Source organism: Prenolepis imparis, unplaced genomic scaffold, assembly GCF_030444845.1.
Source record: "Prenolepis imparis isolate NDT839.2.m4 unplaced genomic scaffold, iyPreImpa1.0 SCAF_8, whole genome shotgun sequence".
In the NCBI taxonomy this organism is placed as follows: Eukaryota; Metazoa; Arthropoda; class Insecta; order Hymenoptera; family Formicidae; genus Prenolepis; species Prenolepis imparis.
The window spans coordinates 7040170-7096733 of record NW_028141166.1 but is presented as its reverse complement, the minus strand read 5'-3'; the positions used below and the strand labels follow the sequence as shown (position 1 = coordinate 7096733).

Here is a 56564-nt window from a genome sequence, read left to right as displayed (position 1 = left end):
TGTGACAAATTTGTGCGAAACTTAGATGGATTTGGATATTGTGCATTGACAAAATGTATGAAAAATATGCCAATGCTTTATATTTTTCTTATTCATAAAAAGTTACACATTGTGTGCAGGCGGACTCTGTTTCATTCGTACTCGATAACCTTCGGTGGCATTTTCGATAATAATGAATTGTCTTTATTGTCTCGACATGATAGATCTTATGCGATATCTTATGAGAATTTTGTTATCAATTTTTTTTTTCAATATTATAACAAACTTATAAGCTCATTTCAGCAAAAGTTTGTTTATTCATATAATGTCATACATATATTATATCGTATAACATAATGTATAAATAGTGATAGCAAAAGTAAAAATGTTTTAGAAAAAAGTAAAAATTCAGAATATATTATATCTCAATATTATGCAAAATATTTATCGGAAAATATTATTTTTCCAATGGAAAAAGCTATTGATAACCTCTGATGTCATCATCGACGAGGCATTATAAATGTAGGTATATTATTGTAATGCAAAAAAAATATTCATTAGAGTTGCCCTTTAATAAAAATTATGCGTAAAATATAAATCGATTGACCGTTTAAGAATAAGAACACATATATTAATATGTTAATGTGTAGTGGTTTGCAATATTGATATGATTCTCATTTATTCGGAATTATATTTTTCATATAATTCTCGTGGTGCATAAATCTTTTACTTCTTTTTTTAAGTTAATCATATAATTGTTACAGTAACAAGTTATATTTCAGTGTTTTTTATAAAATTATTTATACCTATATTAATACAATACATAATATAATATATTGTTTATAAATATATATAAATTATTCTATTTTTTTTTCTCGTACAAATATTTAAAATAAATTAAAATAATTAAAATAAAAATATTTTATTTTTTTGAATTTTTATTCCACAACTAAAAATTATAAATCTTAAACTTCTCGCGGAAAATCTTAAATTGTGCCAATATTTGTTTAATAAAATAGATATCATGACATTATTATGCTAATCTAGAAGATAAATGCTTAGATTTCATTTCTATCAATTTTATATATATTAAAATATATACTTATATATATCTATATATATATATAAGTTTTATTATATATATATATATATATATATATATATATATATATATACATACATATATAAAACTTTAATAAAGTTGGTGGCGCCATCCATTGCTACAGACCGAAAGAGCAAAATGGAAGCAGCTCAATGTTGCGTGATAACTCTCTCATTAAAACTGCAATTTACAGGTTTCTCTCTTTCTTTGTCTTCTTTCGATATTTTTATATAAAATTTATTGCTTTTTGAGAAAAAAATTATTATATATATATATAAAAACTATACTCGAGCATAGTTCTTATTAAAGTTTAAAAAAAAACTTTAGGCAATTATCTTTTCAACTGTTAAAAAAGGACTGTCAAATTAACATTTAATAATTAAGTACGCGAATTGATAGTCTCGAATCAAAATTGTTCTTTTATTTTTGATCTCTATGTTTAATCTAGTATTTACTTTGACATTTTAAACAGTCCAATTATCTTATTTCAATTGAAACTATATTTAATTTATAGTTTTTCCGAAAGCTCTCTTCTTTTAAATCTATAAGAAATTGTTTGTTTATTGCCTTTTTGAACTACGAAGTAGAAACTCAATATACTATGCATAATTTTTATATAAATGAAACCTATCAAAATCTTCCAGCATCTCCATAAATGTGAAAAAATAGAGGTTGAAAATAGGAACAAAATTTCGATTCGGGCTCAACTTATCGTTGACACGCATCTCTGAACATCTTTTAACATTGATCTCCGTACTTAATCAATGACAGTTTCTCCCTGCGGGTACAGGAAACGTCGATATGCTTTACGTGCGGATCATGTAGATTTTTCACACGTATGCATCAGTTTTCGACATGGTTTGGTCCCCTAATGTCTCGCGCATGAAATTTAACATGTTCATGTTTTTCGCATAATTTTCTCATATCTCTGTCGCGCGTACGTGATTAAAGGCGCACATGTCAAATTTTTAAAAAGTTCTTGAGTCGCAGAATGAAAGAACATAAATATTACTCACTATCATTGTTATAGGGCCTGTAAATTATATATTTTTTTTTATATTTTGAAATCAAAGGAAAGAAAGGAAGAGAGACATCTTATATTTTAATTATCAAACGATAAGCGCGTATGCGTGTCGCGAGTGTATTCTGTGAAGAGAGAGGATTCATCGTTTTCCTTTCCACATTCGCGAGATAGGTTCCCACGAGCGAAGTCGAACACACGGTCCAGAAAGGCAATAACCAAAGATGATTAAGATATAGTCATTTTGTTCTTCGCTTCTCTGTTCTTTCCGGCGGTCCGGCTTGTTGTTCTCGCACGAATGCAAACGCACGGCGCAGTCGCTAAACGTACAATTTAACATGTTCATGTTTTTCATATAATTTTCTCATATCATAGTCGCGCGCACGCGATTAACGGCATACATGTTGAAATTTCTTTAAACAGCCACTAGAAACTTTTTGAGAAGAACCGCAGAATCGAAGAGCATAAATATTAAATATTACCAGTTATAGGACTTGTAAATTATATTTTTGAAATCGGAGGGAAGAAAGAAAGAGAGAGATGTCTCTTTTAGACATTGATTATCGGATAATAAGCGTGTATGTGTAAAGAGGAGTTCATCTTTTCCACTATTTTCTCTATTACTTATTGTTAGCCTTGATTCGGAGAGGATAATTTTTTTCTCTTTTTTACATTAAAGTCACGAGCTGACCCAGCTGCCCCGAAATCACATCGGTGAAAGGATTACACTGTATCTTTATACGCAACTATTTTTCTCGCGGAAGAAATGTTGGGAAATAACTACCAAACATTTTATAAAGTATATTTCTATGAAACTCAAATTAATAAACGATATCCGATATTTTTTCTTTATTCTATTTTTTTTCTCTTTATTCTATCCGCGTAAAATTATATTGTGCAATCATCAGCGTTTACAGAAATTTCACAAAAAATAATAATGTCACATCTTCTCATATAGGTATTTTAAAACTAGCTTTCCTTCTAAATTATAAATATTGCGGAAAATATCACGGAAAATCTAGTTAGAGTTTAAAACCTTCGCGCATAGTACGTAAAATAACGGCGTGTTTATCGATCCATTTCATTCTAAGTTTGCCTTTAAGCCACGTGATGCTTCGAGTATAGAAGCTATTCTGATCGTAAACTCGGTTAATATCAGACCTGGCTATTATCGCGAGTTTAAAGGGTTGAAAAACGGTGCTCAGCGATACTCGATAATCCTTCACGCGGATCGTATTTCGACGAGCAATTTATTTGCGACTTTAATGATATAGGAAGCAACATTTCAGAACATCCTGATATGCTCGGCTGAGACTCGACAAGAAAATTAATCCAGCTATATAACACCGCAGTGTGAAATGATGTGTCTAAACCATTTTCGCGTTATTCAAGATTTTTTTAAATAGTTTTATAGCAGCATGATGATTGTCAGCAACAATATTAGCATCTTTCTTATCTTATATATATATATCTTCAAGCATAATTAAAGACACCATATAATTAATTAATATGTTTATTATTTTTCAACATCTTATCATTAGATTTATAGACAGCAGACACAAGAAGATAATAAAATATACATCGTATTGATATCGAGACTCAGAAAGACGTTGAATAAAAATTGCCAGTTAATAAGCAGCTTATCACGCGCGCGTCTGATATATCGCGTATCTAATCAATTTTTTAACACAAAATAAAAATTTGCAAAGTTCTCGTCTGCCAGCGTAAATTATATGGAAATGTTAAGAGAGAAACAACGTTCTAAAAAGGAGATCGCGAGTCGTGAATCGAACTTTAGCATTGGGAAATTCCGCGTGCCGCGGAGTCGCGTGTGCTCGCACACGCGTGCACACACGAGGGTCGGTCGTACGAAGTTACGGACGGACGGGCAGGCGAGGCAGGCGGGCACAGGTAGGATCGATTTAAAAAGTAAATGACTGACGGACTGAGGTCGCCTACCAGGCAATTCCAGTAGCGCGGGCAATTGCGTGCAAGAAATTACTTGCCAATGTTGAGTGGCACGCAAAGCTCGGAGCGAACGCTAAACGCTGAAGGATGGCATGGTGGAGGCAACGTCGGCCCTCTCCATCGCCTTCTCTTCTCTTCTTCTTCGTCTTCGTCTTCCCTCGAACCTTTTCCGACGATCTCGTCACCGTGCATGCGAACCTGTCGACCACGAACGAGCCAATGCGACTCTTCTCAAATTCGTGCTCGCCTCCTATGTTAGACACCGGTCGAATCTTCCAAAGATCGACGTCTAGCTTTCTACGCTCCTTTCAGGATTTTTTTCGAAGCTCGTTGATATAACCATCTAGTCGCACGGTGCGATGATGCTTAAAGGAAGACTTTGCGAAATGCTTTTAATCGCTACAGTTAATCAAATAAGAAAAATATTATTATTAATTACTCGACGATTCGTATTAATATATAATAATACATTGTTCTTTTGTACGCTCCGCATGACAATATATTTCCTTTTCTTCTTTTATTTTTAGCGTTTGAATGAGATATGAGAAAATTTTGCGAAATATTTTCTTTGCTAATCAATTTACAGGAAACAAATCAAATTAAAAAAAAAAGTTTAATTAGTATCGCATATACATATACAATTATATCTAATTATGTATTTTAATTTTTGTTGACAGGTGCCGAACAAAGTACTGCGGACGATTACCACCGGAAGTACCCTACAAAGGATGAACAAGAGAGGAAGAGGAGGCTCTCGGGAAAATATCAGGCAACAATGGAGGCAGCGTACGGTAAGCAACTTATATAAATCTATTTATCTGTTATTTAGATTATTTATATAAAAAAAATTAGACTCTTATTTATCAAACTTTATAAAACCTTATATCTTAAAAGAAGAATAAATATGTTTCGAAAATTATATAATTTTTTAATTAAATATCTATTAAAAAAATTAACGAAAGAAATTGATATATTTTACATATATACGTAAAAAAAATTTAATTATATTGAGTTTATATATAATTGAAATATATTTCTATTTTTTACAGATGTCACAATGCTAGCTGTACTCCACTGCTGCGCATCGTGTGCCGGTGAGTCTCAACTTTTTTTTTATAATCTCGAATTTGTACGAAATGAAAAAAGACAAAAATATAGGTAACTCTATTAATTAAATTTTTATGTCTTTTTAATAAATGCAAAATTTTTTAATAAATATTTTTGCCTAAAACGCAAGGAGGACAAATTTATAAGGACACATTTAAATGAAACGTAAATATTTCGGAGTTTAAACGGAGCTTCTGAATTTAACTTACGTTTGTTTTTTATCATAATTTTATTGTTTTACACATAGCAGTTTTATAATCCTTTCTAAAGTCCTGATTAGGTACCAGCAAGTTTTAAATTTTCATTCCAAAAATGCTTCTCGACATATTTCGATGAGGTGATGAGTCTAACACCTTTCTCGCTACCGTTTCACAAGACTTGCCTCCGCGTACGTTCCTTTACGCTTCGATGAATCTCTTCATTCTTCTCGGAACTTTAAAGTATCAGTTGCCGTCCTTCATATTATAATATTAGAAATTTCTCGGTGATGGATTTTCGTGCTAGAAATAAAAAAGACACGTGCAATGAAAATAATAAAAGTCGCAAATAATAAAAGAATCGTATTTTGCATTTTCATGATTTGCATATTCATTATGTCGTACAATGAATAATTATAATATAAGTTTAGATTTTACTTTTTAACACTTTCGTACAAATTCGAGATTAAATTAATATATTGCAATGCATGATCTTGCTGGACGAGATGATCTAATCTCGCACGACGAAGAAAGAGGAGCAGCATCGTAAAATTAGGCGACAGACGTGCGAGGCGCAACATTATACGCAGCCTCATAAAATTAATTCAGTATCGGTCGAAAGATAATTTCTCGGTTACGACAAATTTTATGCCAGGCAATAAGCAACCGCGAGCAGTTTCGCGTTGTAAGACCGCGCCTTGGGAAACAAGGTGCTCGAAGGCAGCGAGGTTTAAATCGAAAAGAAAAGTTTATAACAGTTCTTATCACAGGCTTCGGGCTCGGTCTTCTCGGGCATGATTTCGCACGCGAAGATATAACGATGATTTAGGGGATTTACAGTAGGTGAAAAGGAAAGTGAAAAAATATATTCGGAAACGGAATATCTTTCGTTTTCTTCAAACGGGTCATTATATTTGATCTCAGTCATTCGAAGGAAAAGAAATTTCGAGGAAAAGCAAGTTTATAGATATGCGCATTAATAATAATAAAGGGCTAGATATTTTTTTCGAACTTTATCCGAGTGTTAAAATCAACTCCGCGTGATTGATTACGTCGCGATATTCAAGGGAACCGGTCGATTATTAATGAAGCAAGAACGGATCATTCCGATTTGTCTCGGATTCCGATGGGCCGTAAATGAGCGAACCGTTCGTCGTATACAATGTAAAACGTGAGCGCCTCCGAACGATCTTGAGAATTGATCCACGGCGAGGAGAAACAGCGGGAAAGAGAAAAGATATGGAGAGAGAGAAAGATGAACCAGCTGCTGCTCGTAACAATTACATTCACATAACACACGGCCGGTTATACACCTATCCGCGCTTAAAACCAGTCGCGAAGTTCACAGCCCCGAAGAGTATCCCCGAAGAATTATGCCGTTGCACCGACTGATTTTACGATCCGCCGTTGTGCTCGCTATCTAACACGTCACCGTCTTATTTTACGATGCTGCCGCTCTTTTAACGCCTCCTTAACTCCAAACATCGCCAGCGCACGGCCCCGTCGTTTTACATACGTTTTGCACACGGGTGAGATATTCTATTCGTATGCGTGTGCTATCCTCAAAGACACGCATGTGTCTCTCGACAAAGTCGCTATTACCGTGAACAAGCGAAGGACACAGTAAAAAAAAGCTGTACCACGATAATAAGAATGATATTAGATTGCACACAGTTTTTGCGTGCAACAAAAAAATCGCAGGTGATAAAAACTTGATTGATAAACGCGGCAGATTAGCGTAATAATAGATTACTTTTGAATTTATCGCGATAGTTAATTCGTTCGCGATTGATGTTTGAATACATTAGAATATAAGTAGTTGTTATAAAGATAAAGTATATACAACTTTTTCCTCGGGTTACTTAAGAGTCCCCCCTAGTTAGAAATGGATATATCGATTAATCGAAACGTCGTTGCAACTGCGCGTTGCTTCCGCGTTATAAAGCGAGTTAAATTTTTAGTTTCTGGTCAACAATTTAAGGGCAAAATCTGTTATCGCAAAATACGCTTTTAAATCATAATTCTGTGCATAAATTGTTCCTATTTGATATAAAAAATATGTAATAGAGATAATTAGAGTAAAAAATCTGAGGTGAGAATAGCAATAAAGTTGTGTTATCCTATTAATACGGTTAACTCAAATGAGATGATTTTTTAACGATTCTTTAACGAATAATATTACCGTAATCTTTGATAAATAATACATGGTTTGTTTTTATTTCAAAAGTATACTTTTTATTTTTTTTATAATATAAAATACAGATAGATCTAACAAAAATATAATTATTAAATAATCTTTATCTTATCTGTGTGTGTGAGGTTGTCAAATATGCACAGAGAGAATTTTCTCTTAGAATTTACCCTGAAAATTATGGTAATCGTGGGAGAGAAAAGAATTTTATGAGAATTTCTCTGATTAATATTTATCACAATAAAAATAATAATATCTATCACAATAAAATATGTTTGATTAATTTTACTATGCAGTTTAGTAAAATTAAACATATTTTATATTTTATTGTGATAGATATTATTTTTATTGTGATTAATATTAATCAGAGAAATTCTCATAAAATTCTTCCCATACCATATTGTCCCACAATTACCATGATTTTCAGGGTAAATTTTAAGAGCAAATTCTCTCAGTGTGTAAATCATACTTTGAGATATTCTTACTTGTTGATCTTAATTAAACTCTATACTATTTCTCGCGAATTAACCAAGTAGGTAAATAAACGACGCAATTTTATCAATAAATGTCGAAAAAAATGAATTCGTAAGAATCTATTATCGAATAATTTGAAAAATCTATATTCAACACACAATAGTATCGCCGTCTCGTAAACGCTCGCTACCGTACGGCGGTATATCCCGTATCCGTATCAGAAAGATCTAGAATCGAAAGAGAAAGAAAGAGAGAGAGAGTTCGGAATAGAATCAAAAGGGAGTCTTATCCCGAGACCTCAGGAGGGGGAAGTAATTAAAGAATTAATTAAATGGAGGCTTACTCAGCTAAGTTCAGCCATCGATCAAGGCTAACCACGGCGGGCTCTTGTTTGACGCTGACAAAAAACACCGCTACCGAAATCATAGGGAGCCCCCATTGTGGCCAAGCTCCCGGAGAGGGTCCGGCTCTCGGAACGATGACGATGGGCACCGCGATCGGGCATCGGGAGAGACGAGATCGCGACGCGACGGCGATCAGTGGTGGACCTGAAGACGGTAGGAATGCAGCTCGCGTGCTCCATCCCTGTCGGTACAAATTAGAGTAAAAATCATGAAGCAGGATCGTGGCAAATAACTTGCGCAGCGGGATATCTCCCCAGAGTGCGGACCAAAGGAGCGAACAATGCCTTCGACTCTCGTCTTCCTCGCTTTGCTCTTCTCGTCTGGCTTTCTCTCTTTCTTTCTCTGCGCTTCGTTCTCGAAGCCAAGTTAGATGCCGTGAAGAGGTAGATATTCATATTGAAGAAATAAAAGAAAAAATATTTGTAAGTCTTATATCCTCCGAGAGGATGCCCCGTACGCAGAGGCGACGTTTCGTCTCCCGTACATATGTAAACCGACTCTCTACATCGTCGTCTTTCTTCTTTTCTCGTCATCGTTCTTGCTACCGTTTTCGTTTTTTTAGCTCGAATCCCTCGTGTCAGGAAGAATTTAATCATATTATTGACTTAATAGAAAATTGAATTAATCTAGAGAAAAAGAATATATATAGAAATATATGAAAAGCTATTACTATATCTTAAAAGCGCCGGATAGTAGAGGGAGAAGAAAAAGAATTAAATAAAGAAAAATATCATATTGATAGATTTTGCGACGCGATGATGAATTTATTCCACATAATCGACCGCAAAATTTAAAGAGGATCACGCAGGTCATACGAGATATATGTTATAATAATTAATTTATAAAGCTTACAATATTGTTCTCACAAAGGAGATTGCAATTTGAAAGGATTGACTTCTAAAGAAGATATTTTATAATAAGCGAAATATATATCTATATTAATATAAGATTACTTAAGATGCAGGTATATATTTCGCTTATTATAATTTTGCCAAATATTTTAACATCATAAGATATTAATAAATCATCGTGATTTTGCATCTTATATAGAGAGCTCGTTTAGTATACATATTTGAAGGAATTAATAATAACAGATGATATTATCACCATTTTTTACATCTTGTATTTTTAATTTTTCAAGAATGTAATTGTACCACAACTTTTTATTAACAATAAGTCATGTTAATATTTGCTATTTTTGTTTCGTCAATGACATAAATATGTAAAATCTGCCGGGTGAACAAGCTTTCGAATGCAAATTAACCAGAATATCACTCGATCCTCTGCTCATTTAAGGCCTATTTTCAGTTGACAACCCACTCATTTTCACTTCGCGTTTGACAACTTCCATACGTGTGAAGCCAGACTCATTACATGCATGGTTATAATAATTACGTTTCATTGGTAATTTCAAGATAACAATATTAAGAGTGTGGAGAATCAAATTAGTCGAGAGAAATACATATTCTGCGGTCGATTATGTTAATTTTCTGTGAAAAAAAATAAATGTCATAATTTGCACAACTACTGACATACTTAATTTGAGCAAAAGATACAAAATAAGAATTCAATCAATATTTGTGGGCTTGCAAGTAAGAAGTATTAATTATATTATAATTATATTATTTGTGTTTTGTGTGTATATTATAATATATTTATATTATAATATATATTACAGTTATATAATAACAATAAAATTATAATATAATTATATTATTATAATTTGCAAAAATACTTGCAAAAATAATATTAAAAATAATATTATAATGTCATAATTCAAATGATACGTTTTAATACGGATCAAATTATTCCATGCTATGTCTTTTCATTTGCTTCTGCTGTACCGCCGTAGTCCTGATAATAGAAATCGCTTACTCTCATTTCATTCGCGCCGAGAAAATCGCTTCGTTGCGTCTCTCACACAATTGTATGTATCGCGCGCGTTGCGCGTTCGCGTCTTCGGATAATTTCTTCCTCCATTCCAAATTATCGTGTCGATGCTCCCGAGAGCCATCACGCGCCATCACGCAATAGCATGTAAATACGTTCGTACCCAAGAGGGAGAGAGCGGAGAGGGAAGAGATTCTCCTTCCCGGAGAGTACAATAGCCGCCAGCGTCTTGGAGAACAAACGGAGCTGGCGAATAAATTGGTCGAGGCGTCCGGAGCTGACCGGTAGCACCCGACAGCTTCTCACTTTGGGGCTCGTCCATTTTCGACGGTCTGACGAGCCGAAGCGAAAGCCTGTCGGCCATTAATAATTGTTCGTAATAATGGGGAGGGAGGGAGGAACTTCACCACCCCGCGGGATGGGGAAAGACGGATAGAAAAAAACGACCGCGAGACAGGTAACGAGCCTGACCGATTCACGGTTGCGTTGTTGCTGCCGGTTGTTGGTGTCGGATAGGGGAGGCAAGGGGAAGGTAGCGGATGGTAGCGGTGTCGATCTTACGCGGAGGCCACCCCCGCTGCGTTCCTAATAAACCTACTTGCTAGCGGGATAATGGCTCCACGGTGACTTTACACTTCTGATGAGGGAGCGAGACGAGGCGGGAGATAGAGGGAGAGAGAGAGAGAGAGTGGGTGGCGGTGAAATGGAGAACGTCTCTTCGACATCGAGACGTGGCTACTATATCGAGCAGCAAAAAAGGAGAGAATCGACAGCGAGCCGAGCATTAGCAATCGACTCGGGATATGCTTTAGCGAAACTTCCGAGAAGAGATCTGGCTCCGCGAGATGGATCACTTTGCTTACGAGGCGTTATACTTTTGACGCGTCCGTTTTATACAATATATTCCGCGAGAGACTCGCGAATGGGACGTCACGTCAGTCTATTTACGTTTAAATCGCTATAAACGTAACGATGCGGTCAATAAAATGTTAATTACATTCATACATGTAATTACTACTGTCCTACCCTTGAATATCTCGCGCGTATCTCAAGTTATCTTAGCTCTACATTAAATAATATCTTAATTGCACGTTATATACATGTATCGATTCGTGCGAAATCATTTTTCGTTTAAATCATGATTAACTTTTTTGTCTGATTACATCGAATTGCTTTTACGGTCACAAATGCAAAATGTGAATTAATCGTTAACGGCAGGTATCGTGAAGAATTACATCTCTCCTGCGAAGAATCATTAGATCCTATTCGGATGACTCAGCGTCCTTATAAATCGACTCACACATAGCTCGCTCCTTAATAGCCAATTACTTTGTGCCCTAGTATAATTAGGTCTTTTTCCGATCTTTGACTCTCAAAAGCTTTAATCTTCTTCCTATCTCAGGAGATCCCTCGCACCTTCACAATCCGCTTGGTAGCGATCTTAAATCGTTAAAATGTATGCGCACGATAGCAACCTTTGAAAACGATCTCTGAAATCAGATCTCCAATTAACGCACGCAGACAAGTAGTCGATGCATGTTATTTTAAAATCCAGATCGATTTACTGTACCGTTATGAAAATATCTTACCTAAGTGCTACTTGAATATTTCTAATATTTCATAGATTAAAAAAAATAAGCAAAGTTATTATAATATATAAACAATTTAAAAAATCTAATATTTCATAGATTAAAAAGTAAGCAAAATTATTATAATATATATACATATATAAAATTTTAAAAATCTTTCGGTCTTTTTTCGATAAAATGTTTTAATTATTTTTTACGCGTTCATTTTTTTGCAAAATTTCTCAAGTAACACGTTGATACTGATCCAGCTTTAGCACGACAGACGCGTTAAAGAAGCATGAAAATTCGAGTCACGAGCATGATTGCGGTAATCCATGATGGCAATCAGTCAGTTCACGCGGAGTATGTGATAGATCGGATGATCGTCGTGTGTCGCCTCGTATGAGGGATCGTTCCGATTTGCATCCCTCGTGCGAGGAATAATGCATAAGAGAGTCGACATTTGAAGCTGCTCGAGCCGTGGTAACGATATCGGCGCATCTCGATCAATTTTATCGTTTTTATAGAGAGTATAAACATATATCGATGTATTACATAATAGTACAAAATTTAATTATTAATTCACTTTCATTGATTTTTTTTTATCAAGTAGTTTTTCGTGTGGATGATTGTCAATGTTAATTCTATAAAAAATAAAACTAAGGAGAAGTTTCCTGTAACATATATGATGTAATACTTAATATGCGTTATCAGAAATCTGAACACGAGTGCAACTGGTAGATCAAAACTTATTTGAGAATTAATATCTTTAAATGAAAAAAAATATATATAAATAATAAAATCATATATTATATTCTTCGATTAATTTGAATTGAGATTTTACTTTGATAGAATTTTAATTTGAGATTTAATTGATAAGAATATATAATGAAAATTTTATTTTGTCGCGATGCAAATGAAAGATACACAGGACAAATCTCGTTCGTGTTTTCTCGAAACGCATGAATGATTTTCATTTCGAAAACGTGAAGCATAGTAGAAGCATGACAGAAGCGTGGTCACAAGACTGCATTTACGTTTGAATTCTCGTAGGAAATAATTCGATACGACGAGGCTCGAGCGCTCGAATGATGTTATGTGGACGATAGTAGTACGATTTGTCAATGGGTCGGCAGATAAAAGAGTTCTCTCTCTCTCTCTCTCTTTCTCGTTTGCTCGCTCGCGCTCGACACGAAAAGCCCTTCCAGCCTGACGATGTCTATCAGCATCATTAGGCAAGCGGGTGCTCTATCGGACTGAGAACGAGAACTTATTGGGAAAATTTATGGCGGAAACTCGTGACTCCGCATTTGTGTTAATTCTGAAGACTTTTTGTAACATCGCTGTAATTACGAGCCGCTTTTCTTTAAAGATAGTTATTTGTACCTTATATTTGTTTCTCGAGAAACTCCCGACTTTCTCCGGAATGATCGTTCGGTAGAGTTTTATGTTTCTTGACTTATATCGCGTAATCGCGCGCGTCGTCTTATATCTTGGTTCGCGCGTTTCCTCCGTCATTTTGTCCATTTATTTATTGCTCATCAACATGCCTGTGAGTCGTATTGCCGATAAATTGGACAATTCGTATGCCGAACGACGAGAGAAGATCCGGGGTGATAATGATGCGCTCGTAAGATCGTAAGAAAATTAAAGCGGAGTACTAGGTTATCTCGAGGGGGGTATTTGCGTCGGTGGCAGATTTAATTGATTACAAATTGGTCCAGTATTCGCGGTCGCACATTCGCACACACCCGGCCTTCATTTCCCCCCGGGGAATTTCGTATTCACAACCTTTCGTTATCTCGTGTACCGCGCCGCTTCGGGCGCAGTCTTGTTTTTCAACAGATAAATTAAATCGTTCTTTTTAACTCGTTACATTTTAACCGTTCCTCGAGATCCGTGCGGCTTCTCCTGCTTTTTTTTCTTTTTTTTTTATCACTTCATTCGCGCCTTGACATTACGGAGCCTTATATGAGCCGCGCGTGTATCCTCTATCTTTCTTTTTCTCCCCCTTTGATCGTCGTTTTCAGACAAATTCCTCGCAATCAATTCTCAGCGGGCTTATCACTTTCAATTCGTAATTTTATCGTCGCCGAGGCCGAGTGTACAACCGAAGTCGTTCGATTCTCATTGCATTCCAACAAATCCGAGGACCAATTCATATACGCACCGCGTGATAATGCGATTCGAGCGTACCCCGTGATAACGCAATCATTTGTATGCCGAGCGTCGGCACGATGTTAATCGGTTCTCTCCGTCTCACGAGGATAAAGATGGAGAACGGATTCTAACGCGCGAAACACTCCTTGATTAAAATATCCTCGGGTAGACATCTAATTAATTGATCACAAATACGAAAGAATGACCACTGCACGCGACAGTCTCTTCCGGTCGTTTTCCATATAAAAATATGTTAATGATCCGATAATAAGCTAATGGCATTATGTATTGTGTCGCGTTTCTAGACATCTTCGTCTACACGTGAACGCGAATAAACGTGTTTTAACTATTGCTTAAGTAAGGATAAGACGAGATGTGGAGAACAAAAAAGGAAAAAAAATGAAGGAGAAAGAGTAGGGGCTGGAATGACAAAAAAAAGACATGAGAGCGCGTACTCAGATACGGCGAAGAGGGATAAGGAGCAGAAAAATCGAGCGAGACGAGACAACGAAAGAAAACGAGAGTAAATGCTAAGGAGAAAGAGCAACGACGAAGAGGAGACTCGATCTGACCGCGAGGCTGTGCTTTATACGCCGTTGCATCTGGGAGATGTCGAGCCGGAGAGAAGCCGAGTTGGTTCGGTTGGTGGTGATGATGGTGACGAAGGAGATCGGGAGGGTGGAGAACGGGAGGAGAGGAGCGAGACGCGAGTAGAGGGAGAGGTTCGATGAGAGGGAAGGGTTAGTAGCTCTTGTAACGCTATCGACCCTGTCGCTGTACATCACGTCGACACCATCCTAGTCCGCTCATTTCAGATCGCGAAGTAGTAAGAGTCGGCTTCTGCGCCATTACTTCGGTCGCCGGCCCTACGATGCATGCATGCACGCACGTCACGTACGCACACACGCGCGAATCTACGTTTACGCAGGTTGCACGCGAGCAAGAACGGGTAAAGAGGGTGAGAGGATCTCTTTCTCTCTTTCTCTCTCTCTCTAAAGGAACGTATTATGTACCCTGAATGCCGATTGCGCGAAATAAAATGATACATTCTTGCCGGTAATATCGGCAAAATTTATGCGAACGATAGCGAAAGCTTGACGTTTCCGAAGCTTTCAGTAAGGATCGTTTCAGCCTGCTTCCATGTGCGAATGGTCTCGATAAGAATCGGTAGTCTCGAACCCGAGATCTTGGACTATGAGATTTTATGAGCATCTAATATAGAAGTGATCGGGGGCAATAGATATTCAACTTGATATGATATAATGATAGCAATTTACTATTCTTTGGGTAGGAAAAATTATCGATAATCTATATCTATGATATAGAGATAATCTATTAAATTATATATCTACATATATATCATATGTAAATGTATATATAGGTATATATAATAAATAAAATAGAGAGATTCGTATTTAAAACGGAATATTTATTTTGTAGTTTTCACTCTGAAATTATTAGAGAGATTATTAATTTTGATCTTTATTTAAAAGATATTTTGTGCATCGAATGCAACGAATTGATTTAAATGAACACCGTTTCGCAAACATGTTTATCGCAAGATATGACTTGCATTAACTTAGATGTGCGAATTGAAGTGGTTCAGCTGGTGCATTTGCTGTTGATATTGAGCACAGGAATTTATTTTCTAGATTATTGTTTTCGATTTCGGAGTGCATAATGGGCAATTGTTTATGTTCGACCGATATTGCTCGCTGATTATTTCAGACGTTCTTTCATTAAGAAATTATCGAGAGTGACTTCTGGCCGGTTACACAAAGAAATGCATGGATGCTGCATTTGAGCAGTATCTAAATAATATATAATAAAACAATGTACATTTACATACATATATCCATGCAATGACGCGCTGCGTCAAAATCATTGCATATACATGTACCTTCATTAATATCTTTATTATTAGCTTCATTAATATTTATCGCAGCATCCATGCGGTTTTTTTTGCAGCTCGTGTGCAGCCGACTTTGCGGAAATAAAGTTGTCCTGTTTTTATAAAAATTACATATGATATAGCATTGATATAATCTAATCTTTAAAATTTTGATATGTATACACAATATGAACTCTACACGACGATTACGCAATGAATTTAAAAAAATTTATTCCATATTATCCTTACTTATTTTTTCACGAGAAATTATTTTCTGGTCGATTTGTATCACGATTTATTGGGTAGACTCTTTATGTTTAATATGATATATTTATATATATAATATATTAATATATGTATATATTCATATTATATATTTATATTTATAACTTACATTATAAGTTATATTATAAATATATTATATTATATATTACATATTAATTATATTACATATTATATTATATAAGTTATATTTATAACTTGTACGCGCATATATTTCTCCAGCGTCCCTTTTTACTTATGCATCTCGGAGAATCGTTATTAGATACAGCGGCAGAAGCTGCACGTCACATCCGACATACTCAGTCGAGTGAATTCTCCTCTCGGCCGAATTCTATGCTCACAGCTCGTTGAGTCGTAAGCGTGATGCACGCGACCACGCGATCGTCCGATCATTCGCTCTATTTCCCTCTCCTTCGTTACCGAAAATCTCCAGGAGTCGTTTTCGGGCGATGCCGCGTTTGGGCTAACCCGGCCGAGCGTGAAACGTGCGAGAACGTCTGTTTCTGGTGGGATATCTCACGACCATTTCCATTTAATTGATCGTCCTGAAACGTTGGCGCGTATATGTGACCCGTGGATCGAAGGCGATACCGGGACGGCGATTTCAATGGGCAGTGGACGAGCCAATTAGCTCCGTCCCAATGCTCAGGTATTCTCTTTCCCCCTCGCTGCAGCTTCACTTCTTTCTTTACTTCTCTCCGCTTTTACTCTCTCTTTTTTTCTTGTCTTGTCTTCTTGTGCGCTCTCTACTTTTTTTTTATATATATCTTCCTATGTTAGTCCTTCTTCCTGTGTCTCCCTTATTTGTTTTCTTTCTTTATCGTTCCGCTGGCTTAAGTCTTTTATCCCATATCTTTCTCTCTCTTTCTCTCTTTCTGTTTCTGCTGCCAAGCCAAACTCCCGATCTATATGCGACCTGGAAGGCTTCCGGACTGGGATATTACAGGGCCCCTCTTTCGCCCCGGACACGAGAACACAGAAAACCGGGATCCTATCTTATCCGCGGAGAAGTTTATAGCCCGGTCGACTCTAATTGGGCGAGAAATCATCGGGCACTCCTTTTCTCCGTCCGCATGCTCAAAAAGAGTCTCACTAATTCACGATTTCTCGCGTATTATTGCCGGACCGTGCCACCGTCTCCCTCTGCCCCCGTCCCCTTATTCCTATCGTCGTTCTGTCAAACACCTTCTCCCTCTTCCTTCTGGATTCTTGGCAACGAGCAGACCGATCATTCTGAAGGGATTCAACAGTCTCGATAAATCGGCGCTTAAACTGAATAGCGTATTTGAATGTTTTTATATAATATGCCTATGTGTATTCATATATTACAAGAATTGAGATGATACAGCTGAATAAGGAGTGGAGGCGAGACAAAATTATATAGGTGTGCGATCATTATAAAATAATTAATTGGCTGATTTAATTAAACAAGTATTTTTTACCATCAATTGCTCTAATTATTTTTATATATTTGAGAAAGATTCCGAGAATTATTCAAATGCTCTTGTTTCACTCTATCATCGCGTAATAAAAATTTGTGAATTAAATTATTATAATGTCTACTGAAAGAATAAATTCAAAGATAATTATCTCGAATAAAAATTTTCGGGCAATTATTAACCCCGCATACATTTCTTAGGGTTCGCATCAATGCGTGACTTAGTCGATTAAGTGGAAGTTGTCTCGTTTGCGTTTATTTTCGCTTTATCGCGCGAAACGTTCGAATATATATTTTCTCATGAGCAGAGAGACGCGACGGAAGTGGCTTAATGCAATTTACGGCGAATGCGAACAGCCCTGTCTGTCGGGATAATCCCCTCGTCCTAATTCTCGTTAACATCCAAATATCTCAGCTTAAGTACGCGGACTGTGCATGGTTACGCCTTACGAGAGTGAGCGAGCGCGCGATTTACCGCCTCGCGAGAAGGTGCGTCGGGCAATATCTCATTGAGCAAAGGAGGAGGTGACTTTAACGTCGACCTTACCCCTTGTCTCTCCTCTCGCACTTTGCCGGTGAGCAATCGCGGCCAGGACGGGGCCCGACCGAGGGAGTAAGATCGTTAATCTTGCCGCGCACCGATCGGGCGCAGATAGTAATTGTTACGTTCTGCTTTCCTGTGGCCGACCGTTCGAGCGTGTCCGACGAGAAGCTTCTCCAACACCTGAGGACTCCTCCTTTCACCCCTTCGTCTCCTTCTCTCTCTCACATCTCTCCGCGTTCCATTTCCCACCTCGTGTGTCCTCGTCTTTCTAAGTTTGCGTCGGAAGTCGCCGACCGATCCCCCCTCATCACCGGTATTAATGCCACCGATATCTCTTTATCACTCTTCTAACGACTGTTTGCGTTGGATCTCTTCGGCTTGTATATATAGAGTGAATGGCGGATGAATGAAATCGCGCGTGCCGAAGTTAAAAGCCGAAGCTGAAAGAACTCCGCGATTTAAAAAAAGAGTAAAGTAATGACGATTCACGAGTACATGAGTAATTATGGAAAATTAAAAGACTGATTAATTAACAGAGAATTAAGAAGTAAGTTTTTATCTTCATCTTCGAGTCTCGTAGTCATTATTATGTATACTGTTGTTATTGATAGTTGACAGTATAACAAAAGAAACCGCGAGAATTTTCTGTTTCAATGAGGAAATTATTGCAAATATGAGCAATGTGGAAAATTAAAGGACCAATTAATTAACAGGGAATTAAAACGTAAGATTTTTTTTTTATTTTCGAGTTTTAGTCATTATTATTATATTATAATAAAAGAAACCGCGAGAATTTTAATGAGAAAACCACCGCAAGCTTGAGCAATATGCAAAATTAAAAGACTGATTAATTAATAGGGAATTAAAAAGCAAATTTTTTTTCTTTATTTTCGAGTCTTGCAGTCATTATTACATACACTATCATTTATGATAAATAGCATAGTAAGTAGTATAAAAGAAACCACAAGAACCTTTCTCAATGAAGGAACCACCGCGCTCGTTATCCTTTATATCCAGAATTTTTGGTCTCGTTATTGGGCATCTTCCACCTGTTCCTTCGACGGTTCGAATTACTCTTTCGTCTCGAAATCCACAAGTACCAACCCATATACCAACTTGGTGGCTTCTCGCAGGGTTCTCTCATGCCTTTATATACCGATCCCGACGATACTGTCACACAGTCATTTCGCTCATGTGCAAATAGAAGCAGGTTCCCCCATTTGGTCTCAAAAAAGAGGAGGAAATATGCGTGAAAAGGTACGTCGATCCGTCGTGTTAACGCCATTAACGAGTCCGCTCGTATTACATGCCCGATCTCGCGTTCAGCTTCATCTCTCCTCTCTTCACCGGTCTTCTTCTTGGTCTCCGCTGTGTCTGCCCTACCTCGTCCTACCGTGCGCGTATTCTCGGCTCTCGTGAAGCCGAGCGTGGCCATAAATTGGCCGCTCGCGTTGACGCGGGCCACGATATCCGAAATGTCGCGCGGATCCAATGTTTTCGTGCTCCGGACGGCAACAGGCGATTCCACCCGTGCCGAGTAAGATGAGAGTGTCGCTTGGGGAAACCAGTTTCGCGCGCAGATTCCTTATTTGCGAGCCCGACGAAACCGTAGATTCGAGTTAATCGTCGATGAGCCTTCTCGCGCGCTTTTTCCTTCTCTCCGTCTCCTTTTATACTCTTCCCTCATCTCTTTCTCACAATTCGTATAACGCGCCTTCGAGCGGTTTCTCGGGAGTTAACCTGCGTTCTGCGTTGTCATCGACGTCTGCTGGGGAATGAAACTCTGTTCCTGGTGCTGATCGCGCCGCGAGAATAGCGTCTTTAACTTCTGTCACACGTATGAAAGAGATTTTTAATAGGGAAGTCTCAAGGCGAGAGAGAATACGCGCGATAACGAATATTTCCGCGGTAGGGAAAAATGATCGTGGAGGATAAGATCATCTTCAATTTTTTTCAGAAAGTCGCGAACACTATCCGGCAGAATTGTACTGTGTTCTATGGAATATATTAAGCAGGAGATAACTAATGGCAATTCACCTTTTGTATGTGTGTGTCTATGTGTACGTGTTCAGTTCTCTTTTTCTCTCCGTTAACAAAACTACGAGTAGTTACATAGTTACGATCCGCAATGTTGGTATTCGCGAAAGACTTAATAAGAGATAAGTACGAGAAGTATTAGATGAGTGGATATCTTCCTTTCTCTCTTCAGGTGTGCAATATGTAGCGAAATGTGTTGTATATATCGAAGAGTAAATATGCGGAAATATATTCCGCTAAGGAATAATTGCCGCGAAGTGTAAATCGAAAAGTATCTACAGCTGTTTGTGATATCGATTATTTTACATATTGATGTCCATGACAATTTCAATGTAAATCGATAAAGATATGTATAGTTCGGGAAGCAAACACAATGATTAAATCCAAGTTACTGAAGGAAAAAGAGCTCACATTTTTTAATAGCTTATCTATTTTTAATTTCTCATACTTTATAATTAAAGTAATTTTTCAGAGGTGAAAGAGAATTAAATTATTAAGTAATTGAGCATCGAAAATATACTTGATTTATTCTATTTTTTATATCATTATTTAATTTAGGATTGGAAGGAAATTGATTCGATAGAAATCATTGTATATTTATGTAAATTTATTTCAATATGATATATATTATATTGTGCGAATATATTCGATGGATCGTCGAAAATTGTTTTTAAGAGATAATTGGAAAGGAAATTTTTGGAAGAGTTTTTGCAAAAGAGAATGAATTGTGTGACGTCAGATATATATAATATGTGGATATTTACAAAAAAAAAGATTCATTTAAATACGTTACTTTAACAGGATTCATTTAAATACGTTATTAAACGTTATTTTAACAGACATTTCATACAGGATTATCTGTGTTTTCGCTTAGATCTATTTCAAATATCTAGATAACGCACACCTTCTAATTCATAATGATTCGCTAGGACTAGTTCCGAATGAGCTCGAACAATCTCACTCTCTTTGCTCGTAATATCAATTTATTTTCGATTCGCACGAGCAGCTCCACATCAGGCAGATTTGAGCGAATTAGTAGCGTTTGCTTTTTGCTACGCATATAAATTGCCTACGTAATCTACAACAATAATTACAGTGACACTGATGATGTTGCGTTTTAATATTATACAGATCGCAGCAGTTATATACTCGCAATTATAATTGTAAGAAATTGTCCGTTTTTGTAATAAGTAGTTCCACAGGCGTTTAAGATTTCAACCGATAGAGAGAAGATCCGAGCCCGATAATAAAGATAAAAAAAAAAGAGAGAATATAACTAACAATAAGTACACGCGCTGTTGTGCATCTGACGTTACAAGACGATAATCTGCCAATGATGCAGTTCATTGTTGATGCAGCACGTTATCGATCTATCGTACGAAAATTGAACGATCGTCGATGTTTCGGATCAACAAACATATTTCACGGTTAGCTAATCTCACTATAATCCGAGCACCATAAAAACAAAAGAATTCTTTTCACCTTTTCACTTATCGATTCACTTTACGATCACTTCGAGCACTAGTAGAATTACACGATTTTGCGTGATTTATCTCGATTGAGATACATATAAATAAATATCGACTCGGCGCGATAGATATCTCGATCTCGTTCCAAAATGTCTCATTCATGTCCGAACTGATGATATATCACATCTCATTTAACGATCGTGCTTCGTCAATTCCAACGGTTGTTGATCAGTCCAGTGATCCCTCCAGGCAACCGGCGGCGACGATGGCGTATCCTGGTCGGAATCCTGTACATCGATCTCCTCGTCCTCGTCTTCATTCTGATCGTAGCGTATCCTGTGGGCCGATCCCGGTCTAGGTCCGAATCCGGAACCGTGTCGTTCGTATACAGGACTGGTCGGTCTCGAGAGTCCGGATGAGTCGTCGCCCACCAGTTGACTGATCATCCGGAAGGCGCTGGGTTTCTTCTCCGGTTGCTTCGCTACCGAGTCCAGCCTATCGATCCTCTCGGATCTATCGAGATTCGCGTCCCTAGTCGCCGAATTGGCGACAACCGCGCGAAACGCGCTACTTTCGCCGCCCATGCCGGCGATGGAACAACCGGATGTACGCTGGCCGATTTCCATAGCGGACGTAGCGGAGTGCGGTTGCTGCTGCGGCTGCGGCTGCGGCTGCGGCTGCGGTGGCGGTGGAGGCGGTGGTGGCGAGCGCTTTAAGAGGTTCATGCGCTGGTGACGACGCCACTTTGCCCGTCTGTTGGAAAACCAAACCTAAGAGTCACGAGTTAGGTCGTTAGAACGCTCGTGATCAAGTCGGATAATATTCGGTAAATTCGGGAACGACGCGACAGCTTCTCCGCAGGATCCGTCCCAACGTCGAATATAAACGCGATCCGAGGATGGACCGGACTCTGCGTGTCGTCGCGTCGGTTCTTTATCTTTTATATTCTGCAAGTAGTGGAGCCTCACCTGAACACGCGCTTCCGAAAGTGACGTTTTCGAGGCGAGACGCTCGCGCGTGGACACGCAAGGATAATGCGATCTCTCGAACTCCTTTTCGAGCTCCTCGAGCTGTTCCGGGCTGAAAGTCGTGCGGTTGCGTCGGAATTTTGGCTGTTCCGAACCATCTAAACTTCCATCATCCCCGTCACCGTCTGCGCACATTTAATAAAAGCTTTCTATGGGCTGTATCTCTGAATACAACCCCGTTTGAAATAAAATATTCTTTATCTATTGACGAATCGACAAAACTTGTAATATATCACGGTGTGACTTCGAAATATGTAATTAAAGAATTAGGAAATTTGATTTCTATAATATATACACTGAGAGGATTTTCTCTTAAAATTTACCCTGAAAATCATGGTAATCGAGGACAAAATATGGTATGGAAAGAATTTTATGAGAATTTTTCTGATTAATATTTATCACAATAAAAATAATAATATCTGTCACAATAAAATATAAAACATGTTTGATTAATTTTACTAAACTGCATAGTAAAATTAATCAAACATATTTTATATTTTATTGTAATATGTAGATATTATTTTATTGTGATAAATATTAATCAGAGAAATTCTCATGAAATTCTTTCTATACCATATTATTCCACGATTACCATATAATTTTCAGAGGATAAATTCTAAGAGAAAATTCTCTCTGTGTATATATTGTTAATATGAAAATAATTTGATTTAAATATTATTTCATATTTTTAAATCAAATCCTTTTCATATCAAAAATATATATTACATAAATTTTAACTTTTAATTGCGAGCTTTTATTTAATTATACGATGCGCGAATATTAATGTCATAAGCAAGAAAATCTTGTTGATAGAATATTGAGCTTAAATCAATTTGAAGAAACATTAATAAACAATTGTTTCTCATTTCTATTCTCCAATAATTATATACAAATCCGCATTTAATTGCACTTCATCATTCCAAATCTAATCTACTTTGAACAAATCTTTAAAAATATAGAAAATCAAAAACATGGGAAATATAGGAAAGTATTTCCATACACGAAACCAAGAAATATTATAATATTTTCGTTCTCCTAAATAAAAAAAAAAATTCGCGTAAACGATTTCCGCTTCGTCCTACCTTGCAAGTATCCTCGCGCGATCACATCGGCGGCGTGAAGCGCGTGCTCGGAGCTGCCCGCAACGGACGCGGACGCGGCCGCAGCCGCGGCTGCAGCCGCACCCGGACTCAGGGACGGTGGCAAAAGCAGCGCGGACGCGGCGGCACCAGATATACCGGTCGCGAGAGGCGGCAGCATCCACGGATGGCCAGCCGCGCCTGCCGGAGTCGGCCAACCCGCCGGCAGATGATGGCTCGTCGTCGGATGCTGGTGCGAGTTGAAGTACGGATGCGGGCCGGCGGCCGCGTACAACCCGTAGCCGGCGGCCCGCGCGAATTCCGCGGCCGCGCGTTCTGCCGCGCGATTCCGCAGTATCCGGTTGATGCTGCTGACCGACGGCGCGGTCGCGTTACTGCAAACCCCTGGAACAGGCGGGTGTCGACGCCTCGGTCAACAATGGCAATTCTATCCGATGTAAAAATTATTCAGCGGATTACATTAACGCGAACAATATTCATTCATAAATGCGCAGAATTTTTGTTCAAAAAATAATTTTTTCGCCTCTTTATCGTTAATACTATGAGCGCGATGCAAGTTCTTTGACGACATATGATGTTGAATTTTCTGTGCGAAAACTTTAGAACAAGGGCATATACAGGGTTTCTATAAAGTCTGTTGTCACCCTTATATTTCGCAAACGGCTCAAAAATATGAAAAACCGCGAAATACGCGTGTACGAACGTGTTTCGAGGGGCTACTCTTTTAAGAAAGTTAGTAGCCTCTCGAAACGTTCGTACACGTATTTCGCGATTTTTCATAATTTTGAGCCATTTGCGAAATATAAGGGTAACAACAGATTTTATAGAAACCCTGTATATGTATGTCTTAAAGTTTGCTGGTAATTGTAATAAGATTCACGTTAGCACGAAGAACTGTATGTATGTCAGGCAATAAGGTCGCAGAAACGCGTTTCTTAATTCTTTCTAAATTATATGTTATACTCATACTTGTGCCTGTAATCACGGACGGTTTGCATTCGCATGGCTTACAAAGGACGAGCATAATTAAGTAAGAAACACGCTAGTTTATGCATCGCGCTGACGAAGACTTGACATTATGACTAAGCGCGTTCTGCGAAAAATCGTAGTCAATGTCAATGTTAGTCAATTTGTCTCTAGGCTTACGCTTTCGCGATTACTAATGCTTTGTCGCGTTTTTTCTTTTTTGCATTAATCGCTCTTTATGCGCTTACGTGGCTTAGCTCATTTATAAATTTACTTCAATTTGTTTTAAATTTATATTTGAATTATATCTTTTTTTGGATAAGAGCCGACTCGATAAAAAAAATTCGACATCATTATCTTACCCTCCGAGATTAGCCTCTCCCGAATTTCCCAGGCAAAGATGGTCGGGTTCTCCCTTTTATACTGTTCGATTTTGGCGACGACAGCCGGTGTCGCTACTTTTGGCTTACTGCCACCGATCAGACCCGGCGGGCGCAGGGTACCTGGAACACACGATAAAACGAGTTTCAAGGACGCGGATGCATTGGTAAAAGTCTTGGCCCTCGATAAAATCGCTGGTAAATGCGCCACGGCATGGTGCATTTATATTTTGCATCCTATTCGGCAGCTCGGTCACGCCAAAAATCACGAAACTCGCAGTAATTCCCGAAAATCACGCGATGCCTCGGAATCCGAACGTATCTCTCGCAGACATGATCGATGTGAACGAAATGATAATTATAATATTATATATTACAACACTATTATTATTAGATATAATTTGGCGCGTTCATATAAATATCCGATTGCCTCGATTAACTGCTCCGCGTGCATAAAAGATGCGTTAAAATATTTTCAATATTTTTAAATGAATATATAAGGATATTGTCTGCATGACGTAATAGTAAAATACAAGAAAATTCAAATGGTAATACATTACAAAAGTCACGGAGCAATATTATGCCTAACATTGCGTGCTACCATATACACGAACAGATATCAATCCTATCGTCGTATCTGGGCGGATTCATGATGCAGCGGTTAGGACAACATGAGGATACCTTACATAATAAACGTCGTGATATAAGAAAATTATATGCACGCGTAGGTAATCGTGTTAATTCGCGAGAATCCGGAATATTTTCAGTGTCATTATCGCGCATCGTAAATATCTGTTTAAGAGTTTCATTGCACGCTTTGATCTCAATCGGGCTATACAATTTATAAAAAATTTATTTATAAAAATTATAGTTTGCTAGAAAGTTTTTTTTTGTGTGCGAAAGTTAAGAAACATTTATTATAATATATTTAGAGAGAACGCGAGGTCATAAGCAAGCATGTCTATCTCTGTCATGTTCTATAGAAACTGAATTTATATAATTATCTAACCCCTTGGGAGAGGGGGGAAAACAATGCAACGGTCAATTAGTAATGAATTAATTACTACCTATGAGTGAATGCTAAGATGCACAATAGTCCGATGAGCATGTTATATATACAAGTATGAACAAGCTATACACACAATTGATTTTGCGCAGTTAAATAAAATGTTGGTGAAAATAAAAGACAAGTAGAATATAATCAATATTCTAACCAACAGCAGTTCTTGATGCGTTAGATTATAATAATTTCGAAGGCGCTTAAGTACACATACACGTTTATATAATAATATAATTTTACTTCATCCTGTATACTCTTTTCCGAATGACAAGTTAATTTTATTATTATTTTTTTTATAAAATCTATAAGATTCAAAGCAAAAAAAAAAAAGAAAAGGATGTAGAATGAATAGTTTTTGTATAATGTTTCTTTTTTAAGTATAAATTATTATAATGTCGTAATATATGTATATAATTAATATATTGTGACATATTAATTAGATAATATTTTTGTTTAATATCGCGCAGCGAAGATCATATTTTTTTAATCTTTTCAATGATTATCATATTATAATAATACATAACAAAATTATTATATTAATTATATGTAGTAATTACAGGATCTTTATTTAATATTGCGTAGCAACTATTATACGACATTGTACTATAATATAATTATAACAACTTTAAGCTTATATACAATAAGTATTGAGATGATCTATAGACTGCAATAGTGATTGTGCATTGCATTACATTTTTTTACAAATTTTTATAGTCAAAAGCACTTTATGTTGAAGATAATGTCTGATGTTTTTGTTTTTCGCGAATGGGGGGCACAATAGAAACAAAGAAACGAAAGTCACGTTCGCGTGCTAACATTAACGTCAACCATCGAGCATAAAGGGTCTCATCGAGAGACTCGCCTTCCGACCCCAATTACGCGTAAATTCATCGTGGAAGGACGCGTACGTCGCCTACGTGCATGCATGATCCGTGATTCGCGTTTCTGTCGTGGCCACCCGGTCTTCGGGTAGGAACGCGAAGGAGAATCCGTCCGTCAGGCTTTCTGGCCGAGAGAGGCCACGAGGAGGTAATGGAAACCAGAGGCGCAGGCAGACTTGAGCAATTATCGGTCGTTACGTACTATTATTAATAACAATAATGACGGCTAAAACCCGGCAGGGTATCGCGTGCGCTCCCACGGGTGAAATGCGTGCCGGGTATATAAACGATGTATCCATCTAATAGGTATCCACGCCGCGAGCAAATTCCTTGCCCCGACCTGCCATCTCAGTCATCTTCCCTCATTTAATCTTTCAGTGTTTCTCTCTCTCTCTCTCTCTCTGTCTTTCCTCTTCCGTATCTTTTCCTCTCTTTTATTCTCTTCCCTCATCCCTGACCTCCTCTCTGTCTTTATTCGCTGCTCGCTCGCTGTTTGCTCCCGGTTTGCTTCTGTGCACGCGTTGCACGTAGGTAAAATACATGTGTGCGTAAAACGTAAAACTTTTGAGCGCATCGCGCGAATCGCCGTTTTTAATAAAAGAAACTGCACGAAGCCAATTTCGTCAGCCGGTTATGTTACTTGAACGTCGGGTCCTGTATGTGTGTGTGGTTACAGGGCGTTGTTACGGGGCGAGAAGAGCGCATTCAGCGGGTCGCATGCGTGCGTTCAGCGGAGAGCGACGTGATCTCTTTTATGAATTGATAATGAGGGATTAGCGTAATTACACGGCGGTCGTGTATGAAAAGCGTTGCGATAGAAACTACGAGCAAACAGCCGGAACGCCTCCGGCATTGTCCTCTTCGTCGTCGTCCAGTTATCCAAATAACCGCGATAGTGACATGTCAGGCTTGTTATAACGTGTTTGAGAAAATTTTAGAACCATTGAAACCACGTGTATTAACTTATTCTTGAACCGATTCTCGACGCGATTTATATAGGAGCTGAAATTGCAGCTTCTAAAGAGACGAAAATCGATATAATCGAATATTTTTAGCTCATAAAAAAAGATATAATATAATAATAATATAATATTCACACACATCTCTTGTACTTTTTTCTCTCGAGCAAAAGAGACACAAATCGGAGTACCTATAATTATATAGTTGACTCTCGCCGGAAATTCGAGGGAATTAATTGTTTGTTGCGTTCGTTTAAGTAATTGGCTGACCACGATTACGGTACATTATATACTCATCCCGAAATGCCTTAAGGAATCCGTATCCAACGGGATGAAGACATTACCGGCGCGCCGCGAGAGAACAGGCCCCAAACGGTATTTTTACGAGCGGCTCGTAAAGTTAACGAGGATCGTGCGAGATAACAGGCAGGTCTACGAGAAAGAGAGAAACTCTTCCCCGACATTTCACGGAGATGCTTGGTGGCTCACTTTTTTTTTTTTTTTTTTTTTATTTGCTTCTTCCGGCGCGCGAATCCTTCTCTCTCTTTGTCTCTCTCTGCTTCTTCTTTGATATCTTTCTTGGCTTTCTCGTCTTTCTGGTCTTTCCTCGAACGCGATGCGGTTTCCTGCGGATGATTCCCGATCTCGTTCGGAGCCTGAATTTCCGCGAGTTTCACCGTAAATTCTCGCGTGCAAGATCGCATTCGCGTGCCCGTCTCGGCGAAAGCGCAATATCTCGAAGTATGGCGGTCCAAGACACAAAATAGATACGAAGCAGTACAACGCCATGAGAAGCGCGAATGCCGGAAAGCGTAGGGCATGATTTGTTGTGCGATTAGACAGTCGTGTTGTAAATGAGATGTAAATTTTTACTGCATTTCATAGTTATAAAGAAAAGAGTGGCATGGAATAACTTTTCGAAGTCTACCATATAGTATGTGTAACACTACACTGTATGTATAATAATATAATATTAGAATATTAGAATACCTATATAATATTATATAATATTATATAATATTTTAGAATAATATTATAATATAATATTACGAAAAATATATAATATACTCTATAAAAAGAAGTCATAAAGACGCGAGAGTTAAAGTTTATCAGATTAAGAAATCTGCTGGAATGCAGAGGAGTTAATGATTGCGGTGAAATTGATGAATTATTTGTGTTGCCGAGGTGCCGAAGTTTACAAAAAATTCGTGTGAAAGAAGCGGTTATTACGCATTAATTTTCGCGAGCTAACGAGCTTCGGGCGGTCGATTCCGCCCTTCACGACGTTCATTACATCCAACCGTGCTCCACGAATGCATTTAGTGTTGCGTTCTTTGTTCTTTACGCGAAAACGCCCGAGATATTAACGCGTTTGAGGTCGGTGGTGGTTGCTGCCAAAAGAACCGCAGAGAAAGATATTAAATATATGTATGTACACGGGAAAAAATATTAACACTATAGCTAAATTTTAAGTCTCTATATTACATCTGAAATTTAGTTATCATGTCTAAATTTTAGTTATGCTAGTTAATATTTTTAAGCTACACACACAGTTTAATGGGAAATTCTCCGTTAAATTATAATTAAAAAGGTTAATTATAAATATAGCTAAAATTTAGATATAGTGGCTAATATTTTTTTCTGTACATATTAGGTAGATTGATGCAAAATAAAAAGTTTAAACAAACTTATTAATTCTCTCAAGTATTTTCAAGCGAAAAAAAATTTAAGAAAGTTTTTTGTTTTAAATGAGAAGATAATATATATTTATATGTGTCTATCTATATTTTGTCTACGTATATGAAAGAAAAAAATACGGTCACTATTTTTACAATAAAAATGCTTAAAATTTTTATACATTTCGATAAATATGATAAACCTCTTTTGTACATCAATTTAATAATTTCCATCTTTAGAAATTACCTTTGCACATGTTCTATTTCTTTTTTTATTCTCTGAAGGGGTCGATGATATTTCCGAGATATAGAAATATATAAATGATTTCTACCCTGACTTTGCATCAAAATTACGTACGTACATAATGCGTACGGCGCTAGATAGGCATAGGGCTGACGACATAATGGCGATATGTCAACGGAGTAGTTCTCCTACGTAAGCTCTCGTGTTCAGAATGTCACTCAATAATTTGCATATTCTTATATCATCAACGAGAAACGCACAACTCGGTGTGTGATATTGAACGTATATATATCGTGTATATATATAAAACGCGATTTTTTTTTAAGCAAACTTGCTTCGCGAAAAATCGTAAAAATACGCTTGACGAAATTAAGACTCACCTAAAAGTTTCGTGACGACGGCGCCCTGCTGATTTAAGGACAACACATGATTGGCGAGATCATTATAGTGCCTTAGTGCTCCTAATCCGTGTGACAATTCGATTAGACGTTGCCGCGATGCGCCGCCATTATTTCCACTCGCAAACGGACCCGCCGTGCAATTTTGCAAGTTTACGCCTGTAATCAGAGAAAAATTTTATTAATTTTAATTTTTTAATTTGTGCTACGCATAACAATAAAGTTATAATGCTGAGTAATTAATTGTTTGGAGAGACAAAATGTTGGCTTATTTTTAAGAGTCACATAATATTTTATCACATTTTTATATTGTTGACTACATATAACCGTAAACAAGTTAACGAGATTCGAACGATGATTTTACGGTTCGAAGTAATCGGGAATTTTTTCGCAAAGATCTTTGCGATCTTTGAAGTTAGTTGAATGCTCCGTTAAATTAACAATCACCTGCGTAATCGCTATGATGGAAATGGTTACGGTTAAATATCTTCACGTTCAGGCGCATTAATTTTTAAACTGCTGCAAGTGATCTCGTGGTCCCGTTATTCATGCCATCTTTCAGAATATTGAAAGCGCAGTCAGAACACCTGTCACTCGCAAAGTGTGATTAATAATTTATATTCGCACACTTTTAGGAGAACTCGAAGATATAAAGACACTCGACCGTTCATGTATATCGGAATTGTCTTTCACTGTTTTTACATTTTTTATAGCAATATATCGTGTCATATTACTAAAGAAGTTTAATTCCCAGCGTTTATCGATTTTGCCTTCAGCAGTCGATAATCATTCTTGTCCTTATATTGTTATTGATGTGTCAATCAATAGAAGCTAATCGGCGTTTAAAAGTAATTTTAAAAATAAAAAATAATTATTTTTATTCATTGTTTATTTCATATTAATATACTTGACTAATATTAGTCATACTTGACTGATATTTATTTAATAGGTATTTATAGTAGATATTTAGAGTTAATATGTAGGTACGTGTGTTTGCCATACTGCTTGTTGATACTCATAAAGATGTTCGAGTTTCGTTTATTAGACACGGCTATAGTTGTATGGATATATGAATCCGTTCAGGTCAGCGAAGATTCTCATATTGTTTCAAAAGAATGCGCACGAATTAGATCTTCCTTGTGAAATTACAGAATAACTTTCACGGTTTTTTTCAAACAACCTCGAATCGAATTTTTTTTCTATTTTCGATATCAATTTTCAATTTCACATCTATTATGATACTTCAAGCGGTCTGATCTTTTTTTTTTAATTATAGTTTTGTCGAAGTTTCTCTTTTAAACTTCTATATTTTTTAGCGAGAATATTCCTTTATTATATGTTTGAGGTACAAGGTAGAAATTCATATTTTTTATATCAACTAGAACAATATAAGCGCGCGGTACGCGCGCGCCATTCTTCGATTTTATGTTAAAACAGAATGTTTTAAATAATATGTTACAATACTTTAAACACGATTTTTGACAGTTATCAGCTGATTTCTGTCCAAAAATATTTAATCGAGAATAAGATATTATAATATATTATTTACAAACATATTACTATTTTAATTTTTTAACATATTATATTAAAATTTAATTTTTTACCATATTATTATTTTAAAAATTAATTAGCAAATTAACGCTTTAATCTGATTTCTGTCAAAAAATATTAATGAAGCAAAAATTTGCTAATTAAATATTCTAGCTTACATATTTATATTTATATTGTGTATGTTAAAATTTGCTAATTAAATATTAAAATAATAATATGGTAAAAGTTATAAAATAGTAATATGTTGTAAATAATATGTTATAATACCTTATTCTCGATTAATATGTTTTCTTTCTATATCTTTTACAGCTATATCTTTTCGAACGAATCTCTTTCGAGTTTTAATTAATTATTAATATTAAGTCGTGTATATAGTATCGCGCGCGCGCTATTAGAGTGAAGTTGCCGATGTTTGTAGCCTCGGCCATTACCGAAACGCCGCGAGTATCAGGTAGTTGGACCTGCGTCCCGCTGTGATTAATTAGTAAGCATAATCATTAGAAACGATTTCTAACCTTTGTATTGTAATATTTATCAATCGCATATCATAATTTCAACGTTAATATGTAGGCGTGATTGTTCGAAACGCATATTTCGCGAAAAATTGGATGCAAAATCTCTTGCCAACATAACCCAACTATCTGTTGTCGCGCGCGCGAATGTGTTGCGATCCGTGGATATATTTATCGTTAATTCTAGTTTGAATATTTATATTGTATATGTTATAATGCGAAATAATAAGATTATTCTAATATGTATGTATTTTATTTGTTACAGATAGCATGGCGATTGACGCGTCGTGTCGGGAGTGCCGTGTAAAATGTCGCGCGTCGGGAGTGCCGTGTAAAGTTTTGCGTGTCGGGAGTACCGCGTAAAGTGTCGGACAATCGTAATTATTTGTGTTTTCGCGAGTGTCACGAGTGCTACGAAGGACCAAGAGAGGAGGAGGAGGCTCGGGGAGGCATCGGGCGACAGCGGGGCAACTGCGAGGTATGCGAAATAAAAACATTTTTTCTAAACTGCATTTTTTTAAAACTGTTTATGAAATATTCGACACACACATATGTATATACATAATTTGAATATTTTGTTTTCAGATCAATGTGTGCTGTACTACAACTCAGCTATTGCACGTATCGGTGAGTGAGAAATTTATTTTATAACATTTTAATAGCGCTAATGGGGATGTATATTATTATATACATATATGTATATACGATATGTTGAAAATATTAAAATATTAATATATTTTAAATATGTTATAATATCTTATTCGCGATTAATATTTTTTGGCAAAAATCAGCTGATAATTGTCAAAAATATTAATCGAATTTAATATATTATAACATCCCTTTCTAAAAAAGCATGTTAAGTCGATTCTCGTAAGTATTGTTGCATCTTTTTCGCGATACTGATTGACTGTTTCGATTCGCATTGTGCGTTATATTCGTAGCATCGAGAGGCTGTCATTGCTAGAGTTAGTAGTTTAACAGTTTGTTCAAAATATAATAAAATAAAATAATGTGTTTTATACGAAATTAAATAATGTTATATATAATATTTTAAACTCGATTAATTTTTTTTGATAGTTATCAGCTGATTTCTGTCAAAAAATATTAATCGCGGATAAGGTATATTATAACATATTATTTACAACTTATTACTATTTCAATATTTTTAACATATTATTATTTTAAAACTTAATTAGCAAATTAACGCTATAATCAGCTGATTTCTGTCAAAAGATATTAATAAAGCGTTAACCTGCTAATTAAATTTTAAAATAATAATATGTTGAAAATATTAAAATATGTAGTAATAAGTTGTAAATAATATGTTATAATACTTTAAATTCTATTAATATTTTTTGACAGAAATCAGCCGATAACTGTCAAAAATATTAATCGAGTTTAAAGTATTATAACATATTATTTAAAACATATTATTTTATTTTATTTTATTTTAAACAAACTGTCAAACTGCTAACCCTTACGATGACAGCTTCTCGATACTAAGAATATAACGCACAACGCAAATCGAGACAGTCAATCAGCATCGCGGAAAAGAGGCAACAATACTTACGAGAATCGACTTAACATACCTTTTTTTTAGAGAGGGATTAAATTCTTTAGAATGCATAAATGTGACAAAATTGCAGTTGAAAATTGTAGGAGTAAAATTCGGGGAATGATAATGATTTGATACGCGACAATATTAAGGATTATTCGTTGACTTAATCTCGACTGTCAAACTGGAGACTTAATTATCTACTTAATTTCGAGTAATCGAGCGTTTAGTCGAGTGTTTAGGACGAGCGTGTGATTACGTATATCTATGTTAATAGAAGATTGATAGAAAGTAATCTTAAAAGAGAAACTGTGTGTAATTATACAGCATCCAGTAAAATCATGGTAAAATGAAACCAAGATTTAAGTGTAAATCGATGCGAGCTTAAGGATAATATGAATTATAAATGTGAGATAGAATGTTAATTATCATACCCGTAGTGCGATCAAAATTATGATGTACTTATTTGCTGGCTTGGCTTCTTCATAATCGCGCTGTCGACTAATCTTAATGACGTTTAACGTGGCTCGTCGCAATTTATGTACGATCGAACGATACGGCAATATTAAGAGCGTGAAGTAACTGTCATTTGCAAACGGCGAACGCAAATTACTTTTCATCCCTTATAAAGAGACCAAACGATCGGTAGGAAGGATCTTTGGGTGAAATTAAAATCCTGTGTATCGGCAGAAAACAGGTTCATACTCATTTGTATCGCGTTGTTTTAATTGGTTTTAACGGGTGGCGACCGGGTGCAAATACGTTCATTTACATAGTGAGGATGTTTAATTAATTCCTTTATGAGTTGAGCGGATTACCAATTAATTTCGCATAAGGCATCTTATGCAGATTGTTTGTAATTTGCTATACATACGATCGAGCGGCCATTTTCTGCAGAATTTACGACGTTAATGCAGCTAATTACCAATGACCAATACTTATCGGAAACCAGAATTTAGTTAATTTGCTGTAATTTGGAGGAGGATAATTGATATTTTTTGCACACGATTATTATAACATTATTAGATGTTTATTATTCGTTTTTTAATTGTACGTTAGACTTATATTATTTTGTTATCTTCTTTTAGAGATCTTTTAAAGTTTTATTATCTTCTAAAGCAATTCTACTATAAATTCAGATAAAAAAAGGGCTAGTAGGAGCCAGGTATAGATATACAATTATTTTTAAATTTCTTGTCAAAATAAGAGGAATTTAAAAATAATTTTGGTGCAGCTAATATCTGTGCCTGACTCCTATTAACTCTTTTTATATCTAAATTTGTATTTATATATCAGAGCTTTTTCGATTTATTATTTTAATTTTACTTCATTTAAGAAAAAATTATTTCAAAACTTGTCAAAATAACTAAAAAAATATACAGTGTTTTTAAAGCACTTTTTACATTAATGATTAAAAAGTCCTACAGATCTAATACAAATCATGATGATTAAATTAGAAATAAAGTCGTTGCAATTATATTTGCAAAATTCCCGGGAGATTCATTGCAAGACTGAAAAGCCACCAAACTTATATATATTCACTGAGGAATCTTGTTCGCGGCGATTGCTCGAATATTTACGGGAATTCTGCGAGTCTCGCATCCGTTTCATCCGCCTAAATGGCACATCGGGCGCGCATTCCGCGCTCGTTTCGTGTCAAAGCGATCGGAGGTGTCGTGAAAACGAAAGTAGCCGATACACAGAAAGAAATGTGTCCCGTCGTTGCATCGACACCAAACGAGAACCGGTTCCGAGCGCGAGTTCTGGCATCAATTCTCGCGGTATATTCGTCCGTATATTTGAAATCGCCGCCGGTAAAGACCGATCGCTCGACACGGGGTAATAGATAATAGATAGAAAAAACTAGGAAAGCCGATTCTCTTTCTGCGGACAAGGCAACTCGTTCGCTTCCGATGAATGGGGACTTTATCTGGGCCGAGATGGTTTCAAGTAAAACACCGTGTCGCGAGTATTTACTGACGGTGCGCGAATTAAGTCAATCCTTCTTAAATCAATTTGTTTGTAAGAAGCGCGCAAATAAGAATTAAATCACTCAAAAAAATGTTACGAAACAAATGAATAAGTACAGACAATCAATTTTTTTGTATGGAATGAAAAGAAAAAAAAATATTAAACAGTCGCGAATAAAAATTGAAAATAAGATATGATCTATATTAGACAAAAATAATCTATATTAGACGAAAGATCTATATTAACGTAACTTTATATGTATATTATATGTGTGTCTATCTTTATAGATAATTTTTACCGTAATAATAATTTTACATTACATGACAGAATAAACGTTTACGTAAAATCTTGCAAATAAAATTAAGACGATTTATGAGTCATATACGCGCAAAATAAAATACATATTCATTGAAGGTCATATCAATTCTTTCCATTCGAAGGTAATGTCTGGTAAAGAAAAAATGTGTTATGAATATCATGTTAAGAGCAAGCTCTACACGATAGCCGATAATTGATACATATACAATAACTATAGGTGATTATTTTACGTAATAACTTGATGATTAGCGGCGGTCTCCATGAGAGACGAGATGGTACTCGAGAAATCGGGAGGGAAAAATTCATTTGCAGATGAAGATATCTATTTCTTGGCACTTGCCATAAACATAATCTAAGGTATAATCATAAAATCTCGAAGGATTGTATTATGTGTTGCGCGTCACCGTAATAGTATCTAATTGCTCCGCATTTATTCATAAAAGTCACGCATCGTTGGTCTATATTCGTATCTTAAAATTCTTTGATCAATTTTATCGTAGGTTGAGACACTTTTATATGAAATAGGTGAGCCGTTGTTTTTACGCAACTGACCTGCATCGACGCGTTATTGCAATTAAAAACTATAAGTGCCAATTATTTGATCGTAAATTTAAAAGTATCGACGAACATAAATTTAATGTCTTAAAGCACGTATATTGTGAAAAATTGATTACATTTTACGATGAAGTTATAATTTAACATTCATTAAAATATTTCATGTATAATTAATATATCTCTTTGTCGACAATTTTAACGATTGATCGCCGAAACTACAACAAAGTGCAAGTACGCGTTAGACAGTTATTAATCTCGAAGTATTATTCATTCTAAAATTCTGAATGCGATTATAAAATTCCGCTGTATCTTATGCTTATTCAAGTAATAGAGAATAAGAGAACTCGTACAAAGTTCTTAAACTGAATTAGCAAGAGCTGCGCTTTTTATCTGCCACATTGAATTTGTTACAGATTTTTTTTTATTTGGAATTATTACCATTAGATTAATTTAAAAGCATCAATCGAGTTCAAAATTTAATACATACATAAGACAAATAGAATATTGAATTTAATTTTGATGAATGTTACATGTGATCAAGAAAAGATATAATTTATTATTTCATATTAGTATGCTTTTTTACACGATTGTACGATTAGGATAGGACAATAATCAGAAGAGGATCTTCTCGGTGTTCTTATCTTTTCCTCTTCACTCGTTCGCGAAGACATTTACTGCTTACATGGTAAGCCTCAAAACTGTCTGCATATAGTCATAAAATCTCGTGTTTCTGAAACGAAGTATTCCGCAAACGTAAGAATCGAGATGAGTACTCGCGGGACCGACGAATATTGAACGTTAAACAAGAATAATACTTCCGCCGAACCTTAGAGAGATACTGTATTGCAAACGCATTGAAACCGGTTTCAAAACAAGTGCGGTGCGACATTGAGAATCTCCGTATTACATCTCGGCAAGTGTTAACGAAAAGATTTCCGACATCGAAATCATAGGCGCTACTCCCAATTGTGGAGATATTTATATTTTAGTATCAATGATTTTGCGAGTTGATACTTCGAGAAAGAAGCAATCAACAAGTCTGGCAAGCATAAACCATAAAAAAATGTATGAAAATGTGTGATAGTTAAATATATATGTCACGTATCTCCGAGATGAAGTAGCAAAGTCGTCGCTACTCTTAATCATGCGTCTCTTTTTTATTTTATTATTATTTTTGTGATTTTATTATTATTATTTATTATTTTATTATTATTATTCTTTTTTATTAGCAATTTCACGTTCAAGACCCGAGTATTATTTTCTATCTTTAGTTATTAAACACGATCTAATAAAAATAATATTAATAAAATAAATAAAATAAATAAAAAATACGGATTGAATCAGACTTGTTATTTGCATTTAAAGATCGAAAGAGTGAAAAATCATCTTTATTATGCAATTAAACATTCATAATTCGTTCGCAAAATAAACATTCAATCATTATACTATGATAACGTGAAAGTTAACATGCACTTTGTGCGAGCATTTTTTTCTGATATTTGCGCGTTGCAGTTATTATGTTTACACGAAATGATATAGGCAAAAATAAATTTGATTGTACAGGTACAAGTACAATCGCGTCTTTTGACAACTTAATTAGCAATCGAAAAGTGACGATGCGGTCGGTCGTTGATAACGAGCAAACGAGTAAACAGAATGATTCTAAAAGAAGATCTAAAAAAGAACTTTCTTTCCCGGTTCATATGGTTGATATAGTGTGTGAGAGTGTGTTGACCCGATATCGTAGGATACCTATTTAGGAACTAGTATTGGATCGACTTGTTTATTATGCACGTTTTAGACATGACAATCAATATCATGGTGATTCTGAATTCTTGAAACAGGAATGTCGCGTTCTTTCTACGATTTACTGTGTGCTACTAAAATTTTTAAATCAAATTAATTATTATGCAAAATTAAAAGTAGAAGGCTCTAATATACACAAATAAAATCGGAACGAATTAATTAAGAACCGTGGGCGAATTTTCTTCTTCCTTGTTAAAAAAATTATTTATTTTGAACTTGATTGTAATTATTAGATAATTATTATCCGTTTCATAGTTGTGATTAAAATTTCATTAATTCGTATAGTTACAGTTAAAATTTCATTAGTTGCGATTAAAAAAGCTTATCCTTTCCGAGATTTTTATGTGTTTTCAGAAGCGTGAAATGGTCCAATTATTGTTAGTTGGCAGACGAGCCCTGTACAGGTGCTCGGTTGTACAGGTGTTCGACGTTAATTGCGGTTGCCATCCTGTATCGAGAGGTTCGCGCGGTGAAAGATCGTGAGGCGATTCATAATTCAATTAGTTATTTGGTTATCTCTCATCGAGAAGTAGATATAATCGATATACATTCATTTATCGTCGCGCATGTTTAACTCACGCTATCAGAAATGTATAAGATTAAATGTTTATTAAGTTGCATAATGAAGATGATTTTTCACTCTTCCGATTTTTAAATGCAAATAAGAAGCCTGATTCAATTCACATTTTTAATTCATTTTATTGACTTTATTAGATTGTCTTTAATTACTAAAGATAAAAAAGATAATACTTAATGACACAAAAAAGATAATACTTAATGATACAAGTCAAAATATAACGATATCATATAACTTCTAATTAATAATATGGTATATATAATAAAATAATTAAAATAAAAATATAATTAATAAAAAAACATCTATTTTCAGAATTTAGTTTATTTCAATATTATTTTTCGGTAAAAAAAACTCAAGATTTGTATTAAAAATCAATATCATTCGAAGAAAACTTGATAATATCCATGTTATCAGAAAGATTACGTTACTCTCATTAATTTCACAGAACTCTCGCCGTTTCCATGTACTTATTATTTCGACGATTATTGTTTCTACCTTCGATAGTCTCGAAAGTGTACTCAGGTGTTCGGATGAGGTCTGTTAAACAACGATCTTAAATTTGAATAACATCATCGTGCAATTTTATTGTAATAAAATGCACGGAAGACGATTGTAAATATATAGTGACGCTGCGTATGACGTATTCCGTAATTATCGATTTATTGCGGCAAACGGAATTAATTGGCTCTTCATTGCTTACACACGCGCGTTCGGTTTATCTTCTTTTACTTATTGTTAGTATCCAAAACTGGAAGAAGATATTAAACCGATGAGTATGGAAACGTACAAAATGTTTTTATAACAGACGCGATCGTTTTTTAGTAAGTGTCAGAACTTGTTTTAATTAATTAAATTAATTTAATCTATAGCAAACATATTTATTATGACAAAGTGCATGAGAAATCGTACAATTGGATGAAAATATTTGATTATATCATGATTTATTTCGCACGTTCAGCGTGTAAAGAAATTATTTTCGCGAGTTCGATGCACCCGAATATCTTCTTTGTTATCAAACGATTAATGGAATAATATTTGCACGCATATATCGAACATACACGGTGGCTGTTTTAAACGATTATTTATTTAATGACTGCAAATCGGTTAACTGAGCTACCGTGCGAGAAAACCTCGACAAAAGAAAGAGACTTGTGAAGAATGAGACTCGGGGGGAGATGATAATCCGATTTGATTCGAGTTTTACGAGTATCTGAATATTTCTACTTACCATCGATTAAAGAGACCGGTACATTCATCTGCTGATGATGATGTGCCGCCGGATGTTGATGATGATGCGGTGGATGGATCTGCAGCAAATGCGATCTCGTTTGAGAGAAGGTCGGTGACGGTGGTTCCCAAGGTCGAGCGACACCGGTGCTGATGGGAACATCCTCGTCCTGACAGCAAAACTTGTCGTTTGGCCCCGAAGTGGTTGTGTTGCCGGCGCAATTCGCGACCCCGTGTCCATCATTATTGTTGTTGTTGTTATTGCTAATTTCTCCGTTATTGTTGTTGTTGCTGCTATTGTTATTGTTGCTGTTACTGCTGTTTGCGAGTCGCGTGGTGGTCGCGCCCGTCGCAGGGCTACCACTACCACTAGCACTGCCACTGACACTACCACTGCCAATGCCGTCGACCTGCACCATTTCGCTGTCGATCGCAGCAGCCGACTTGGCAGTACCAGGAGGGGTCGCGACGCCGCCACCGATCATCATCACCAGACGATCTCACCTCCGCCCCCTCCACGTTCAGCGCAACGGCTCCTCCTCTCTCTCCCTTGCTTCTTCTTCCTCCAGCTCTGCTTATGTACCACGTCTATCTTCGCATCCAACAGATTTTTTGCGTCGATTCTTCCCCCGTCGATTCAACGAGCGATCGAAACGTTGACAAATGTCCTCGGCCGCAAGTTAACGTGTCGTCCGGGAGTTTTCGCCCTCGGAGTAAACGGCTAAAGATATTCGCGCCTCTCATTATACGTCGGATGATACCGTTGCACGGACATTTTTCGATTTTCGCGGTAAAGTTATACGGTAAAAGTTAGTAATACGATTTTTCAGTCATCTGTCAATCGCGCGATCGTCGAACTTGTTATGTTCCTCTTCTATTTTCGCACGCACGTAGACACGATGAAAGATGACTGTATCCAAGTTCGATATACATTCCCACCGTATTCGTCGGAGGACCGCAGTTCCCATTTGTCTTCGAAATCTTTACTTGGTCCTCGTCAATGTTCACTTGTCACGTGTACACCATGAGACCAACACTGTCAGCTACCATCCTCCGACTGCCTAGACATGTTTCGCGCGACTTGTCACGTGACACACACGAGTTTTACAGATCTAATTAACGGATTTCTTGTCTGCTCGCCGATGACGATCACGAAGCATCGCGACGCGAGCTTTTACGTCGTCGCGATACTCGAGCCTAGTCGAGGAGCCGAAGGCGCGGAATGTTGGAGCGCAAGCGCCTTCTCGACGAAGCTCGTGACCACGTCCTCTCTTTCTCTTCCTCCTCCTCTTCTTCCCCTCTACGTGCTCTTTTTCGCGTGTCGATTGCCTTCTCGCTTCTTCCGCCTATAAGGGACTACCTTCTCCAATGACAGGCAACGAGGACTACGTCACCGGGGTAACTTGCTCGCGCTCCGTTGGATTCGAGCGGATTGCCTTCCGCTCGGGGTTTCGAAGCTCATCCAGACTAGCCTTACCCCCACTGTTTCCCTCCCGCAACCGGGAGGGACTCGCCTCTACTCGCCGAGGTGAGATCAAGATTTAATGTGACGTGCGACTTGCCTGGTCACTTCGTATACGCGATTCCCGATTCCCTCTCCTCCTCTTCTTACCTGTTCACTGCGAGATCGTTTTTCTTCCACGATGCACACACGAGTTATCGCGAGATTTGTTTATCCCTCGCGCAAATTTTCACGCATTCGAGGGCATTCCTCTGGATGTAACAGGGAATATAAAAAAAATTCTTCCAGCAGAGAGAAAGAGAGAGAGAGAGAGCGATTACTCTTCTCTTTCTTCTTGCTCTCGTCTTTTTTTTCGTCGTTTTTCCACCATGCACTACTTTTCTTGTCACGCGATCCAACTGTCTTCTTCGTGTCCCAGTGAGGGCGAAATGAAAAACTCGTACATCGCAGTTTCAGTTCATCTTTAGTCCGTTATTTAAGCCGCTGGCTGTGATGCAGAGTATCGAGACAGTACTCTCTCTCAGTTGCTCTCTTTTCAAGCCTCTCTTCTCTATCCGGACGACGCGTAATGCGGGCAACCTGCTCGCGCTCCGCCGTATTCGAGCAGATTGCCTTCCGCGCTGCTCTCGAAGCGCGCCCAGACTAGCCTTACCCCCACCTCTTTTCTTCCCGCAAAAGAGTTCCTCTGCTGCTTCTACCCACCGAGAAAAGAGATGAGATCAAGATTTAAGGCGCCGCGTGATGGCGAAGACGAGGGAGATGAATACGAAGAAGGCGGTCGAAGACATCAGAAGCTACTTGATTACACCAGGATTGTAAAGGGTGGACGCGGGGCGAAAAACACCGGGGGGACCCTCGCGAAAGACCTAGTCGATGGGCATACAAACGTGGTGGGGAACGGGTATCGTGGGGATGCATGGTAAAAAAGAGAAAGAGAAAGATGGAGACCAGGAGGGAGACAGAAAGAGAGAGAGAGAGAGAGAGAGAAAAAAAGACCTGGGTAAAGTCAGCCAAGTGCGCACAGCAAGCCGCGCATCTGAGCTTACCCAACGCCCATCGACCATTACCAAGACGATCCACCAATTGGGCGATCCGGTAGCCGCCCATAGATCTGTTCGTTCTCCCACGCTTTTAAAGAGCGACCTTCTGACTCTTCTTTGCTACCGGCGCGAAGCGTCGTCGCGATCCTCGGCCGTTGCCACGGGTTGCCGTATATGTAATTTTAGTATCGTGTATACGTTGATGTCGGACTTGGACAGCAGGCTCAGGGATAACCGATTGGTGCGCGATTGGTACCGGTACCAACGTTGCACTTGCTTAGCCTGGCCTAGCCTTTCCACGCGAATAAAACTGGAGTACGAGGTAATCACTCGTAGTACACTATCTAAGGAAGTTCTTCTATCTTTCTAAGTATTCCCGAGAAAGGTCTATTTATGTCGTTCTCCAGATTGTCTGTAAATTGTCGGTTATTAGTAAAATTTGATTCAGCCAATCGTTGGCTTACGTAGTATAGTTGAACGTACTTGGGAGTGAACCTTCCTTCTTTGAAAAGTTGTCAATTCAAGCAGGCAAAAGATTGCTCTTCTTTGTTCTAATTATAGTTTTAATAGAAGGGGGGGAAATATGTACATATATAGAATAGAATATATACATATATAGAGTATATACATATATTCCAAAACTCCATCAATTATATCTTTAATCATAATTAGAATATTTTGGAATTAATTTTTTAATTTTTAATTCTTTTCTAAATTATAATTCTATTCTTAAGCTTATTTAAAATTAACAGAAGAATACAATTTTATTCAGTTTTTCTTCTGAAGCTTAATTCATGGAAGTGTATCAGCTTTAAAATCATTAATTAATATATTAATATGAAAATTAACAATATTAATATCTATATGAAAATTAGAAATATATTAATATATTTTCATTGAAAAATTGATTCCGTATCAATCAAAGAGAGAATTATTTAATGTGTTGATATCTCGTCGTTTTAGAATATTCTATGATAATTGATATTGATAAGAATCCATACATGTACTATTTATACAAAGTCGCGTTATTCATTTTATAATTTTTAAAATTTTATTAATTTGAATTAGATTATTCCTTATTATACTTCTGATTAAGATAAAAATATAGACAAATTAGTCACTATTGCCGTATACATTATTTGTTAGAGATATACACAAACATATATTAATACATATATCGATTACTTGAGAAAAATATTATTTCTCTAACCCAATCTCAATATAGACGCATATACTATAAATAGTTATGTAATAAATGCTATAAAGAAAAAGAAAAGGAGAGAAAGAAGAAAAGAAAGAAAGAGGGAACGAGATGCTCAATGTATACTGTATCTATGTACGCATGCTATATATTTATATTAATAATGGAGAACATAAAGTAGAGCAAGTACAGATAACGTTAATATAAATAGACGATGATATATAAGTTGACATAATAGTAATTTTAAATGACAATTATTTCAAACGCTGTACTGCTCATTAAATATAACAATATTTCATAATGGTTTCTGATAACGAGAGAGGAGTATATTTCCATAGATTTTCTTGATATTACAGTTCATTTATTACTTAATAAATCTTGGAACATAATCGTGAATATTTTTAATTCTGTTTTTTTTTAAATATTTTATTTTGACGTTTAATATCTTTAACGATCAAAATACCGTCGTAATTTCATGCTTAATAAACGATGCAGAAATAAAAAATAAACAAATATATTTAAAGAAATTTCATGAAAACATTTTATTATTATTTCGACGAAAATATAGCAAGCATACATGATGTATCAACTCGTTCTCTTATGGTTTTCTCTTTTCTTTTCTCTCGAATAATGAGATTTTCTCAAATGTCAATTAACAGTGCAATGCATTATATCTTTCGACAGATTTCAGATCTATCGTAAAATCAGAAGAATTTTTTTCCTTGATAATATTGGACTTGAAAAAATTTCGGCTTTATTATAACCAGAAATTGTAACCAGATGTTGTTTACGCAATTTTGTTAAATAATTGCGATAATAACTATATTACTGTAGAATAATTTGGACATTTAGTTAATACAGATACTTTTCTAATAACAGTTTTATAGTTAGTATGATCTTAATGCAATTATAGCAATATGTCTTGATAGATATCAAATATTTATGTTTCTTAGAAATAAATACATCATAAGTCAAACGCTTGTTCGATAAGTCGCACGAATATTACGTATTAATGATTATGTTATCTAGACAGCTGAATAAATCAATTTTTGGTACCCCAACTGTCGGATTAGGAAATGAAGTTATTCAAACACACAGGAGACAGAGCTGTTTTACGACATTATTATAGTTTTTTGATAGCGACGAATGAGCAATTCATTTAAACGAATCATTAATTCGCAAAGACTAATATAACATCTGATGCTTTTATTTTTCCGTTGCTTCGCGTTACGTTATTCAAGTTTGCAGAATCGTTTAATCATTACGTTCAAACAACAAAGAACAAAAGAAGGAAAATCATCGGACACCACGTGTAGCTCCGACAAATTACAAGCCGCGCGATTACTCACCGCGAATTAACGTAACATATGCTACATTGTTACAATGTCGCAAAACATTTGTGACTGTTATTATTCGTGCGTCTGAATATATGCGATCGTGTGTCGCGTAAAAAAATAACGAGTCAGGCATGTGGTGAAAACAACTATTAATTATTGCTGCAGCATATTAATTTTATTGTTCTCGAAACAGGGATAGAATGAGAGAATCAAATGAGAATTAGAGTTTGTCCACTGAAAACGAAGAAATTAATTTATCGTGTAAATTTTTTATTTTGCTATATGAAAAAAATGCAATTACATTTTCTACAAAAGATGAGGTAGGATTAGATAAAGCAGGAAAAGCAAGATAATTATTATCCCTTTATAATTTTTAATGCTTTTAGCATTGGCGTCTATTATATTACTCAAGATGAAAATCTATATATACATACAATTTTGTATGCAAATCGATATGCTTCTTTAACTATTTTATTTATATAATGATAATAAGATAAAATCATCGAGAAACATACTGAGATAATCTTTTATTCCAATATATATATAATAAGATATATGAAATATCTTGCGTAAATAATGATTCAAAAATATCTTGTACAAGGTATTCATTTTTCAATGATCTTTTTTTTATTGTTAGTTACATCTTATCTTAATTGTACAAGAAGAAATGATTCCTTGCAAACGTATCCTCTGTATTATTTAAGCTAAAAATCAGTTTTATCTTTAACAAAGTTAAACTAATGTCAGTTAGATTTCTCGACTTTTATGTTAAACATTGCACTCGTCTCTATAAGTCTTGAAATTTTTTTCTCAATCTTATGTACCTATGTGTGCATAAATGCGGTTTGTTTATTTTATTACTATATATCTACATTAATATTTGATATATTTAATATATTTCATAATAATGTTTCGAATGATACTGTCTAGATTGTGTGCGAAAATTCCGCAGAGGAATGTAAGAGAGAGTTAAAAAAGTTAACACAAAAATCATTATAGATGACGTGGCATGTAAGAAATTCAGTTAAATATAAGTGAAAGTAAAATATGTCGCGCACCGAGATGTATCTCGCGTTTGGCATGTAAAAAAAAGAAATTACCGCGATTACCTCCGACGGATAATAACCGCGATAATCATTCACACATCGAATATGCTAGATATATCGTGCGCACTTTACATCGTCGCTTATTCGGGTCGGTACCACCATCACCACCACCACCACCACCACCACCACCACCACCACCACCACAACCACCACCACCATTACGACCACTATCACGAGCCTACCATTATCACCGTCGCACGCTTGACGGTGATAAATCATGCGACAGGAATGATTCGGCTAAATTGCTGCTCGCACGTATCCGCGCTCGATGCCTGCCGTGCGGGTCGTTGCATGGATGTCGGAAAAGCGATGCCGACGAAGGGAGGCAGAGGGTTGCGGGAGGGATAGAACGGCGAGGGAGAGCAGGGTATACGCGACCTTTCCCCACTACGGGGCGAGAGTCTCCGGGGTAAACCGGCGAGAGGCAATGTCCGTCATGAGCGGTAATTACGCACGCGTTCCAGTAGCCATTGGTCTATTGATTTTGCCGGGGGAAGCTTGTCGGGTGCCCTCCGTTGCTCGAGCCGCGACTCGCCCGGAACCGGAACGGCTCGGCGTGGCGTTCGCGCAGCGGTCGTGGATGGGAGTAAACTTGGTAGGCAATGGTCGGAGCTGGTTGCAGTGGGGCAACCCTAGGACCGATTGGTCGGCCAATCTATCTCTGTTGAATACATTATCTTTGACCACGTCGGAGATTTTCTCTTTCTCGCTCTCTTGGGCTATTCCTGATCCTCGTTTATACGTCGAAATAGCGTTTGCGATAGTGCGATCACGTTAATTTCACGCTACGCGCGCGGATAAAGGAATATCCGATGACCGACGCGACGTACTTGACACGTCCGCGGACTTGGTCTTTGTTGGGAGATGAGGGATGAGAAATTGACAATTGTTATCTCGTTATATGCATTAGAGAGAGACGATGCCGATGTGAGTGAAAATGTTTCGATAGGTGCGTAGTGTAGACGAGAATTCTTTCTTTCTCGTTTTCTCTTTGATACGCGAAGAACTGATTGTCAAAAAATGACATTAATAAATCGATTTTTGACTATCATTTATCGTAAAGTATATAGTATATTCTCGATCGATAGCTGTCATAATTTTGGAAAGAAATATAGGGATGAAATATACTTAGAATATATTGAATTTCTATCGAACAAAACTTATTATAAAATCATGTATACGAAGGGTGCAGAAATAATATAGAGAGACACTCTAAATGCATTTTCTGCAGAAATTTGTGTAAGCATCTTTTTAGTACATGATATATCTGCTCAAACATATTAATGTATTTATGTAGTTTCCATGCTTACAAATTACAGTTCAGAATAAGCTTCCATTAAAACACGTTACAATGACATTTTACATGGTTGTCAGCAATTATCGCATAATGCAAAGTAATTCCAAGTGACTTTGTCATGCCTACATTGTCGTAAAATCCATCTTGGAATTATAATATTCAAGTCGTTAAGAAGAAGGTCTCTTCTGTTAATAGTGGACTATTATTAGGCACATCCTTCTCTCGTAGAAACGAGCTCGCTTTAATGCAGGGAAAAGGATTGTTACCCCGCTAAATGGAGGCACCTGATCATCCATCCGATAGTTCTACGGTACCTACATTGTAAGTAATTTTGAGCGGATAAAGAGAGCGCGGCTAATTACGTGCCTCGTATAAATGGCGTTGTGGCAGTGTTTTAAGTACATCAGACGCGTATCAGCAACGTAGCTCCTCCTACTAGTGCGAGAATTTGCAACATTCACATGCGACCCCTTGTGAAAGTCAGATAATTGGTTGGCAACCAAGTCTCTCCATTCTCAACGCCGTCCTATGAAAATTGCAATTTCCAACGCTCTCGAGATATCGCGGCAATGCTATTTTCTTATCGCGTAAACGTCAATCTCTATACATTGTACTTCCGGATTCATTGTATTTCCGAGCGTGTATTTGCGATTCCTCCTAGATTATTTCGACACGAACAATAATTAAAGAGCAATTTTATATTCATCAGGATTATGACCAAAACTATATTCTAAATAACTACAAAATGTTAATTATACGTGTTTCATGCTAGATATGTATATTGCGGTTTCTCTAAAAAAATAACAATACAAAATAAATTGAAAAAGTTTTAAAAACTGCATCATAAAAATATGATTATTAGTGATTTTTCAGTAAAATCTTATTGGCATAATCAGTAGGATATGCAATAAAGCGAAAGAGCAAAATGAGTGTTTTCATCGAAAATCAGTGATAATATTTATTGATCAAATAAATATTATCATTGATTTTCGATGAAAACACTCATTTTGCTCTTTCGCTTTATTGCATATCCTACTGATTATGCTCCTACTGATTATACTCGATTATACTCATTCATGCTCGGTAAAATCTTGTATGGCTGCTCTAATCATTGATATTTTCACTGATTTAATTTAAGAGAGTATAGTTTTCAAAAATGAGAAAAACTTTTATCAAATTAAGTTTTAGGAAAATACTATTATTCACTTTCAAGTAGACTTTTATTCCGATAAAATTTTTTAATTTACACTTTACAATTAATAAAAGAAAAAGTAAAGCAAAAATATTTTTAAATTTAATGTTGATGATAAGATGATACTCTTAGAGAGAATTTTCTCTATAAAATATGTGTTTCTAAATTATTTAAAGAAAGAAATTGCAAAATATGAATGATTAGAAACTGTACAAAAAAAAAAAATAATAATTCCGACATCGTATAAAGATCATTATTATCGTAAAATATCTCCCGACTTATTTATTCAGGAAATTTATTCAAGAAATAAAATCGAGCTTTTAAAAAATTATTCGACGTTCGAAAGTTTGACTCGTGCATATGCAGTGGTCTAAATACTCTTCAAGATTTACAATAATTACAAAATTGATAAAGACATCTCCTTTTCGTTGTACGGAAGAAGGCAATCGTTAAAAGGCACAATTAGCGGCGACGTTTACGGACATTTTAATCGCTCTCGAAAACCGCAATCGATTCACAGTTTCGTGCATGCTAGTTTTCAAACAAAACGAGGAGAATCGTCATATACAATGTACATAGACGCTCTTCGTCGATGGTCCTTCGTCACAGTCTGTCTTTCCGTCCATCTTCCTTCCTTCCCAGAAGCAACCCTGAGACGGTTTGTGCACGCGAGAATTAAAGGCCGCACGGACCACCGGAACGAAAGGGACAAAGGAATGCCAACGGTGCTTCCATTTCGACAAAAAAAAAAAATGGGAGTCGGTGAGGGCCCGACAAGGGCCGTTCGCGTCGCTTTCCCTCGAGATACTCTCGTGAATGCATCGCGCGCATGTAATGGACACGTACTTATAAACGAGGCGGGACTCGAAACTCGGAGCGGGAATGCAATGCGCGTAATATCGCGTAATGTCGACGCGACCGGATGGGAACGCAGCGGTGCCAGTCCAAGTCGATTGCTCAACCCGAGAAACGCGGGTCTGCCAGGACGCAGCCGCGCGTATTGATCGCACGTAATCGCACACGCTCTTCCGCTCCTTCGCTCCGTGGCCGTTTCTCCTTTTGTTCGGGTTGTAACGAGAGTCCCCAGACCACACCGGCGATTACCAGCCGCGTGTGACGTGCGTCGGCTTTATGTAAAACGACTTGCGGAAAACGGTTCCGATCTTTTCGCGTGCACCGAAATTCCCCAGCTTGGTATTACCCCAATATCCTCATTCGTTATACGTGTCACAAGAAGTGAGAATATTCCTTCGATGGTATAGATAAAGAATCTAAATATGATAATCAACCGCTAATGTGTCATTCTTATCTAGATAATATTCTTATATATTCTCTCGAATGTCACATGTTTTCTTGTAAAAACGATATCGATGTAATAATTCTTGAAAATATTTTACACAACACTTCTCAAAATTATCATCTTGTCATCTACATTAATTTTTTTTATTTTTCGTTTTACATTTAATAAAATTTTATTGGAGTAAAGTTTACTTGAAAGTGCATAAATATTATTATATATTTTTTTTTTTACAAAATTTAATTTAATAAAAGTTTTTCATTCTCGAAAATTATACTCTCTTAAAGTAAACCAGTGAAAATATTATTGATTAAAGCAGTCGTACGAAATTTTACCGAACATGAATGAGTATTTAATCGATAAATATTTTCACCGATTTTCAGTGAAAACATCACACTTTGCTCCTCCGCTTTATCTATTCTACTGATATTATACCAATAAGATTTCATTAAAAAATCACAATAATCATACATTAAATATCATTGATTAAAGCAGTCGTACGAGATTTTACCGAACATGAATGAGTATTTGATCGATAAATATTTTCACCGATTTTCAGTGAAAACATCACACTTTGCTCCTCCGCTTGATCTATTCTACTGATATTATACCAATAAGATTTCACTGAAAAATCACAATAATCATACATTAAATATCATTGATTAAAGCAGTCGTACGAGATTTTACCGAACATGAATGAGTATTTGATCGATAAATAGTTTCACTGATTTTCAGTGAAAACATCACACTTTGCTCCTCCGCTTGATCTATTCTACTGATATACCAATAAGATTTCACTGAAAAATCACAATAATCATACATTAAATATCATTGATTAAAGCAGTCGTACGAGATTTTACCGAGCATGAATGAGTATTTGATCGATAAATATTTTCACTGATTTTCAGTGAAAACATCACACTTTGCTCCTCCGCTTGATCTATTCTACTGATATTATACCAATAAGATTTCACTGAAAAATCACAATAATCATACATTAAATATCATTGATTAAAGCAGTCGTACGAGATTTTACAGAACATGAATGAGTATTTGATCGATAAATATTTTCATCGATTTTCAGTGAAAATATCACACTTTGCTCCTCCGCTTGATCTATTCTACTGATATTATACCAATAAGATTTCACTGAAAAATCACATAATCATACATTATTTTTCTTTTCACATCCGATATTTATTCACTTTTAAGTAGGCTTTATTCCGATATAAGTTTTTAATTTACTTATTGTTAGCTTAGTGAAAATATAAAACACAAAAAAAATTTTTTTAAATTAATATAGGAGTCAAATAAATTGAGCTCATTAAACGGGTCTCGTTAGTCATCTGCACAACGAATTCGAGCATACCGTATCATCGACTTATGATAAGCCACTGACGCAGTCATCAACTGCGTCAGCGGCTTCGCATACTTTAGGAACACAGTGTTACACATTAAACGAACGGCCGTATCGTATCTAACTGAGGCAACCACCTGTGCGCATAGCTAATACCATATAATAAGGGTTCATGCATATGAATTTATAGTGGGCCAGTCCACCGGCTTATCGTGAGGAATCTATCGGGCCTTCGCTCGCGCGCTCAACCCTTTTCGATACATAGAGATATATACACGCATAATAATGCCTCACCGGTGCCTCATCGTGTGTGTCACGCATGTTCCGCCACTTTCAGCCATTTAGGATACACGCGCGTGTGGATGCGTAAAGATACAAAGATCACGACGCGATTCGATGTTTTTTCTGACATATATAAGTGATTCGTGATAAGGTATATTTATTTCTTTACATTTACCAGAGAAAATATTCTATACACTTTTCTATAAACTTATTTCTATAAACTTTTTCTCCTTTATAATATAAATTGATTAATTCATATCAATCATATACTTTTATTTTACTAGTTTAATATAAAGTATATTTTATTTTTGTGTGATATATATTCTTTACTTTGATAATTCTATTTTACTGAAGCGATATTTCGAATTATTTTTGAAAAGCTCTATTTGAGTTTCTAATATGAATACTTTACTCCAAAACAAATTACAATTTTGTCCAATTATACGCAAAATTTCTACGCGTTTTAGAATGGTTAATGTAGTTTAGATACTCCTTCGACGAATTCCGATGGAATATAAAAGGGATAGTTAGGCTTTTTCTAAAACGAGAGGTTGGATCGGATCGTTATCGTTCATCAATATATGCACCGTGAAGATCGGATACGCGGAACTAATGCGCGTGGAGGAACTTTTTGTATTCCTAACTTATAATAAAGGCTGACTAAGGAGGAGCAGATGCAGAAACACACGGTAGCTGATCAATTCCACCCGCTGTTGATTCTTTTTGTAAAGGTGGCGATCGATGTCTCGCCCATGGTTTCTTTTCTTCGACGGTTACGCGCATCGGCATGTCTAAACAAACTACTCGCGTCGTTAGTGGAATAAAATTGAATAATTTGAAGGATCAGGAGCCATAGAGAGTCACTTATGATGTATTGATGGTAGAGAAATGTGGGCGATGTCAATTCTCTGTTAAATCAGATAGAAAATATACTTTTTTTTTACTCATCTTTGTGCCTCATAGAATGTTGTGAACTCGACGAAACGAAACGCAGAATTAAATAAATATGAATAGATAATTTATCGTGTGATGATACGTGACATGGCGTATAAGGGGAAAGGAATTAGATTATTAATTATTACTAACAATAAGTAATTAATTATATTACTTTACGATATACATATATGCCTTTTATCTAATTTAATTTTTTAAACAATCTAGTGTAGAATCAGAGCGGAATTACACGTACGTTTGCGCGCTCCTCGTTGATTTCATTGAGTATCGTTCGTGACTCGATCGTGGCATATAGTGATTTCCGCGAAATGAAATGATATCCTGGAAATCGAAGGCCGTGCCGTCGCGTTTCCTGATCGGCATCCGTCATGCGATTAGCTTGTCCAACCGCGTCGAACACCTTCAAATTACACATTAGAACGATAGATAGGTGCGTAAAAAGCCGCGCAGCCATGCTGGATCTGTTCACGTCATATCCTGTCGTTGTTGTCGTCGTCGGTTGATTGCATTTAATTATCAAACGTCTGTTGTACACGCATTTATCCCCACCTTTCTATTCGTAGGGAGACATTTGTCTGGACAATGTACCGAGATATTACCTTTACCCTCTCATTCTTGATATTCGACAGATGTATGCTTTCACGTATTTGCAAATCCATATGAAAAAATAAAAATCCTTAGTAATTTCTAAATAATTAATTGATCGAAAAAGGAGTTTTGTATGAATTGAGCTTTATAATTCTTTAATTAATTTAATATAAATCCTACTTTAATGGAATCTTAAAAAATCCAAGTTATAAATTGATTCTAAATTGATGAAAGAATTTGTCAAATGTTAAGGTAAACTGATTGCTCGTACAACGCGAATATATGTCATATATCATATCTTTCTGCATAACTCGCTGAATTATTATGTCAAATAAATTCTTCTAAAAGTATTATATATAGTAGCAGCTTGGTCTTTGCTTTAATAATTTTATACAGAGTGTCTTAAAACATGTCTTTTTAATGGCAGATTTTTAGGGGTCATCAACCTGGAGATGATTTTTTTAATCAAAAGTGTCAAGATATCAATAATTTTCAAGTGATTGAAAAAGTTTCTCATGAATTAAACTTTGTAGATATAAAACGTTAATAAATTCTTTAATTAATTTTAAATGGAGTTTAATAGAACATTGATCACAAAAATATATGATAGAAAAAATTGCAAATTTGCAAGAAAAATGACAGTCTCCTTCGACTGAAGAAAAAATCGAGCCGAAATTAACTATAGAGAATCTGCTATCAAAAGGACAGCCGGTTTATATATTCGTCCATCCACTTAATTTCTTTCTTATCCATCTATCAATATTTTGCTTCCGTCTTTTCTGTTCCTTCTGTTTCCCTTCTCGCTCGTGCGCTCAACTCTCGGTGGCGCTTATGGGCCGTTTAATGAAGAGAGGAAAATGCGCAGAGACGAGAAAGAAAGAGAGAGACAGAAAGAGACGGCTGCACCCGGGCAAGACAAGACGGGGAGAGAAACTAAAGGAACATCTGTGCCAACTGGAGCGGTAACGCGAACGGGTGGACACGAAACAGGTGGGCCAACACCGTCGGGATTCTCGGGAGACCGCGAGTTAGCCCTCGGGGCACATGGCGCGCGAGCGAGCCTTTAATTCATGAATTCTCATTGCGGCGCCTTCGCCGCCGCGTATCCGGTGCGTGCCGCCGTATACGAGAGGCTGGTTCCGGTAATTGCACGCGCGCCCGGCTGACTCCGCCGATTCGATCGATTCGCATCCTGTTTGATCTGCGAATTGGTCAAGCCCGTAATTGTCGGTGGCGGTCCAGGCACATGGTTATTACGCAACACCACTGTAAATCGGCAAGTGTGCCTGTCGTCCATAAATGTATTTTTCGTCCGAGACGTGTGTATATACATATACATCTGCGTATATTTATATATACGCAGATGTATATATACGCAGATATATACGTGCGCGTCTTCTCCATAGCTGTGATTTTTCGATCTATCGATTACATTCAAATTTGGGGTAGGATTCTACTTATAATTTTAGGTATTTTGAGATTCTTTTCAAATTTTCAAATGCTATTACGCGATATAAAATATTATAAATGAAATTTGTCGTTTGCCATATTTTTATTTCATATTCATGTACAATTAATATTTATATACAAATTTATATTAATAATATTTATACACAATTAATACTGCTTGATCTTTAATATGCATCTGACATCGCAACGACCTGTTTGTCTGCACGTAATATTCTCATTTGTCTTGTAAAATGTTAATTCTTATTAATATCCGTTGTGTTTATTGAAGAAGCGAAACATATAATTCGCTATTGACTCTGCAAAATAATTTTTTACTACTTTAATCGATATTAATTACGCGCGCGAGATGCAAAAACGCAGCTTTAAATAATATGTCTTAACTGCTGCGTCGTACATACGTCAATCGTAGTTATTTATGCGATTGTGCAGCTTGCGTGCACTGTGATAAATAGTGCCGCTGGGCAGGACGCTAAAAAGTCACATACGCGACAATAAAAATTTAATCCAATGAATTGCAACTCGACAGTGTTTGCTGAGTAACTTGAGGGACGATATGCAGAAAAGATGCAAATTTGTAAGCACTGCAACTTTCGCTTCTAATTCTTAAGTAGTATAGGTCGATGACATTTAACACGAATTTTTTTTGTGAACTTTAAACAGTATTATTTTTTATTATATTTAATAAATGAGATATTCTTTCACACATACTCTTTTTCGGATATCCAGTAATTATAGTGTACACTGTACACATAATTATATGTTTACGAAAATACGTGCTAATGTTTAAAGTTTAGAAAATACGTGTAATACGTCGTATTGCCGCTAGGATGCGAAGTACTGTCGATTTTCTCGGTAACGTTTCGCAGAATAGGATACGATTTATATTAGATTCAAGGAGGAAACCGATCAGAGGTGCCGCGGATGTGTGGAGAAATGAAACTCAAACCTGAGGTTTATTCGATTTATTCTGGGACTCTCCCTGGTACCAAAACAGAGAGTATATCTTTCCGCGGCATCCTTTTTTTGATGTTTTTTTTCCGCTTTAAATCTGTGTGAAAGTATTCCTGCTTAAAAAAAAACAAATATATTGCGATATATTTACGAAAGTATATTCGTTGTAATATTATTTAGCATTTAACAGAATTGATTTAAAAAATACTTAATTTTTTATTTAAATAAATATCTTCTATATGAGTATTATAGTTTCAAAATGTATTAATGAACTTGGTATTTATAGGATAAAATTTTCATGTTATTAAAGCATGTTATTAAAGGATGTTATTAAAATTTTAAGCATCTAAATAGCGAGGGAGACAATCGAACCGGCTGTAATATGGTTAATTGCCGAGTGTTTCTCATCGCATTTCCCTTCGCAAACCACCAGTCCGGAGATAATCCCCAGGAAGTAACACGAAGATAATCCCCTCGGAGATCAGGGGGCGTTATGTCTTTCGCGTTATCGATGTGAATGATAAATAGCATACATCAGTAACAA

At 36.4% G+C, this 56564-nt stretch overlaps 1 protein-coding gene and 1 long non-coding RNA gene across 4 annotated transcripts in view; both read right to left on the bottom strand.

Moving 5' to 3' along the window:
- LOC145939620 (uncharacterized) overlaps positions 1-152 on the bottom strand; it is a 3156-nt gene extending 3004 nt beyond the window's left edge. The window contains exon 1 of the long non-coding RNA XR_014425851.1: positions 1-152. This exon is cut by the window's left edge and continues 459 nt beyond it. This is a non-coding gene — a long non-coding RNA (uncharacterized LOC145939620).
- A 20744-nt stretch (positions 153-20896) lies between these two features.
- On the bottom strand, positions 20897-47140 carry Eyg (eyegone). 3 transcript variants are annotated; one of them, XM_083044628.1, is made up of 8 exons: positions 46815-47100; positions 43016-43539; positions 40488-42642; positions 30397-30573; positions 25179-25319; positions 23833-24234; positions 22691-22875; positions 20897-22492 (listed from the first exon to the last, which is right to left on the bottom strand). In XM_083044628.1, the coding sequence occupies exons 3-8, from the start codon at positions 40972-40974 to the stop codon at positions 21914-21916; spliced, it is 1971 nt and encodes a 656-aa protein (XP_082900754.1). In that variant the 5' UTR covers positions 40975-42642; positions 43016-43539; positions 46815-47100; the 3' UTR covers positions 20897-21913. The 3 variants fall into 3 exon arrangements, with proteins under 3 accessions (XP_082900754.1, XP_082900756.1, XP_082900755.1); XM_083044630.1 differs by lacking the exon at positions 43016-43539 and having other exon boundaries at positions 47088-47140; XM_083044629.1 differs by lacking the exons at positions 43016-43539; positions 46815-47100 and adding an exon at positions 46627-46721.
- Positions 47141-56564: the final 9424 nt, after the last annotated feature.

What these genes read in the sequence shown, in the direction of transcription:
- Eyg (XM_083044630.1), bottom strand. Translation starts at nt 40,974, where the DNA reads ATGATGATCGGTGGCGGCGTCGCGACCCCTCCTGGTACTGCCAAGTCG. An exon ending in CGTCGTCACGAAACTTTTAG is followed by an intron (nt 25,320 to 30,396) that starts GTGAGTCTTAAT and finishes CGTGTGTTCCAG; the next exon opens with GTACCCTGCGCCCGCCGGGT. An exon ending in GGAGAGGCTAATCTCGGAGG is followed by an intron (nt 24,235 to 25,178) that starts GTAAGATAATGA and finishes CGCCTGTTCCAG; the next exon opens with GGGTTTGCAGTAACGCGACC.